At 43.0% G+C, this 72,089-nt stretch overlaps 2 protein-coding genes across 2 annotated transcripts in view; both read right to left on the reverse strand.

Moving 5' to 3' along the window:
• Positions 1-361: 361 nt before the first annotated feature.
• Positions 362-35,957, reverse strand: ESM1 (endothelial cell specific molecule 1). The gene is made up of 3 exons (XM_082243809.1): positions 35,355-35,957; positions 6,990-7,139; positions 362-778 (listed from the first exon to the last, which is right to left on the reverse strand). The coding sequence occupies exons 1-3, from the start codon at positions 35,653-35,655 to the stop codon at positions 678-680; spliced, it is 552 nt and encodes a 183-aa protein (XP_082099935.1). The 5' UTR covers positions 35,656-35,957; the 3' UTR covers positions 362-677.
• Positions 35,958-62,486: 26,529 nt separating this feature from the next.
• Positions 62,487-72,089, reverse strand: part of LOC309553139 (granzyme A-like) — a 16,148-nt gene continuing 6,545 nt past the window's right edge. The window contains exons 3-5 of the mRNA XM_082254044.1: positions 67,160-67,298; positions 64,702-64,974; positions 62,487-63,242 (exon numbers count right to left, since the gene is read on the reverse strand). Coding sequence (XP_082110170.1) covers positions 63,084-63,242; positions 64,702-64,974; positions 67,160-67,298 — 571 coding nt within the window. The 3' untranslated portion in view covers positions 62,487-63,083. The remainder of the gene's footprint in view (positions 63,243-64,701; positions 64,975-67,159; positions 67,299-72,089) is intronic.

Here is a 72,089-nt window from a genome sequence, read left to right on the forward strand (position 1 = left end):
TACACAGCTCAGCCCTGCAGCAGTAGGAGACAGAGGCACAGCCGCACAGCAGGAGGTAAGCGGCGACCGCAGCCTGTGTTAACCCTTTCCAGGCCGCGGTCACCGCTTACCTCCCGCTGTGAGGCCTGATCATCTGTGAGCTGTGATGCCAGCACGGCGCCCCTGTTGCCCATGGCGCCCTGTGCGGCCGCACAGCTCACACACCCCAAAGGCCGACTCTGATTCCAAAATGCATACAGCTGTTTCAAGCATTTTGGTCATCATCAGTGCAGTGTATGGAAATCATGGCTTCTGCTTTTTATAAAAAATGTGCTGCATAAGGTAGCAGAGACTAATATACAAAGCATTTATTTAAATACACATTAAAGTAATTAGATATATCCAACATTTAAAAATCCTTTGAAAACAGACCAAAATAAAGTTTATATAACTACACATTTACAAGAAGGATTTTGAATGAACAGGTATTTGCATCACAGAACAAAGATATATATCTGACTTGTAATGACCTTCGCCGTCTGTAAAACATTTTTATTCCTATAAATTAACAGTGTCAGTTGACCACCAAATAAGTGATACATCCAGCCCCTTCTGGTGGTATTCCATTGCATTGTCTTGCACATTTTTTTTAGCCTCAAATCCAAAAGATAGTTCTTATAAACAATTACAAATTAAAATCAGCGTGGGTTTAGCCATTTTATTCCAGGTGAGCGAGATGCTTTATCCTTGGCAAGTTCTGGCTTGACACTGTTTCCATCTCCAGAAGCCATTTCAGCATCTAAAATTAAATAAAGAAATAATTTGTTAGTGTTTCATTCTCAGACATTTGGTAATTCATTGTTTGATTACTCGTAGCTGACTTTTCTGAGACTCGTGCTGACACGTATTCACAGCTTGGTGTACACAGAACTGTGTGGTTTTCTAGTTGATGAGAAAATGATGAGAAAATCGGACTAAAAATACTACTTTCAGAGTGATTGTCAGATAATCTGATCATTAGTAGAAAGGTCACGACAATTCATGTGAAAATATGCAAAGGGACAAGCATGAAAAATGTCCTCCTGATATAACAGAACAAACGATTTTTGTGTAATTAGTATGCTATTTGTTTGAAAAAAATAGTGTGACCAAGACCACACATGCTCAGAAACAAAATAATACATTATAATACAACATAATACATTACATTACTTCCAAAATTGTATTCTGTTGTACAAGAATTTTCATAACCTATTGGTTTTTGATATAAGACCAGCATGCAAAAAAAAATGAACGATCATTCGTCCAATATTCTTATTTTTTGTACTAAGCATTACCTATTCCCAGTATGTCAATGGATCCCTTATCTTTACAGCCAGAGGCCATACAACACTAGGCATGAGTGAATCTGTCTAAGTTTGGTATGTGAACAGCTTCACAAATCTTGCCCGAAGTTTGATATTTGCTAACTTTTCAGATAACCCAACTGGAATCTATAGGGGATTTATGTTCAATTCAGGCTGTTTGTAGGGCTAATAGGGGGGTGAACTTCCGGCTCAGATCGTCACGGTCAAAACCAGGTACCCACTCCCCAACCAAAAAGTGCCAAATGTGACGGTGGAGGGGGGTTGAGGATTCAAACAAGCAGATGTTCCCTGTTTGGGTGAAGTTCTGCTTTAAGAAAGAACATGTAAAAATGTTTTCATTGGGCTTTTAAAGTTTGCTACATGATGACATTAAAAATAAATCACAGTAGCTAGATATGAATGCATTGGTAGCTGCGGATATTGCTTAGTCACCAGTGTATTGGTAAACCTTTGCAATTTCACCTATTCACAGGAAGGTCTCATGCACATGTTTTGCAAACTCTCCTAGACTCCTTTCTTCCTGGCAACAGAGTTTTGGCAGAAAAAACACTTGAGACTTGTAAACTCGTGTAACGTGTTTAGGTGCGGCAAGTGCTTGGGCATTAATTATTTTCATTGGGCAGAATAATAATTTAGCATCAAGCATTTTTTCTGCCAAAGCTCTGCTCCTCCTGGATGCACTGGCTGAGTTTTTTTTTTTATCTGTCTCCGCTGGCAACAAAAGTGAGTACACCCCTAAGTGACAATGTCCAAATTGGGCCCATTTTCGCTCCCCGGTGTCATGTGAATGGGGAGCAGGTGTGTTAAATTTGGTGTTATCAATCTCACTCTCTCATACTGGTCACTGGAAGTTCAACTTGGCACCTCATGGCAAAAAACTCTCTGATGATCTGAAAAAAATAAATGTTGCTCTACATAAAGATGGCCTAGGCTATAAGAAGATTGCCAAGACCCTGAAACTGAGCTGCAGCACGGTGGCCAAGACCATACAGCGGTTTAACAGGACAGGTTCAACTCAGAACAGGCCTCGCCATGGTCAACAAAACTAGTTGAGTGCACATGCTCAGCGTCATATCCAGAGGTTGTCTTTAGGAAATAGAGATATGAGTGCTGCCAGCATTGCTGCCGAGGTTGAAGGGTTGGGAGGTCAGCCTGTCAGTGCTCAGACCATACGCCGCACACTGCATCAAATTGGTCTGCATGGCTGTCGTCTCAGAAAGAAGCCTCTTCTAAGGTTGATGATGCACAAGAAAGCCTGCAAACAGTTTGCTGAAGACAAGCAGACTAAGGACATGGATTACTGGAACCATGTCCTGTGGTCTGATGAGACCAAGTTAAACTTATTTGGTTCAGATGGTATCAAGTGTGTGTGGCGGCAACCAGGTGAGGAGTACAAAGACAAGTGTGTCTCGTCTACAATCAAGCATGGTGGTGGGAGTGTCATGGCCTGGGGCTGTATGAGTGCTGCCTACACTGGGGAGTTACAATTCATTGAGGGAACCATGAATACCAACATGTACTGTGACATACTGAAGCAGAGCATGATCCCCTCCCTTCGGAGACTGGGCTGCAGGGCAGTATTCCAACATGATAACGACCCCAAACACACCTCCAAGACGACCACTGCCTAGCTAAAGAAGCTGAGGATAAAGATGATGGACTGGCAAAGCATATCTCCAGACCTAAATCCTATTAAGCATCTGTGGGGCATCCTCAAACAGAAGGTGGAGGAGCTCAAGGTCTCTAACATCCACCAGCTCCGTTATGTCATCATGGAGGAGTGGAAGAGGTCTCCTGTGAAGCTCTGGTGAACTCTATGCTCAGGAGGGTTAAGGTAGTGCTGGAAAATAATGGTGGCCACACAAAATATTGACACTTTGGGCCCAGTTTGGACATTTTGACTTAGGAGTGTACTCACTTGTGTTGCCAGCGGTTTAGACATTAATGGCTGTGTGTTGAGTTATTTTGAGGGGACAGCAAATGTAAACTGTTATACAATCTGTGCACTCACTACTTTACATTGTAGCAAAGTGTCATTTTGTCAGTGTTGTCACATGAAAAGATATAATAATAAAATATGTACAAAAATGTGAGGGGTGTACTCACTTTCGTTAGATACTGTATGCCTCTCAGTATTTACAGTCTTTCTCAGATTGAGTCATATGCTTTTTAAGATTGTTTTCTGTTTAAATTTAAACTCCTTGATACACAATGACTTCCACCATAGTCTCTCCTAGCCTACTAAAGTGCCCCTATGATTTTGTGCCTTATCTTAATAAAGGAGGGCCTATAGGGTCCTTATCTATACATATAATGCTGCGTACAGTATATATGATAAGGGTCCTTGTACTCTATATTCATGGACTGCCTTATTGGCTAACTTGCAGTTTATGCTCATGATATTTCCATTCTTCCTTCTTTTTACTAGCTCCCATGATGTTCAATTCTGCTGTACATGTATTCTGTGTAATTTTGTTTAATCATTGATCTTTGAGCAATTGCATGCACATTTATTATTTGTACACTGTTAAAATCCCAATAAAAATGTATTTAAACATAAATTGCAACTCCTGTCCAACAGCTACAAATATAGTTAATTTAGGAGAGGAACTCATCTTACCACATTCAGACTGTTCACTGTACTATCGCCAGAACCAAGAGGTCCTCATTCTGTTTTCCTTCTCTCCTATAGGCTACCTAAATGTTTCCCAATACAGATTACAGCCCCCAGTACTGGAAATATGTTAAAATAGGGTTCCTATTCTCATTTTCATTTCTTTTGAAAATCAAAGTATGGGATTTGTATATAAGGTAACAGTAGTTAAAAAAAATCATTTTTGGATCAATATGTAACTAAAGTAAAGTTTTTTTTTATATTTGCCTAAAGTTTAGATCTCCTCTTGCAGTAAAATGATATGATATCTTATGCACTTTGCGCCCACTCCTCTATCTTGATTTTCAAATGTACAAATGTAGCACCCTCCTGGCTCTCAAAGCAGATGGGGTACAATCCCCATGTTCAGCATACTAGGTCTCAAACCTAGGCATCTGTCAAGGCACATTTGGATTTATTTACTAAATGCAAACCCACTGTACAGTCGCTGTAGACCTAAGGAGAAGATCTGAAATGAGGGGAAGCTCTGCTGATTTCTCGGATCTACAGCGACTGCACTTCCAACTTGTAGTGCAGAGTGGACTTGCCTTTAGTAAATAAACCCCAGTGTCACCTTCCTTAAAGGAGTTGTAAAGTCAGCAAAGTTTTTTTTATCTTAATGCATTATTTGCATTAAGATAAAAAGCCTTTTGTGTATAGCAGCCCCCCGGCACCCTTAATATATACCTGTGTCCCCTCTCTGTCCAGCGATGTCCACGAGTCCCTCCTGGGACTCTCTCTGCTGATTGGCTGAGGCATTGGCTCCAGCGGCTGTCAATCAAAGTCAGTGAGCCAATCAGGAGAGAGACATGGGCGGGGCCAAACGGCAGCTCCGTGTCTGAATGGACACACAGGGCTGCAGCTCGGCTCGGGTGCCCCAATTGCAAGCTGTTTGCTGTGGAGGCACTCGATAGGAGGGAGGGGCCAAGAGCAGGAACAAGGGACCAGGGACCCGAGAGGAGGAGAATCCGGGCTGCTCTTTGCAAAACCAAGAGGAGTAACATATTTGTTTTTTAAAAAAATAAATAAAATCGAGACCTTACAATCACTTTAAAGTATAACTACAGACAAAAGTTAGTTTTGGACAGAGTAGAGAGGGATTGGAAGGCTGTGCCCCCATTAAAGAGATTCAGCTTCTCTATTTGTCCTGTTTACCATTATCATTGAAAGTGGAAGTAAAATCCCAAATATTGGGTTGTCCCCAGAGAAGTTATAGAGGGGACACTAGTTCTGGTGACCTGGGGGTCCTCAAGAAATGTTCTTAATTTCCATGGATTTCCTCTCACTTCCTGTTTGGCTATGGGACAGGAAGTGAAGGGAAATCTCTCTAATGGGATACAGATGGCAAAAAAAATTTGACAGGTATTATAACCCTCCCTTACTCTATCCAAAATTAAAAAAAAAAACAGTTTGCCTATAGTTCTACTTGAATCAATTGGCCAAAGAGGTTTAGACAGCCATATACATCCCTCTTCCAGGCAGGATGCCAGGGGGAAAGACTAACTTTATAGGATCAATAAATATATATACCTTCTCCCAGCCTGCACCACTGGCAATAAAACTCCTTGTGGTTAGCCAGGGGAATAAAAATATTCATAGCTCTGATTTTTGCAGCCTCTCACACTGTTGCCAGGGACCCTCTACAGCAGCAGTCAGAATAAAAACATAACCAGAGCTCAGGAGAGACCCAAGAAAACTGAACTATCATTCCAGTTCAGGCTGAATACAGTACAGCAAATACTGAATTTGAATAGACATTTCTGTTTAATGGTGGCGAGCTTGGTGCTATGCTATTAGAAAATGCAGAGTTAGTTGGCTAAGCCAATTGAAACAATGGCATGATGACAGCTCACTCCATTCAAGGTTAGGAGAAGACTCATATGAAGACACATAGAAATGGATCCCTTTAACTTTGCGGGGCCATTGTTTAGTTATTGTATTTGAAAAGTTTAATATAAAATTAGCAGGAATTATCAGACATCACCTTCTCTCTTTTGGTTTAATTTGGGAATTAGACAAGGGTCCTATCACAGAAGGTCTTATATTTTTTTCAGAGAATACAAGATGCTTCATGAAAGAAGGGGTTGCAGAGTGAGCACCTCACTGTTCTCCTGTCCTAACTGTCAATTTCAGCAGGGGACATTCAGCGGGTCACTGTAAGGGGGTGTATCAAATTAGCAGTTTTCAGGAATGAAGCAGAGGGCACAAGTGGCACACATATCTTTACAACATGCACACATCTAGCTCGTAGTAAGACAATATGTGCATGTTAACACATTTTCTGAGTAATACTGAAAGCTTTAAGTTTGACCCCATACTAGGCCAGCTGTGGACTCAAACACATCAGATTTCAGAATACAAACCCTCATGGGCTCCCATGGGACATTGTACAGGATTTTTGATTGTCCACTCAAGGGTCAACCACTGTCCTAAATGTGAGTTCACATTTCCTTTTCCTTTAGTAGGCGCTCTGATGGTGGGGGGGGGGGGCAGCTATAGTTTGTGGCCCAGTAAACATAATTTCCTGTTGGAAAGGGTTATCTGCAGATAGTATCTTTGTATCACGGGGTCTCTTTTAGGACCATACTTTATTCTACACTGAAAAAAATTATAAACGCAGCACTTTTGTTTTTGCCCCCATTTTTCATGAGCTGAACTCAAAGATCTAAGACTTTTTCTATGTGACCTTTATTGTGGCCAGCCTAAGGCACAGCTGTGCAACAATCATGCTGTCTAATGAGCATCTTGATATGCCACACCTGTGAGGTGGATGGATTATCTCGGCAAAGGAGAAATGCTCACTAACTCAGATTTAGACAGATTTGTGACAATATTTGAGAGAAATAGGCCTTTTGTGTACATAGAAAAAGTCTTAGATCTTTGAGTTCAGCTCATGAAAAATGGGGGCAAAGATAAAAGTGTGGTGTTTATAATTTTGTTAATAATACCATACAGTATATAGTATTTAGAATATTTTAACGGGATCTTACCAGAAATAGGTCTTAGTTTACTAGGTGATTTGGCTCCTGGAAATTGGAAGAATGGAAATTTCAGACACTTTCCTGTCACGCGATCACAAATTCCAGATGGACAATTGCAGGTTCCTCTGCATTCCATTCCGTAGGTACCATATGGACATTCTGTAACACAAAGTGAAACAAAAATACATTTTTGCAGTCTTATTTTCTTCAACTGTAATGCACAGAACAGGATACCAGTCATTTCATACCTTACCCAGGTTAGGAACAATCATATTTTTGCTTACAGGAAATATGTACTGTTAGAAAGCCATAACTGCTAATCAACAGCAATTGTGAAATGGCTTAAACTATCAATGTGCACTACATCCCATAAATATTAAATAGTACAAGAAATGCAAAAAATGTGCATACTCCAAGTACACGCTCCAAGCTCGCAGCCCTGGCTTCTGATCGGCATTAAAGCTTAATTAAAGGGCCAGCAGTAGGTGGTGCTAAGGGGTTAAAGAGACACTGTCACCTTTCCTTTTCAGGGCAAAGCCCCCTTCACTTTGCCTGAACTCCCTCGCTGCTCCTTTTTTGTTTACAGCCATTGAAACTACATAACACTTCTAGGTATAGGGAAGTCTGACCTGTTCCCCCATGACACTACTCGTGTTTAGCAAATAATCTATAGACTTGAGCACTGTCACATGACTGAGGTCAAGACAACACTGCTTCCTTAAGTTGCTGAAACAGTTAATTTCCATGCCTGCCACGACAAAGTAAAGAGCAGTAGGGGGTACAGGTAAGATCAGAAGCAGGGTGTATGGGGTCACTTTGCATAGCTTGGGCAAGGTGACAGTGTCAATTCAAGAACACACCTGCTGATTGCGATTGGACTATAAAGGAGAAACAGCACACTGATGAGTCACCATTATGCTCTCTTCTTTAACCAGCATGTTCAATGTTGGGATATGTATTGATCCTCGTTCAACATCACAAGTTGGGGGTTTTGTAGCTTATTGGTAGTGCAAAACAGTGAGTTTACTCCATGTCAAAAGTAAGTTTTAGAGCTTTTTCTGCCCACTTTCATTAAAATAAAAGCAAAAAGTTCACAAATGAAAGTCTTCCCAATGCAGAGGTTGTCACCACCAATAACAGAAACAAACACTATTCAGCCTCGCAGCTCTCTTTATCAGCCCTGTGGCTCAGGCCTCACACCTAGGTTCTCCAAACCATCTACCACGCTTCCCAGTGCTCATGTACAAAATGCTGTACCTCTGTCAGCTTGGTTTTCTATCCTGCAGCTCCCAGCTGCTACATCTCTCACAGGCTCATGCCTATGTCTGTCCTGACCTGGACAGAATGGAGCACATGGGCACCTCTCACTGCTCCCTTCACACACAAACCCACTTGAGATGGTGGGGCTCTGAGCTCTAACCCTGGCTCTAAGATGAATGCAGCACACACCTGCAACAATAGTGTTCCTGCTTCTTACAAAATCTGGCCTAGACCGTCGTATTAAACAATGGCATGGGATTGCCCTGCCACACTATGAAAGGTTCTACAGCTATTATCATTATCAACAGTTCTGGTGCTTGTGCCATTTGTTTTTAAAAAATTTGATGCAATAACTGATCATTTTGAAAAAAACGCCTGGAGATCAAAATTTTAAGTTAGACACAATAGGCTGGATAATGTTAATTTGGAAACATCTTTTTCCTTGCTCATTCTGTATCACATAAATGGGATTCTTTAAGCTATAGCCTAAAGAATATTCCATAAATGGAGAAAAACTACTGTAAAACATTACATTATGGGTTTGGAGGGATTATATGCTGCCTATAGTGTTGAGTTATTCATATTTAGGGAGTAATAATACCTAAGATAAGTGGTTAACTGCAGATTCCTTATTAATAAATATGTCTCAGAATTACAAGATGTGTTCTTATTCAACAGCTGCAAGAAAGCAATTATATGACCCTCAAGGGACACCAAAGCTTAACCTAGAAAAGATTTATTATTAATATGAACAAAAAAAGTGATGCATTAAAAAAATAAGCATTTCAGGAATGAGTGGGGATAAAAAGAATATGGAAATAATTAAACAGATACATATTTGTGGAACTGATTTTCAAGTTAAGCAACAGTTGGATGCCTTCAGTCCCTAAATGTAATCAGAGATTGTCTTTCCAATTGCACAGCCAGTGCAGTTTGGCCTGCATGAATTTTAGGTTTTAATATATCCTTATAGTAACACATTTATTTATGATGTGTGCCTTAATAAAGAGGCCCTATCATTAACTCTGCATTATTACATGTGCATGAATAAATTCCTCACGTCATAGTATACAGTGAATGTGTTATTTTTAAAAACTGCATCTTTTATTAATGAGAAGCATACAGCTCCAGTAAAAGCAGGGAAACTAGGCTAAGATGAGCATTGCAAAAAATAACTCCAGGAAAAAAAAATTCCCATGCAGTGGGGCTGTGACTGCATTGCATGGGTTAGCTGCTTATTTTGTCCAGGGGCGCACAGAAAGGCTATACTTACCCAATCTTTAGATCCACTGGAAAACAGCACTCCCCCACGTCCAGCAGTGGACTGTTCCTGCCATCCTCATGTCCAGAGCCGGTCTATGAGCGTGATGTCATCAGGAACAGCCAATGCACAAGACTGCTAGTGTGCGGGGGGTGGACAAGAGCGGCAGGATTAGGTGAGTGTATCTCCCATCACCTCACCCCTAGACTAAAATGAGCAGTTACCCCCTTCAGTGCAGGCACAGTCTTCTTTAACATTCTTCTTTAAAGTAAGCAGAAGTATTTCCTTCACTTCCTCCCAACCAGAGGTTGTAACTTTCTGGCAGCCTAAAAGGTGGAGGACAGCAACACCAAAGTTGTGTGACACAACCTGTATAATACAGCCAGTTTTATAAAGTAAAACTGTGCCCAGCTATTGACATTCAAATATCGACAAATTGTTTACAAGCAGCAAATAAGCATTGAAGCCCTTCACTGACCTCTGTAGCTGCAGGCATTGTGGAACAATTCATCCCCAAATTCATGACAGAAAGCACTTTCAATTTAATTTTAGCTGCCTAATCCATCCCACTTACAATCTAGGAGTGAGTTGGTAGCCTGTCAGCCTTCTAATATCACAAGACAGTTGCACAGGAAGCGGAGAGACAACAGAATGTTGAGACATATTTTGAAAGATTTCACAGTTTCTTGTATGAAGTTTGAGAATGAATTGCTATTTACTGGTTTTTAAGGGAGTTCAAGGCATACACTTTCATTTTATAACATCAGCATTGGAATAGCAATACATACAGTAGCTTTTTTTTTGCTTTACTAACATAGATTGTATTGGCTTGTTAGGCAGTATTATAAAGAAAGGTAAAGATGTTGGGAAAGAGCTGTATGGAAGGTACCTCAAGACAAGGTAATATCAGAACATTACATAAAATGTGCATTACATTAAGCATATACAACACAACCCAAAGAACACTGCACAAAAGCTGTAAATAATTTGAAGATGCCCATGTAATAACAGTCATGCACTGTATTCCCAAACATAGTTTGAAAACACCTGTAGAGAATCCCTTACGTAGGGTCACCAGTATCTCCCACAAGCAGAAGTAATAACACGAGAATCAGAAGGTTTGAGCGGAACAAAACTAAAAAAAGAAAGCATGAAAAGAAGGAAAAAGCCTATGGGAAAGAGAGGGGAGAAAAAGGATGGAGGGAATTAGGAAGGGGTGCGATGCCAGGCTGGGGGTTTATTGCACATGTAGAAATTACTACATTACATTACAATATGTAGAAATTACTCTGAGGTAAGGTCAGAGATAGGACTGCATTTTAGATGAGTTAGTTAACTCAATCAAACAGACCATATAGCTATAAATTTTGAGCGTTGTTTTTGGAGGCTGGCTGTGAACTCCATTCTCATAATACAGTTAAATTCTGCAACCCACTCCTTGATAGAAGGAATAGAGAACATTCTCCAGTGTCTGAGGATCTGCAGATAGAAAGAATCGCAGCTGGCATTGTCATGTGTGCCAGGATGACTGATTCCTATGCATGCTCAGGAGTGATATCATCCCACACGGGCCAATGAAAATGGCTGAAGACTGGCACCCAGAAGAAGATGACAGCAAGAGACGGGGACCATTGAAGAAAAGGTAAGTTTAGCTCTGCTTTAATGTGATGCCTTAATGTTCTGAAGTGCATGTGTGCTTACAGTGAACATGCTAACATGAGCAGAGGATTTACCTCATCAGTCTGCTGCTGCCCTTTACTGTCCATACTGGGTGTGCTCTTGAACATGGTCTACTGTTGCTTCGACATTGCAGTTCTAGGATCTAGCTGTGGTGTATGGCAGAGGTGCATGAATAACAAAAATCGACAGCCAAGTATGACAAAACCTTTGCAAGGAAGAGCAACCTAATCGTGGAGTTAATCTATTCAACTACTTACCATAAATTGATTTTTATGCTGTGGAAACACATTCTGTGAAGAGTGTCATTTCAATCATATCCTCTGTATAACACTTGGCTCATCAGAGTGGGATAAGTTGTCAGTGATATAAACAGCAGGAATGCGTTCATGCTATTTAAACACCTAATTCACAAAGCTTTTCACAGAGTGAACACCCAATTTTAGGTGTTAACATTGCATATACTGTAGCTAGGTATGATAAAGGGACAATGTGGGAATACTTGAAACTATTTCAACAGCACAAGATTTAAGAACTGAGTAACGTGAGATGATGAACTTTGCTATAAGCAGGAAATTAATATCGCTTCTCGGCCTTTTGGCTAAGATCAAGTGTAGTATCTGTTCTTATCAGTGTTGGAATGGAACCTGAAGGTTAGTATCGGTGGTGGCCGAAGTATACCGGGGCGCTCTGGGCGTAACTGGAGGACCGGAGTAGGCCAAACCAGAGAAAGCCGGAGGGTTCCAATGCCTTCCTGATTTGAATGGGTCCGCCCCTACCAGTTTGAAGGGAGCGAGAAAACTGGATCTGCGGCCAGTTAGTACTGCTCCTGGATGTGATTGGTAAGGAACGGCGGTGGCGGTGGGGGAGCCTTTCCTCCTGGGTTGAATCTGGCCTTGCAAAAGGCTTGTCCCCAGTTGAAGGCAGGTTCTCCCTAAGCTGTCCAAAGTTCTGATGCCTCCTGGTAGGATAGGGCTACACTTGGTCTGGCCTTTGGGCCGGGGTAGAAAAAGCCCGTAGTGTATGTGCCCCTGGGGTGGCAGCCCAGGGGTGCCTTAATTCTCACTGGTGAGGGGCAGCTCGCCTTGAGTTTTTCGGCACCATGGTCACTGCACCTACGCACACTTTTTTAAGCACCTGCCTCTTGGGCAAGGCCTTTTGGCTTCGACCAGAGGAATTTTTATTCCGGCCTGAAGGCCTGCCTTTGTTTTTCACTTAGGCACTAATTCACCTCTCCACTTCCCCTCCCCCACCTTTTTGTTTGTGTGTGCCTTTTTCTTTGTGGTTTGTCACTTTTCTATCACCTTTTTTCACTTGGCACGACTTGTAGGGTGTGGGTCCTCGGGCCCTACCTTGAGTCTTGGGAGGGGGTGGATATGGCCTTTTGGCTTGGTCCGCCCTCTCTCATGGGGTCTCCCTTCGGGGGAGCCCCACTTAGTACTCGGTGGGGGCTGTTTCGGCAGTCCCCCTGAAGAACGGGGTCAGTCTGGTTCCGGCCAGACAGACCATGAGTACCTCAAATCCCTGTCAGGAGTCTTGCGCCCCGGGGGATCGAGGTTCGGGTCCTACCTCTTCGGAGGGAAGACCATTTGTTCGCACACCCTGTGCACTTTTTGTGTTCCTCACGTTTGTGTGTGTGCACTTTTTTATGCACCGGGTGAAGTCTTTTGAGTGTGTTTCACACGCTACGGGCTAAAAAAAAAAAAAAAATAAGCAGGAAATTAAGGGCATCAAATATGATTTGATTCAATCAGATCTGAATCTTTATAAGTGAATATTGTATATTGCCTTGCGCTCAATTTAGCCAGATTTCAACTATAAAAGGATCAGGGCCAAACCTTATTTTTGTATGCTAGTGCGGGGATTTTTTTGAGATTTTCAAAGCTTTATTTAAATAATATTTAAAGGGTATGTAAACCTCAGAAATGATCTTCTCTTATGTTCACCTTTGTTTGGTGATTAACCACTTCAATACAGGGCACTTTCAAAAGAAAATAGACTGAACATTTTGAAAAAAATGTTTTATTCCTAGTTTCTGTCAGTAAATTTTGTAAATAAGTAATTTTTCTCCTTCACTGATGTGCACTGATAAGGCGGCACTTATGGGCACTGATGAGGTGGCACTGATGAGGTGGCACTAATATGCTGCACTGATGGGCAACACAGATGAGCAGGCACTGTCGGGCACTGATTGGGGTCACTGATTGGGGTCACTGATTGCCACTGATTGGGGTCACTGATGTGCCATGTTTGATGTCGTTGATGTGCATTATTTTTACTGTATTGTAATCAGGGCACTGATCATCAGTGCCCTGATTACTTGTCTTGTACTCCCCTTCGAGGAGGAGCCGCTGATCGGCTCTCCTCGCCACACACTCTGACAGTGTGAGGCCAGGAGAGCCGAAAAACAGCACTTCCTCATTTACATGTGATCGGCTGTGATTGGACACAGCCGATCACATTGGTAAGAGCCACGTCATTGGCTCTTTACCAAGATCAGGGTCGGGCCGTGTCCTAGTAACACGGCGTGGCAGCGATCCCCACGCTGCACGCCCCCGTGGGCGTGCGAAAGCAGCCATTCTCGGGGCGCCGACATATGATGGTTTGGCAGCGGCAAGTGGTTAAATATGCCATTGAAAGTTTTTGCTATATATGTTCGATAAATTAAAAAAAAAAAAATTCTGTTGATCATGTCAGAAATTCAGAGCTGTCTTTGCCCAGTGCTCACTTCCTGTGTCTTCTCAAGGAGAGTAATTAGCCCTTCCAGTTCTTATCTAGTAACCAGGACCGGTGCTAGACTATTTTGTCCCCTAGGCACAACCAGCTACTTCCCCCTCCCCCCCCCCCCAAAATAAAAAATAAAGGCTCCAAATGCAGCCTGTACAGGAATGCTTTCTTGCTTTCTCCTCTCTTCGTCAGAATTAGCTCTGTGTGCAGACTGACTGTGGAGCTGGGAGGAAGTTATGTTGTGCGCAGCACGGCTTGCGCAGCACCTCATTGTGTGGATACCTCTTCTTCATGGATTGGCTGAAGTTTGCAGGAGACGGCTTCATCTCCAGCTAACATCATCCAATCCTGCAGTGGACCATCGGCACAGTGTGTGGGGAACAGAGCAACCTTCAGAAATTGTGGGGCCTCTTACACAGCTTTAGGCCTGGGCCCTCCCAGGCCTGACCCCCTTTCTTTAGGGACCCCAAAGTCCCCTGCGCCTTACATCAGGGTCTGAAGAGTCCCTTCTCCTTAAATCAGGGTCTTCAGAGTTTTCCCCCCTCCTTACATCAGAGTCCCCAGGGTTCACCCTTACAACAGAGAACCCACTTTCATTAGGATCCCCAAAGTCTTCCCTTACATTAGAATACCAAAGTCCCCCTTACAGCAGGGTCCCCAGAGTCTGCCTGGCCATGGCTGCGCCATAGGCAGCAGTGCACCCTAGGCGCCTGCCTAGTGCACCTAGTGGTAGCAACGGGCTTGCTGGGGACTACAAAATGATTAGTCTTTATGTTGTGGAATTATAAAACTGGGTAGGTCTGAGTAGTTTAGCAAGAGAAAAAACCTTCAGTATTTACAACCACTTTTAAGGCTATATGCTCACTGAGTGGTTAGCCTGGTGGAATCCTGGAGATTTGATGCAGTTAGGGGACACAGGCAGACCGTCCAGCTCTGCTGCTAGTAGCCTGTAAAACTCTGACAGCTGTTGCAAATGGTACTAATGTTTAGAGCTGTATATGGCCAGAGATGAATGCCCAGACCACAAGGGGTCTGCATTCCAGGCATTTGTCCCTGGGCGCACACTGACCTATCTGTTAGTACCACTCAATGAACCATCTAGCTCTGTCCTGCCACAGCAGCTTTCAGACTCTTGTAGAGTTTTCCAGGCTGTGGCAGTGGTGACAGACAGCGTGCCCGTGCTTTAAGCCCACAGCAAAAAGCTGAGATTTTATGCATGAGTCCTAACATGTATAATACTACAGTAGTGTGAGCAACAACATGCTTCAAGGTTTCCTATAACTTCCATGTTCTGACAGTCAAAAAAGGAGGAAGCTATAAAACCAGATCTGTCTGTAGGACCCCATTATTCTCTAAAGCAGTCAGGGACCCCAGAGGGGACTTGCAGGGCTAGCATTTCACCTTGGGGTGAACTGTTTATGGGGTGGAAGAAATTGGCTACTAATCAATTTAGAAATGAGGACCAATTCAAACTCAGGGAGAAAGGAATTAGAGCATGAGATACCTAAAAAGACCAAAATGCGGACTCCTTATCACCATTCACTGTCAATACAGAAAATGGATCTTTAGGGCTCGCTTACACCAGATGCACTGGCATGCCTTGATCAACACATGTCATTAGCCCAATGCACATGCATTTAAATGCACTAAATGCACACATTGTGCTGGGAATAGACCCTTACCCCATACCAGCATTTTGTACTGTTCAGAAAGTACTAAAAAGAAGTCACCAGAATTTCCTGCAATGTCCACCAGCAACATCATCTTCCTAGCTACTCCAGACACTCTTCAGCAGAAGAAGATTCACCCCTGGTGCTCCAATCCAGGTAATTACTTTCTTGAAACAACTTCCTCTAATGCCTCGTACACACGTGCAGATTGTCGTCTGAAAAGATTCGGCCGACGACCGATCGGCCGATTTTCGGCTTGTTAGTATGATGCTTCCGACAGCCGACAGCACACTTTCGGCCGAACAGAATCTGTCGTGCAAGCATTAAAATTTTTGTATGCCGAACAACCAGAACGGCCGATTGTTCGCCAGTCAGTACAGAATTCGGCCGATAGACAGCAGATTTGCAAGACTGGGCATGCTCAGAAAAGAAAAAAGACAAGGAAAGTTAACCATCACATGACATCACTTCTGCAGTCGGCTGTTGTTGGCCGACAATATTCGTGTGCAGTCTTTTGCAGTTTTCAACAGACACGACAGACCTTGGACAAAAGATGGCCGATCGTTCGGCCGACAATCTGCACGTGTGTACGAGGCATAACATACACTTTAGCAGAACAGCAAGAAGCTTCAGGCCCGGGGGCTTTAGCCTCTGTAGCACAGCACACTCTCCCAAGACAGCAAGCCTGAGAGGATAGAAACAATGCAGCACACACCTCCACAGCAGACCTGGTGAGGAAAATAAACTTTTAAAGGTCACCCCAAATATTTATACCCGTCACCAGCTTACTCCCGTGGTAAAAAATATTTTAGTCATTTGTCAGGTAGACATAAAGATTCATAACCTCATTTTGTGATGAAAACTGTCTAAAAGATGATTTCCCTCACAACCTTCCTGTTGTGAATACAGAACAGAACAAAACAAAAAGAGAAATCTCTCTGTAGCCCCCCCTAGCATAAGATGCTAGTTAAATTAATTTTTCTGCTCCTTCTGTTGTCAAGGGAGCAGTGATTGTTTGCTTTAGTCTGTTCAGGATTTCACAGACTGACAGTTTGCTTCTCTCTGCCTCTAGTTTCCAGAATATGGGGCTGGAAAAGTCGGAAAGTCAAATGACCAGTCTGAATATTTATCATGCCCTTGCCAATTCCTGGAGGGAAGTGTCCAGAAGGTGGCTAGGGAGGTAATAAATAGCCTGCAGCCCTGGTGAGATTGTTCTTACCTCAACAGGAAGGATTTTGGGGCTGCTGTCCCCTGGTGCAGCATGTGGACTGTGTAGCTGTTCTTTGAAGTTTTAGCTGTGGCAGTGAGCCTGAAGTGATCTGAGTAACTGGCTGTGGAACTTCACTATAAGGTATCTGGTCTGAAGAAGGGTTGTGTCTCTCACTGGAATGTGTCTGAAGGAAGCTGGAAGGTGTGCAACTGTCCTGAGGACCCTAAATTGTGATCCCTCATGGCTGTGTGCTCTTGGGATGTAAGTGCAACAAGTAGCTATGGACTGAGACAGCTATCAATGGGTCTCAGAGTACTGGCCATTCCCTCTGTCCCCAGTGGAATTTGTGTTTGTGGGCCCAGGGAAAGGGTGTTCTCCTATTACTGTACAAGCATTATCCTATGCCCTAACACCCTCTCCTGTTAACCTCCTTAGCGGTGATCCCGAGCGTGACTCGGGGTTGGTTTTTCATATCAGGAGCGGTAACCCTGAGTCACGCTCGGGGTGGATTGCAGAGAGCGCAGCGGTGTTCTCTTACCTTCTCCTGGCGATCCAGCGATGATCTCTCATTGCTGTGACCGCCAGCCGAGAGTCCCGCCGCTCCTCCGTCGGTCTCCGTCGCTCTGATCACTTCCTAGTTCCGTTCCCTGCAGCAGCAATGCTGCATGGGAGCGGAACTAGGGAGGGAGATTAAAAAAAAAAAAAAAAAAACGTTGCACAAAACACAAAACACATTTTATATTATATATATATATATATGCATATATATATATATATATATATATATATATATATATATATGCATATATATATATATATATATATATATATATATATATGCATATATATATATATATATATATATATATATATATATATATATATATATATATATATATATGCATATATATATATGTATATGTATATATATATATATATGTATATATATATATATATATATATATATATATATATATATATATATATGCATGCATATATATATATATATATATATATATATATATGCGCATATATATATATATATATATGTATGCATATATATATATATATATATATATATGTACACACACATATATCTATATATAATATATAATGCATGAATTATAATCTAATCAATAATATAATTTTATTATATATATTATATATTAAATAATAAAATAATATTATTGATTCGATTATAATTCACGTGTTTGTGTTTCAAATTTATCACATCTGGGATGTCTACTAGACTCTTGTTTTGGTCAGGTTTAAGTCAGTAATTACTAAGAATTGTAGGCCTATAATACATAACGCCAAATTTCCATGAAAAGAATTGTACCGCTTTTGGTATGTAATTCCTGACATAATCATACCGCCAGGGAGGATAAAGTTCTTCAAGCAATAAATTCCAAAAAGTCATCCCCTACACTAAGTTATTGAAGCTGGAGTGCATGGACTGGTGCTTGTGGTGATGGAAAGCCTCTGTACTACTAGGGAAGAACCAGCTATTACTAGCAGCCCCTACAGGATAGCGCTTCATCTCCAATGGGACAAAGGCAGCCAGTTTTCTACTTAATCCAGAACTAAAAAAAAAGGTTTTAGATATACTGGTGTGTGTTTTAATATTACTATACTACAAGAATTGATATGCTGCTTTTTAATGGCCATGTAAATTATTTCAGATTCCACTGGACAATCCCGGGATTTCAACAAAATCCCAGCATCCCATTGTATGCCAGAGCCCATTGTAGGTACTCTTGCTCTGCCCCTTGACACATGTATCCTTTCATGAGAATTTGACAGCCATGCAGGAGTGGGTGCATGGCCCTGAATGCACACTGTCTGTTTTTCGGACACCTGCTTTAGCACAGCTGTCAGATTTTGATCCACCTCCACTGGATGCCTGCACGCAGCAGGAGGACAATGCATATGCCAAAACAAATGCCACTTGTATGTGGTGTGAGTGCCAGCACCAATCTGAACATATCCAAAACCATGTACCATATACTCTGTGTAAAGCACATCTCATGATGCACCCAGTGCTGCAATCCACTGGAACTTAATCTGTTATTCTTTAAGTTCCCTCCGTGTGTAAACTCTTTAGGAGACTCACCAACCAGATATTACTGACCCCCTATTGCTAAGGAAGCTCAGAGATTGCTTTGTATGTTATTATTTTTGATGTCCCCTCTAGGTATCCTCTGTCCTACAATGCTTTGAATTCCATAAATGCATAAACTTAGCCGTGAAAAAAGACAAAGGGAGATGACATAGTATTAAACCTTTCAACCACTTTATGAAATATAATTTTTTATACAGAGAAACAATATGATATCAGCTATTCGTGACAATTTTATGACCCTGTTTGATCTGTCACTTTGTCACTTACGAAAATGAGTGATCATGGATAAAATCTTCTTACTACATTGCATAGTACAAAGACCTGAGTTCATGTATTATACAGTACTGCTGGCACGCATAGTCTGACTCTAAAACTTGCTTTTCTATGATCATTACTTTGCCAGACTTTGGAGCTTATTATTCCTCTGTATTAGCATATCTGTTTTGCAGCCTTTCATAAGAAGTTTGCTCAGTTTTGGGCAATGGTGGCAGAGAGAATGAGCACTGCCCTGAAGGGAGAAGGCATCGAGCTAGGTGGCGGGAGGCACAGAAAAAGGACTGCACTGCTGCAGAACTTCGCCATACTGAACAGGTGGGACTCTCTGCTCTACATTTTGCCCCTCTGCTCTAAATCCTGCCTCAGTATTTCTTCTTCCTGACCCTGTGCTCTACAACTTGACTCTCTGCTCTATCTTCTGACCTCTGCTCTACCTTCTTACCTCTACTCTACCTTCTGAGCTTCTGCTCTACTTCCTGACCCTCTGGTCTACCTCATGCCCCGTGTTCTAGCTCTACCTATCTGCTCCTTTTCTTAACCCTCTGCTCTACCCTGATCCTCTGCTTTACCTCCCGACCTTCTGCTCTACTTTCTGACCCCTACTCCACCTCCTAACCCTCTGCTCTTATTTTTTGATCTTCTTATCCACCTCCTGACCTCCATTCTACCTCCTTATTCTCTGTTCTACATGTTGTTGCATCTCTGCTCTACCTCCTGAAACCCCATTCTACCTCCTGTTTCTTTGCTCTACATCTTGAATCTCTGCTCTACTTTCTGACCCTCTGGTCTACCTCCAGACCCTCTGTTCTACCTCCAGATCCTCTGTTCTACCTCCAGACCCTCTGTTCTACCTCCAGACCCTCTGTTCTACCTCCAGACCCTCTGTTCTACCTCCAGATCCTCTGGTCTACCTCCTGACTCTCTGGTCTACCTCCTGACCCTCTGGTCTACCTCCAGATCCTTTGTTCTACCTTCTGCCGCTCTGATCTATTTCCTCACCCTCTGGTCTAGATCCTGCCCCTCTGCCCTAACTCCTTACCAACCATGTAAGGGGTCCTATGATACTTACTCCTTACTATTGCACTCTGTACACCATACTTTACATTCCATGGTCCAAACTGTTGTTACACAGACCCCTGCACTCCATACTTTGTGTTGTGTGTTATATAGACCTGACGCCTGTATTCTGTATGCTTTGTTGTATATTAAATAGTCATGACCAAAGTGTTTTAATTTCTCAACACTTGTTTGTTGCTTTGTAGTTTGAAACTTTTTTATGAAGTTTCTTTAAGGTTGGCTCAGAAAAAAAGTTTGCTCTCTGTGTATATTTACTGTTACTATTAATATTATTTTTTATCGATCCTTTAATTTATGTAAGTGAGAATAATTGTGGAGTATTTTATGGGTACAAGCACTGCAGACTGTGTATAGTGTTTACACATACAGTAGCTCTCAACTGTCCCTGATTTTGAGGGACTGTCCCTGATTTTGAGGGACTGTCCCTGATTTGGAACAAAGTTACTTTGTCTCCCTCCTTCTCATTTGTCCCACTTTGATCTCTATAGTTGTATATTAAATGCACTAATTATCTTTTAAAAATTGTTTCCCAGTGCTAAACCTTTCATCCAATTTCTAAACTTCTGCATTTGTACATTTCAAAAGCCAATATAAAGAAACAGTAGTGATTAAAAAAAAAAATAATAATTAAATAACATGTGGGTTTAACTAAACATTTTTGGTATAATTCTCCTTTAACCTCCCTGGCGGTCTGATTATGTCAGGATTTCTGTGCTAAAAGCAGTACATTGTTTTGCATGGAAATCTGTTGTTTTATATTTTAAAACTCACCTTCCCCTGCGATCCCCCCGCCGTCCTCCCCCCGCCGTCCTCCCGTTCCACCACTTGTCTTCCGGTTCCCTTCCCTGCGAGCATTGCGACGCAGGGGGGTGGAACCGGCGGCAATTTAAAAAAATGTAAATACACTAAATGACATGATACAAAGTTGTGATCCTAACGGATTACACTGTATCATGCCATTTCACCACAGGTTTGCACCTGGTGGCTTTTCCAGTGCCCTGCCTGTGCTTTTCCAGTTCTTTGTGCCTAGAAAATAGAGAACGACCATGGCATCTAAAAAGCGTTCTTTTTGCGCAAAAGCACTTTTAGATGAACTGGAAAACAGCAACAGCGAAACGGAGTTACTTGAAGAACTGAGCGATAGCGATTCGTGGGAAAATTTGAGTGACGACAGCGACGATTCTGATGTCTCTTTCTGGCACATCGCTCCATTGGAAATTCTGAAGAATTATTTGATATACTTCCCAAATTCCACAAGCTATGTACCAGAAAGAGACATCAGAATCGTCGATGTCGTCACTTTCCGTACCTGATGACAAATTTTCCCACTAATCGCTATCGCTCAGTTCTTCAAGTAACTCAGTTTCGCTGTCGCTGTTTTCCAGTTCGTCTAAAAGCGCTTTTGCGCAAAAAAAAAAACACTTTTTGGACGCAATGGTCGTTCTCTATTTTCCATGCACAAAGCACTGGAAAAGCACAGGCAGGGCACTGGAAAAAGTCACCAGGTGCAATCCTGTGCTGCAATGGCATGATACAGTGTAATCCGTTAGGATCACAGCTTTGTATGATGTCATTTAGTGTATTTACAATTTTGAATTTGCCGCCGGTTCCACCCTCCTGCATCGCAGCACTCGCAGGGAAGGGAACCGGAAGGCAAGTGCCGGCATCTGCAATTGCACGACTGCGCAATGTCAGTTAAAATAACGCAGTGCCGTATTGCAAAAAAATGGCCAGGTCATTAGGGGGGTAAAACCTTCCCGAGCTAAAGTGGTTAAGGGGGTGTGGCAGGGTGTGTGTCCTAAATACTTTTGCTAATTGGTGTCCCTTGTTCCCATTTAAAAACATTGGGTGGTATGTCTATACAGTATGCAGGCTTAACCATGCTTCTTTAAGCCACACCCAATATTCAGTGCTACCTCTTCTATCCCAAGGTGTCCCTCTACCCAACTTCCAAAGTCAGGAGGTATGCAAATATTCTGCATGTGAGAAAGCCCTTTTAGGAACATAACTAACAATACATAAGGCCTAGTGCAGTCCATGCAATATACAGACCTTTAGATGGTCTGTGCTGCAGGAAACCACAGCTCATGGCTCATTAAAGACATCAGTGTGATTCTGCTGTGGCCACAGTGTTACACTGTTGCTCCCTATGTAAGCAAAGCTGTATTAAACCTAATAACACACTTAAATAAACCACAACATTCTGAATTGCCTGTTCACTATTCACTATTAAGCCTAGGTTCACACTGAGGGCGGGTTTGAAATTGTCAATTTCAGCTGAACTCACACAATTTTAAACCAGCATTTCAGTCCGCATTGGGGGCGATTTTACAGACATCTGTGTGGGTTCATGCACAGATGTCTATTGAAATCGCCCCCTGAAGTCACCAAAAGTAGTGCAGAAACTACTTTTGGAAATCGGTGCGGCGCCGCACAGTTTCGGACGGTGCCATTGCCGGCAATAGGCTCCAATTTGGCACATGATTTGACATGTCATATCGCATGTCAAATCAGCTCAGTGTGAACGTGGGCTTAAAGCAATCTGTGGTAAGGGAAATACAATAAAATATGCAGGCAGCCATTGTTGTTCTCCTTCTGAAAATACTAATTGCCTAGCTGCCTCTAGCTTAATTACTTTCTGAGACGAACCTGGAAAAACATACAGATGTCATATCAAATCAAAACTGCATCCCTATCCAAGGCCAGAAGGCCCTGAACCCTTTAAGCATGACAGCCGGCGAACTAGCATTTTCATAAGGACCTCAGCAATGTCAGCATACATATTTCTCTTAGTACAGCTTGCCCTAAAGACTGTGCTTTGAAACCATACTTTTTATTAAAAATGTGAAAATATTAGCTCTGTGTTATTTGATGATAAAAAAAAAGTGCAGTGTGATGTTTACTGTTATCTACCACTCACATTAATCTTTTATTTATCTGACTGCTAAATGTAAGCTGAATAACCATAGTAAAGTAAGGCGCTGTTAGATAATTATTCTTGTCTGACGAGTGTTCATATGGCAAAAGGATTCAAAAAGAAATGTGCTGTGCCAGAAAAATAATAAAGTGATTCCTATTAGTGAATCATAGAAGTAATATACAAATGTAAAAACCAAATAAATCCTAAGACCGCATTCACACTGAAGCGGCACGACTTGCACGGACTTCACAGAATGAATGTCTATGCAAGTCGCTCCAGGTCGCCCCGAAGTAGTACAGGACCCTTTTTCTATGTCGGAGCGACTTGTGTCGCTCCTATTAGAACGGTTCCCATACTACACGACGGACCGCGACTTGTCAGGCTGACAAGTCGTATTAGTGTGAATGGAGACTAAAAAGGAATAATAGTGAAAACACATAATAATAGTGAAAAAATATAAAATAAATAAATAATATGATCGTGCAATAAAAGTCCAAAAAGCCCGCAGAAAATTGTAATCACTTTGGTCTTGTACACCGCCGGGAAAAGTACAATATTCATGCTGCTCAATCCACCACCAGGTGTTAAAGCGTCTCACCTTCCCATCTGACCCAAGAGTCACCAATGGGTCAGATAAAGCAGTCCCCTTTAAGGGTAAATAGATCGATGGGCTGATATATACTGTGAGGATATTCCAAGGACCAGCACCGTATCATTCGTAGTCCACCAGGCCGTACATAGGGAAAAATATATTGCTCTCTGATAAGATACATAGACTTTTATTAAGAAAAAGAAATCCACTTACAAGCAGAGCACTTATATGGCAAAAGTGTCTATAATACTCAAACTGTGAATATCATACATACAAAAATAAAAAAACTCAAAATGCAAGGTGCTTGCTATACGAACATATAACAAACATGACAAAAGGGCCAATCGAGCTGGTGCCGGTCTGGGCACTGTGAATGTAAGCATATTTTTATCTTTGTTAGAGGATTTCAATAAAACCGCTGTTGCACAATTATTTTCTGTTTTTTTACCCTCATATTTATGGTATCGGCTACCTGAGAGGGGTTTGTGTATGGAAGTTCAAAGAATTTGCCATGGAAAGGTTCTCTGGCTGTTTGGGCACCCTCATCCTTGATAAGGTTTTGTGGTCCCTTGGACAGAGGTACTCTGGTGAGCGTTTAAGTTTGTCATATTCACGTGGCAGAACACTTTATTATTTTGAAGAGGAGCACATGATATTGGTTGTTGGTGTACTACAGAGGAAGATTGGGCCAGGGGGCAGGGGGGCAATGCCCCCCCCCCCCCCCGGGCCGCTCTAATGCCCCGTAAAAAGGCTGTACCGCTTCTGCTGCAGATATGCCTAAAGGATTCCTGATGAAGAGAAGTAATACCTCAACGGTGATCTCAACATAGAAAAAAAACGATTTAGTCACAAGGAATGCATGAGGACACGAGGCCATACAATGCGATTAGAGAAGCGTTTTAACCTCAGGCTACGCAGTGGGTTCTTTAGTCTTTACAGTAAGGGCTACACAACAGTGACATTCTCTACCACAAATGGTAGTAACTGCGGGAAGTATGGCTACTTTTAAAAGACTCTTGGATGTACATCTCAAGGATCAGAACATTCAGGGGTATGGGAAATGATTACGGCCACACACACCTACACAGGTTGAACTGGATGGACTATTGTCTTTATTCAACCTCAACTACTATGTAACTATGTGACTAAGTAAAAAGTCCCTGCTGCTGACCTACCGAGTGAAGGTTGAAGACAAGGACAAAGCGCAGGCCTCTAACCCCCCCAGCATGGATGGTGTCTGAGCAGAGGCTGGTTTAATGCCATACTGGAGATTCTCCTCCCTCAGCCAGTCCCAACAAGGCTGTCCCAGCTCCCCCCAACTGCCCCCTGCTGGCCAGGTTGGGAACCTCTATTGAGCCGGTGAGTAGAGACTACCGGGAGCAAGGCTTCAGCCTGGAAAGAGGGTCAGGACGGAGGAGGACAGGAAGAGGGACAGTGGGAGGGGGGCCAAGTTGCTGCACCATGGGACTCTGGCTTGTACTTGCCCCCTGGGCTGAAAGTTGCCAGTCTGCCCTTGGTGTACTAATTGGAGGCAATCACAGATTATTTGCACAATACGTTAACTGACTATTATTTATATGCAATCTATTATAATCACACAAAATTTTATGTTAAATTGATGTATCATTTTGACATACTTTCTGGATAACACCATTTTTTTTACTATGTTTGTACAGCAAGCACCTTGTATTTTTTTTTTTTTTTAATTTTTGTATGTATGATATTCACAGTTGGTTGAGTATTATAGACACTTTTGCCATATGAGCACTCTGCACACAAGAATAATTTTCTAACAGCGTCTTACTTTACTTTGGTTATTTAATTGAATGTGGTTCACATTTAAAGCGGAGGCAGTTAGTGGTACCTATTGGGTTGACGCCTTCAATAATCATTCCATTTAATGAAAGCTACTTTGGCTTTTTTCCCAATAGGTTGTTGCACATCATATGTCTCTGCACTTATTAAGAATTAAGAGAACATGTACCAGAGCAATATGAAGGCTACCACCACTGACTTCTTCTTTAGCCTGGGTTCACACTAGTGCTGCTGCATAATCATGTGTCTTTCAGAATGTTTTTGTAGCACGTTTTTACATGTGTTTTGATACAAGTACATGCATTTTTCATGTGTTCTCCTTGAAGTCTATAGGCCAAAAACATAGCATGCTGTGCCAAAAGAAGCACCCGCACCATGTTGCATGGTAATGAACAGGCACCATAGAGAATAATGTGATTTCCAATGCTGTGCACTGCAGTGTGATGGCAGACACAGGAGAAATTGCACTAGTGTGAACAGGGTCTTAGAGACGTTAGAAGCTCCACAAGAAGTGCTTCAACACTCAACACTAGAACTTCCAATATATTCATTGGTGCCCATTCACACCAGAGCTAAGTGTTGCTTGAAGCTTGTCACTCCAAAAAGTTCATGAGCTTTTGTGGGACATAGTCGTGCATTTTGGCCTTAATAGACTTAAATTGAAATGTCTTAAAAATGTGGGGAAAATGCATAAAATCATATGCAATGCACATTTTTTTTTGCCTAGTAACTAACTTTCCATTATCAAAAATAAAAATAAAAACTCTCAGGTCTAAGGCTAGGTTTACAGCTATACGTTTTGCAGTGGGTTTTCAGTTTTGCAGAAACGAACTACAGTTCATTTTACTTGATTTGCTATAGGTCACGTTCACTTCTATGCATTTTAAACCAGTGTGTTTTTTTTTTTTTTCTTAAAGGGCCAGGGACTTTTGTGCCTGCAGCAGGTTGCGTTTTTGGATCCATAGACTTCAATGGAAATGCAGCAAAAACGCATCAAAAATGCAGTGCTCGCATTTTTGATGTGTTTTCTGCTGAGTTTTTGTAGGTTTCTCCCGCATGACAACAGACACATCCCAAAAATGCAAAACGTAATGGTAAAAAAAACATGAAAAATATGTGTGGAAAAAAACCCCCCACAAAACATCTTGGTAAAACAAACCAACTGCAGCCTGTATAGTTGTGAACCCAAAAAAAAAAAAAGATCTAAAAAGTCACCAAAGACGCTCAGCTTAAAGTGTGAATGGGTCAAGTTCTGGGCTGTCTATGGCTTTTTAGTAGGTTCACAGGCACTGGCTTTGCCTTACCATGAAGTCAATGACCTCAGATGGCATTATGTGTTTCGGGTCAGGAAGTATTGAAGCAATTCAGCAGAACAACCAGGACACTGTATTTCAAATGGAAAGATCAGCAATGGCAGCCTTCATATTTCTCCCAGTATGAGTTTCCTTTAAAAATATCCAATACTGCATACAGTATAATAACAATACTTTGAATAATAAACGAAAATATTCAAAAAAATAATATATTTGGTATTTATACAACTCAAGTAGAGGTAGAGATAGTCAAATAGAAGAGCGCTCCGGCTGCTTTGTCCCCTCTACCCGTGGCGACTGGTGCTTAATATCTTAGGGGGGGGCACAAACCAACGCCACCTCCTCCCACGGGAGGTGGATGGAAAGGCAGCGATTCGCCCCCCCCCCCCATGTGGGACGGGAAGGCGACGATCACCCTCCCTGCACATGTAGAAAAAGAAATAGCCGCACATCCAGGGATTCCAATAAGTTTCAAATACCTTTAATTCCAAAATGTTGCAAGTGATGACACCAAAGACACCAACATGAAGTCTCGTAGACGCGTATCATCATTACGTGATGATTAAGCACAAGATGTATGTGTGAAACGCGTCTACGAGACTTCATGTTGGTGTCTTTGGTGTCATTACTTGCAACATTTTGGAATTAAAGGTATTTGAAACTTATTGGAATCCCTGGATGTGTGGCTATTTCTTTTTCTACAAGTGTTCCCACGGAGGCGGGACAGGGCCAGCACTCTATGGGATATCCTATCTCCTGGCAATTACTACACACTATACACCTGGAGCAGCGTTTTCCTTTCTTCAGTACCCTCCCTGCACAGGAGACGGACAGGATGGTGGCATTTACCCCCCCCCCCCCCCCCCCACAGAGAGAATAAACGGGACAGCTGCGATCGGAGGCCTTTTTACATTAGGAGGCAGATGACAAAGATTCAGGGTGGGGCTGCTGCTCCGTGCTCCAGGTACTCCTTGCTACGGGGCTGTTGCTTCTCCTTCTGGCCAAACAGGAAGTGGGTCCTGAGACCCCTGGCCAATTGGGTCTCAGAACCCACTTCCTGATTGGTCGGGAGGAGAATCAGGAAGACAGAATGCATGTGAGGGAGGAACCTTAGGTTGTTAGCTTCTTGAAGGCAGGGACTGGTGTGAATAATTCGTATTAAAAGTGCTGAGTAAATTATCAGCACTATAATAATACCTATAATAAAATAATATAATTCACACATCCCTTCAATTACTTGTTGTTTGTGGCACAAAGACCTTAAGCCCTAGTTTTAAATTGGTGTAACTTGTCATGCGATTTGACAAGTTAAATAGCATGACAAGTTGCACTCTATTGTCAGGGCCATCTTTAATAGTAATTGGACCCTGGGCAAAAATTCTCTTGGGCCCCCTACCCCAGCTAGACTCAAAATGAGTTTACTGCAGCAGATCAGGTAGTGATTGCGATTGGCTGTCAGAGGTTACAGCACATTATTACCGCTCACTGATTAATTGCTAGAGGTTTACATAACATCATCACTGCTCACTAATTGGTTTACAGAGGTTACTGCAAATCAATATTGCTCACTGATTGATTGCTGGAGGTTACAGCACATCATAACCTCTGCATAAAAATTGTGCGTATGGCCAAACTGCACTAGCACTGAGGGGTGCGTTATGTATAGAGTGCAGGGTTGAAGGGTGCACTACATAAAGAGTGCATAGTTGAAAGGTGTGCTACATACATGTACGGAGTGCAGGGGTCAGGGGTGCGCTATACACAGAGTGCAGTGTTCACGGGCACGTTAGGTACAGAGTGCTGGGTTCTGGGGTGTGCTACGTGCTGGGGTGCACTGTGTGTAGAGGTGCGCTGGATGTAGGGGTGCACTATATGCACAGGGCCGGGGTGTGCTATGTGGACAGTGCAGTGGTGAGGTAGGTGCAGAGTGCAGGGATGAGGTAGGTGCAGATTGCAGGGGTGAGGTAGGGGCAGAGTGCAGGGGTGAGGTAGATGCAGAGTGGAGGTAGGTTCCGAGTGCAGGGGTGAGATAGGTGCAGAGTGCAGATGTGAGGTAGGTGCAGAGTGCTGGGGTGAGGTAGGTTCAGAGTGCAGGTAGGTGTAGAGTGCAGGGGTGAGGTAGGTGTAGAGTGCAGGGGTGAGGTAGATGCAGAGTGCAGGGGTGAGGTAGGTGCAGAGTGCAGGGGTGAGGTAGGTGCAGAGTGGAGGAAGATGCAGAGTGCAGGGGTGAGGTAGGTGCAGCGTGCAGGAGTGAGATAGGTGCAGAGTGGAGGTAAGTGCAGAGTGCAGGGGTGAGGTCGGTACAGAGTGGAGGTAGGTGCAGAGTGAAGGGGTGAGGTAGGTGCAGAGTGCAAGGGTGAGGTAGGTGAAGAGTGGAGGTAGGTGCAGAATGCATTGGTGAGGTGAGGTAGGTACAGAGAGGAGGTAGGTGCAGAGTGCAAGGGTGGGGTAGATGCAGAGTGCAGGGGTGAGGTAGGGGCAGAGTGGAGATAGGTGCAGAGTGCAGGGGTGAGGTAAGTGCAGAGTGCAGGGGTGAGGTAGGTGCAAAGTGCAGGGGTGAGGTAGATGCAGAGTGCAGGGGTGAGGTAGGTGCAGAGTAGAGGTAGGTGCAGAGTGCATGGGTGAGGTAGGTACAGAGGGGAGGTAGGTGCAGCGTGCAGGAGTGAGGTAGGTGCAGAGTGGAGGTAAGTGCAGAGTGCAGGGGTGAGGTCGGTACAGAGTGGAGGTAGGTGCAGAGTGAAGGGGTGAGGTAGGTGCAGAGTGCAAGGGTGAGGTAGGTGAAGATTGGAGGTAGGTGCAGAATGCATTGGTGAGGTGAGGTAGGTACAGAGTGGAGGTAGGTGCAGAGTGCAAGGGTGGGGTAGATGCAGAGTGCAGGGGTGAGGTAGGGGCAGAGTGGAGATAGGTGCAGAGTGCAGGGGTGAGGTAAGTGCAGAGTGCAGGGGTGAGGTAGGTGCAAAGTGCAGGGGTGAGGTAGATGCAGAGTGCAGGGGTGAGGTAGGAGCAGAGTGGAGGTAGGTGCAGAGTGCAGGGGTGATGTAGATGCAGAGTGCAGGGGTGAGGTAGGTGCAGAGTGGAGGTAGGTGCAGAGTGCAGGGGTGAGGTAGGTACAGAGGGGAGGTAGGTGCAGCATGCAGGAGTGAGGGAGGTGCAGAGTGGAGGTAGGTGCAGAGTGCAGGGGTGAGGTAGGTGCAAAGTGCAGGGGTGAGGTAGATGCAGAGTGGAGGGGTGAGGTAGGAGCAAAGTGCAGGGGTGAGGTAGGTGCACAGTGAAAGGCTGAGGTAGATGCAGAGAGTGCAGGGGTGAGGTAGGTACAGAGTGGAGGTAGGTGCAGAGTGCAGGGGTGAGGTAGTAGCAAAGTGCAGGGGTGAGGTAGATGCAGGGGTGAGGTAGGTGCAGAGTGGCAAGGCTGAAGTAGATGCAGAGGGCAGGGTGAGGTAGAATCAGAGTGGAGGTAGGTGCAGAGTGCAGGAGTGAGTAAGGTGAAAAGTGCAGGGGTGAGGTAGATGCAGAGTGCAGGAGTGAGGTAGGTATAAAGTGGAGGTAGATGCAGAGTGCAGGGATGAGGTAGGTGCAGAGTGGAGGTAGGTGCAGAGTGCAGGGGAGAGGTAAGTGCAAAGTGGAGGTAGGTGCAGAGTGGAGGTAGGTGCAGAGTGCAGGGGTGAGGTGGGTGCAAATTGGAGATAGGTGCAGAGTGCAGAGTGGAAGTAGGTGCAGATTGGAGGTAGGTGCCGAGTGCAGGGATGAGGTAGGTGCAGAGTGAAGGTAGGTGCAGAGTGGAGGTAGGTGCAGAGTGCAGGAGTGAGGTAGGTGAAGACTGGAGGTATGTGCAGATTGCAGGGGTGAGGTAGGTGCAGAGTGCAGGGGTGAGGTAGGTGCAGAGTGCAGAGTGGAGGTAGGTGCAGAGCGCAGGGGTGAGGTAGGTGCAGACTGGAGGTAGGAGCAAAGTGCAGGGGTGAGGTAGGTGCAGACTGGAGGTAGGAGCAAAGTGCAGGGGTGAGGTAGGTGCAGAGTGGAGGGGTGAGGTAGGTGCAGACTAGAGGTAGGTGCAGAGTGCAGGGGTGAGGTAGGTGCAGAGTGCAGGGGTGAGGTAGGTGCAGAGTGCAGGGCTGAGGTAGGTGCAGAGTGGAGGTAGGTGTAGAGTGCATGGGTGAGGTAGGTGCAGAGTGGAGGTACAGTAGGTGCAGACTGGAGGTAGGTGCATAGTGCAGGGGTGAGGTAGGTGCAGACTGGAGGTAGGTGCAGAGTAGAGGTAGGTGCAAGTGACCAGCACTGGAGGTGACCGAAACTCTGGTGGGCTCAAGGGGCAGCTGCTTTGGGCTCCCCAACAATGACTGAGCCCTGGACAGCTGCCCCTTTTGCCCTGCCTTAAAGACGGACCTGCCTATTGTTGGCAATGGCCATGTTCAAATTGGTGCGATGCCCACTTGTTGGTGCCTCGATATGAAAACGTAGTTCCTGCACTACTTTTGGCAATTTCGGGTGTGACTTGCATAGGCATCTGTGCATGAAGCCACACAGATGTCTTCAAAGTCGCACCTGAAGCAGCACTGACATGCGACTTTGAGATTGTGCAGTTTCAGGTGAAGTCACGTGATTTGTGAACAAGGGCTTATTGCATTCGCTTATTTTACCTCTATATACAGTATATATTTTTTAGCACATCAGACTACAACTCATGGCATTTGCAATGCAGATGCCTCACCAACTAATAGAACAGTGTATCAGTATGTCATATAAAATGAATGGAATTACAGTTTTCCTGTTACCAAGCGTTGCAGTGTCACCTGGTAAACCATGTATTTTACTGCAAATAATTCTACACTATAGTGTGAAGGGTTCCTCATTTATTCTGGAAATTATTGGCACTAAAATTACATTTATAATAGTACACAGGCTAAAATGTCCCTGAATTTAAAGTGGTATTAAACCCTAAACCAAAAATGTAACATATTGCAGCTTACCAATCATCAGATAAAGTGGCTGCATTAGTTTTACTTTTTAGACTCAGTTTTCACCTGGTGATCTGGCCAGTTACAAACCTCATGTATTGGAGTGCCTGCACTCTCTATGAAGGAGCAACAGATACACCTTTGGACAACAGAATTGTCAGTCTGGGGAGAGGGGAGTGTAAAGCTGGATACACACTATACAACTTTTGTTGTTTGATTTCCTTTAGATTTACCTTCAACTATGTAGTGCAAGGGCCTGACTGATTGCATACAAATTGAAAGTGTTTAGATTTGACCTCCTATTATATTTTGGTAAATCTAAAGGAAAAAATCTAAAGACAATTGTATAGTGTGTAAGGCCCATTAGACTAGCAGATCGACTTGACTAACAAATTAAAGCCAAATCTTAGCTAACACTTTATAAGCAGTTAAAACAACTGTTTGTTTTTTTTTTCCCCATTTGGAATAAAGGATGGTATGAATAAATTATAACCATGTCATGAATAAATTGTGACAATTGTAAGCACCCCTGTCAGTGGTGCCATAGAAATGCTGCTCCATGTGAATGACCGACTCTCACACGTTGTGAACGGGAACCCAGGGTGCTGCACAGCTCATCTATGAGATTCAGAGACATGTAAAAATCTGGAATATTGCTGCACTCCTTAGTAACTTTATTGAAGTATTAAAATCACAGCATATGAGGTTTGAGTAAGCGATGACTTTAGAGCGAAACGCGTTACCTTTTATGTCCCTGTCATACCTGTGACGTGATTTTAATACTTCACTAAAGTTACCAAGGAGTGCAGCAATATTCCGGATTTTTGCATGTCTCTAAATCTCACAGATGAGCTAGCTTGAGAAAGGAGCGCGCTGGTAGGCCAGGGCTGTACGGCACATGCTCCGAAACGCGTCACAGGTCTTTGACGTCACTGGCGCATGGTTGCGGTTCACTGTGCGGTTTGGCCCTCGTTTTCGTCTCCGCTTCCTGGGAACCGGCCGGCATACTCACGGAGGAAGCAAGAAGGTAACAGACTACCAGATCTGCTGCAGACACAAGAACCTAACTGCCCAGGACGCCATAGAAGGACCGATTGCCCCCCAATTTCAGGCTCATGATCTTATGGAACATGTGAGTGCATTACTACGTGTTGTGCTTAATAAATTGTCTACGGTCTACATTTAGAGGCACCTTGTTGTCTTCTTTTTCATTACATATCTGGAAATATCGCTTCAGTCTTTTCCCCCACCTACCATCGGCTGCCTAGAGACTTGTGGACTCATCTCCTTATGGTGCCTCCAAAATTCCACAGGACACTTGTAAGTTCTGTCAAGGACTTGATAATATTCAGAACCAGCACCGATCCATTCTGTATTGTGTCTCTCACCCCTGTCAGTGGTAAATAGTTTGTCTCCTACCTCTAACTGCTACATCTGCAGGACAGTTTTCTTGGTTGAAAAACAACAGACTTACTGGCAGGATCAGCAGGTGACAATAAAGGGAAGAAAGCCTAAAAAAGAAAACGAATGCAGCCATCACATCTAAGGGTCCTTTCACACGGGCGCTCCGTATGTCCGTTTTTCATCCCATCCGATTGTGGATAAAAAACGGACACAATGCATGTCAATGGGATTGTGGATGTCAGCGGATGACCATCCGCTGACATCCGATTTGCGTCCTTTCCGATCAGTTCCGTTTTTTGGAACGGAATAGACCCCTATTTTTCTTCAGTTTAAAAAAACGGAACGGACGCAAAAACATATGTCAGCGGCGTCATCCGCTGACATCCGCAATCCCATTAACATACATTATCTCTGTTTATCATCCGCAAACGGATGGGATGATAAACGGACATACGGAACGGACGCTCCAGAGTGCCCTCCGTGTCCGTGTAAGAGAAAAAAAAAAAGTGCCTGAGCGGAGGAAAACACGGTCCGCCCCCTGTGAAAGGACCCTAAGAATTGGTAAGCTGCAATATATATAAAATATTTGCTTTTGGGTTTAATACTGCTTGACACATGCCTGGATAGAATATAGATCTGTCCTTAAACTAAATTAGCAGACAATAAAATGTCTCTATTTTTAGCAATTTGCAAAATAAAAAATACGCAATTAATCAATTATATGTAATCGCCCATAGAATCAATACTAGACTCATATTAACCACTTTACCGCTGCTCACTAGAGCTGTACTGCGGCAAAGTGGCTCTTGTAGGTCTGACGACGTAGACCTAGGTCGCCAGACACTCCCCCTTCTCGCCGGCGCGTGCGCGCCGCCGGAGGCGCGCTCCCGCTGTTTTCAGTCACAGCGGGAGTCGGGCCAGGGGAGGAGCAGCAGCGATCGCCGCTGCTCTTCCCCGATCATTGGGAATCGAGTCTGGAGATCCGCCGCTTGTGTAAACAAAGCGGGCGGATCTCCTAAGTGACAGGCAGGGTCAGATTGCAGGGTTCAGCATAGCTGAACCTGCGATCTGTCCTTGTGTCACTCAGTCACTTCCCCCCACACATGTCAGTAAGCACCAGGCATACATTAACCCCTCCCTCTCCAATAAAATTAACCTCTTCCCTGCCAGTGTAATTTTTACAGTAACAGTGCAGATTTATAGCACTGATTACTGTAGTAATGTCACTGGTACCCCCAAAAGTGTCAAAAATGTTAGTCAAGGGTCCGATCTGTCCACCACAATGTCGCAGTCCCGCAAAAAAATCTCAGATCGCCGCCATTACTCGTTAAAAAAAAACACCAAAAATGACAGAAATCTTTCCCTTAGTTAGTAAACGCAATAACTTTTGCGCAAACCAATCAAAATACGCTTATTGCGATTTTTTTTTACCAAAAATATGTAGCAGAAAACAAATTGGCCTAAAATTATGAAAAGTTTTGATTTTTACATTTTGGGGGGGGGGGGGGGGAATTTCATATAAAAAAATGTGAAAAATATTGTTATTTTTTCAAAATTGTCGCTCTTTTTTTGTTTATAGTGCAAAAAGTAAATATCGCACAGGTGATCAAATACTACCAAAAGAAAGTTCTATTTGTGGGAAAAAAAGGACGTAAATTTCGTTTGGGTACGGCGTTGCATGACCGCGCAATTGTCAGTTAAATTCGCACAGTGCCGAATCGCAAAAAGTGGCCCAGACGTAAGACAGCAAAATCCTCCGGTGGTAAAGTGGTTAAAAATGTAATTAAAATAACCCAACTGTTTTATCATTCGGATACAAAATGATCTAGATTCAATATTTTCATTCTATTCAATACAGTAGAGCCCACCTTCTACTTATTTACCAGAATTTGCTAAATGTTATTTATTTCATTATTAATTATTATTATTATACAGGATTTATATAGCGCCAACAGTTTGCGCAGCGCTTAACAAAATGAATTTCATGCCTACGATTATAATAAAGTCTTGTGAATTTGTCTATAATCATTGGTGTGTAAATGCTGATACGTTGTGAATAAAGAGATAAGACTACGCAGTATAAAAATAGCCTGATTACCTCGGCAGACGCCAAATTCATCTCCGAAATCATCTTCTTCCGTAAAAAACTGGCAAGTCAGCCCAGGACCGCATTTAACTCCATCCATGCCAGACACAGTCCTGTAACAGGTTTCTCCAGCGGCTGCGGCACAGACCCTGCAGCATCCACAGTCGTCCAGCACGGTCCTCTTACATCTTACGGTACTCTTGCATTCGTTGCTGTCGCAGCGATCTGGACAATCCACGGCGTACTGGGAACTCCTGGCAGTGCCAAAGTGCATGTTAATCAGCAGAGAGGCGACAAAGATACAGCACCTCATATCTGCACACTGAGCTGACTTTCTACTTTTGGACACTGAGCTGCGATGACAGCCTCTGGCTGAGGACAGGAATGAATCCAAAGTAGTAGCTGAGCATCAATGGACAAATTTAGCAGCTTTATACATTGTCTTCCCACAGGCTTGTCAATCGTCAGCTTCCTCAATCCGGCCGTGCTGTCCTACTGCCAGCCTCCCTTCGTTTTCCTTCACAAAATCCAGGATGGAGGTTGGATTAACAAGCTGCTGCCATCCAGGAATTGAAAAGCATGTGCTGATGTCATTTGTTATGTTTAGACTTTTTTTTTTTTTTTTTTTGCTTTTTTAGGTTTTCTTTTTTTTTTTTTGGGAGAACAATAATCTGTCTATCCATATGCAATGACTAATGACTAATGATGTCTGCGGAGAGAATAGACAGAGCGTGTTCTGTTTTGTGAGGCTGACAATTTCTAAACATGCACGATGCAGAAATTAAAGAGCGGTCACATTCATTTTATAATAAAGAGCAAACCTGGGGCCCTATCTATAAGTCTGCTGGGGTTCTGTGATTCTAAATGACTAACAGATCTTAGAAGAACGAATTTTGAAGAACAAACCAATCTGCATAATAGATTCATAGCAGATCATGTTATTCCATTGGAGCACCACTATTGAGCAGGGCTGCTGTTAAAAATCATAGGGCCCCATACAGCCTACCTGACAGGCCCCCCCATCCCAGCCAAAAGTGACTGAGGACATAAATTTATCAGTCCCTTTCTCTACAGCTTCAGATGCACAGATGAATGAATGTGAAGCACTCTGAGGCTTCTTCCTCATTCACAAACTGAGGCATAGTAAAGACAGTTTACTATGCTTCAGTGATGAATGGACAGAAGTGATTGGTACATGTGGACATCCCCCTGTGTGCCCACAGCAGCTGTCAGCAGGAAAGGAGGGAAGCTGGTAGCGCTGTGGGGGAAAGGGGCACACAGGGGGCCTGGACAGCAGGTGGAAGGGGCGCATGTGCTAGAACCAATCCCCTTGCAGATCAGCCAGAGAGAGGGAGGGAGAGGAGGATCAGGTGCCCAGGCCTCCCCTTTTGAACAGATGGGGCCCGGTTCCAGTACAGGAGGGCTGGCTAAACTGCCTTATCAGCGGCCCTGCTATTGAGATCTGGTCTGCAATGTTCTGATCTAGACCTCAGTGAAGAAGAAAAATGTAATAGGTACTCTAAAAATAATTAAAGCCTTTCCATTGCAAACTAATCCACAGGCCACAACTATGATTTCAGATGATCTGAATGACATTTGCATTTACTGCACTCATCCAGCACTCACGTAACTAAACAAAATGTAATTCGAGCATAGGCGTGTGCACAGGGTGTAGCAGGTATGCCTGGGCACACCCTTATCGTCCTGTGTAGCGCAGATTCCCCTTGTTTAAACCCCTGATATTTCACCAAACCCCCCTAACTGGGCTCCTAAAAAATTCGTAAAAAAACTAATAAAAAAAAATAAAGTTGTAAAAAATAATAAAAATAAAAACTACTGACACCATCTACTGCCCTACTGATACGAATCCTTGCCCTACTGACTCAGTCCACTGCTCTAATGACACCGTCAGTATAAATATACATGCACACATGCATACTCTATATTACTAAAAGTTCTGGGATGCCTGCCTTTTCACACACATGAACAAGGTTCGACCATTCTTCCAGAAGCCCATTTTTAAGGTCAGGCACTAATTGTAAGGAGAAGGCCTGGCTCACATTCTGCTCTCTAATTTATCCCAAAGGTGTTCTATTGGGTTGAGGTCAGGACTCTGTGCAGGCCAGTCAAGTTCCTCCACCTCAAACCCCCTCATCCATGTCTTTGTGCACTGGTCCAAATCGTTTGGTGGAGGGGGGATTATGGTGTGGGGTTGTTTTTCAGGGGTTGGGCTTGGCCCCTTAGTTCTTGTGAAGGGAACTCACCTGGCATCAGCATACCAAGACATTTTGGACAATTTCATGCTCCCAACTTTGTGGGAACAGTTTGGGGATGGCCCCCATTCTGTTTCAACATGACTGCGCACCAATGTGCAAAGCAAGGTCCATAAAGACATGGATGAGCGAGTTTGGGGTGGAGGAACTTGACTGACCTGCACAGTCCTGACCTCAAGCCGCTAGAACACCTTTGGAATGAATTAGAGCAGAGACTGTGAGCCAGGCCTTCTATCCAACATCAGTGCCTGACCTTACAAATGAGCTTCTGGAAGAATGGTCAAACATTCCCATAAACACACTCCTAAACCTTGTGGACAGCCTTCCCAGAAGAGTTGAAGCTGTTCTAGCTGCAAATGGTGGGCCAACTCAATATTAAACCCTATAGACTAGGACTGGGATGCCATTAAAGTTCATGTGTGTGTAAAGGCAGGCGTCCCAATACTTTTGGTAATATAATATATATTGTTTGAGCTTTGAGGTGCACATCCTAATGCAATAGGCTGTGCATGCCTATGCATTCGAACATTGAGCTGGATGCACCAATGACCAAATGTAGACCTCCATGATGAAGAAAAAACTATATGTATATCCTAAAAATGATTTCAACTTTCCCAGGTGGATGCGTCACCTGCAACACCTCTATTGAAATCTGGCCTCCAATGACCAGATGTAGACCTCCATGAAGATGAAAAAATGTTATGTATATCCTAAAAATAATTAAAAATATTCCCATCCAAAATCAATTCCCAGGCTGCTACAATAATGTCGCATGAGTTGGATGACATTTGCACTTACTGCACAAGCATCTAGGGCTCATGTAAGCGAACACAATGCCATTTGAATTTTTAGCGATCTCAAACTTTTGAAAATGTCACCATCGTGCTAATGTGTGCCCTCCTCAGTCAGACTTAATCTTATATTAGAGTTATGCTAACCATTTAGGCAAACTATTTTTTTTTCTGTTCATGCATTGCAATGTATGTAATAAGGTTCTTCCTTTGGACTTTAACTTTGAACTTTTTTTTTACTGTTCTACTGCATTACGAAACTATTAAGACTTTGATGGTACCACAATTCAATATACTGTAGGTAAAAATATAATATTTTTTTAATACAAATATTAAAACATAAGTGTTTAAAATTCCAGCTGTATATCATAGCCTAATATATATATATATATATATATATATACACATCTGCTATATAGAACAAACATGAAATGGTGTCATCTCCATAACTGATGTCATAAATGGAGTATTGGTTGCTTGCTACTTCTTCAATGTGTCTCTCAGGTCATCAAGAAGAAGAATAGTAACAAAAGCTATATTGCAGATGAACACTAAAGTTTTAAAAGTGTCAGTTAGTGTCAGACTGTCTGCCGTAATATTGCAGTCCCGCTATAAGTCCCTAAACGCCACCATTACTAGTATAAAAATAATTAATTACTTAAAGTTCCAGTATATATTTCATCATTTGTAGAAGCTATAACTTTTGCCCAAACCAATCTATATATGCTTATTGGGATTTTTTTTTACCAAAAATATGTAGCAAAATACATCTTGGCCTAAATATATGAAGAAGGGAGCTAAATCTTCTGGAGGTCAAATGGTTAACACTAAACTGCTTTATTCTGTTATCTGGGTGTTTGGATAATTATTTGAATTTTTTTTTTTTTACAAAATTTACAAGTTCAATCTCTGAGTTTTTTCTGAAAAATTTGATAAACCATTATATTTATAATGCAGACCAACTTTTTATTTATTTGGTTAAGGAAAAGCAAGACATGTCGCAAATCAATCACAGATTTTCCAGATGACAGCAAGAAAGAAGAGTAATGGCCAAATGGTAGAGCAGAGCACAGATAATACCAATGCGCTCTGCACCAAAATACAAAACCAAGTTGGAAAGGATGCCAAGTGACCACATGAGAGGTAAGACAATCAAAAGCAGCGACACCCAGGTAATAGTCATGCACTGATTCACAATATTTTAACAAATTATCAAGAGGCCCCCCACTTCTCTAAATGAATCTCTCATTGCTGCCTGCAAGAATCCCTCATCAGGAATAATTGCAAACTTGCCATAGGCTCATTGATCTCAGGAAGCCTTATGACTTTGTTTATCGATTCAAGTAGGGTGGAACCACCACCAGACTATGCAGTATGAGCAGGGCTGGCCCAAGACATTGTGCTGCCTGGGTCCAAGAATGAAATGCTGCTCCCCCCCTCCCAAAAAAAAAAAAATCACGCCCACCAAAAGGCCCCCACATCCATTATTTTCTTCCATGATAATTAAAACTAAAATTACATTTAACAGGAAGTCAGATTTACTGGTAAAGCATTGATAGGGCACTGTGAATGCACTGATGGGGCACTGTGATTGCACTGAGGGGGCACTGTGATGGCACTGTGATGGTGCACAGTGATGGCACTGATGGGACACTGTGATTCCACTGATGGGGCACTGTGATTGCACTGATGGGGCACTGTATTGACACTGATGGGGCACTGTGATGGCACTGATGGAGCACTGTGATAGCACTGAAGGGGCACTGTGATTGCACTGATGGTGCACTGTAGTGGCACTGTGACGGCACTGTGATAGCACTGATGGGGCACTGTGATGGCACTGATGGGGCACTGTGATTGCACTGTGATGAAACTGATGGGGCACTGTAGTGGCACTGTGATGGCACTGATGGGGCACTGTGATGGGACACTGTGATGCCACTGATGGGGCACTGTGATTGCACTGATAGGACACTGATGGCACAGTGATTGCACTGATGGGGCACTGTTATTGCACTGATGGCACAGTGATTGCACTGAGGGGGCACTGTGATTGCACTGATGGGGCACTGATGGCACTGTGGTTGCACTGATGTGGCATGGATGGCACTATAATTGCACTGATGGGGCACAGATGGCACTGTGATTGCACTGATGGGGCATGGATAGAGGGTGGCCACGGGACATAGAGATGGTAGCCGCGGCCGCTCCTGCTTAAACTTCCGCCTGGGTCCAATGGACCCATTGTGACCCATGGTAGGGCCGGCCCTGAGTGGCAGAATGAAACGAACACCAAGTGATGAAAAATATTCTGCTTCTGATTGTCTTTGGGCACTTTGGCAAATAAGGGCAAGCTCAAGGAATGTGAATGGGCTTCTTTGAAACTATAGGTGCAGTTGCTTCTTAAATACTTCTCTTACTCACTTCAAAATGCAGTACCTTTCCACTGCCGTGCATTAGAAGACATGCCTGTTCCCAAAGACAATCCTAAGCAAAGGGTTTTTTTTATGCTGACTGAGCAAAATGCTAACATTGCACAGAAGGGGTGGATGCAGTACAAGGGGAAAGGGTTTGTGCTGGACACAGGAAATAATTACTTAAAATTATTTATCACTGCATGATGTAATACTGTTTATTTATTTTAGATCTAAGTAGCTTTTATAAACTGTTTTCAATCTATCTTAATATTGCACAAATGGCAACCCAAATTTTTTTTTTTTATCTCATTTTACACTTAAGCCCCTTTCACACTTATGCGACCTAAAAGTCACGCGATTTTGCCACAATTTTACCGAGGTACATAGACATAGGCATTGGTTCAAGTCCTGTCAAAATTGTGGCAAAATCATGTAAAAAAAAAAGTGGCAAAATTGCGTGACTTTTAGGTTGCACAAGGGGGCCTTAATTCAACATATAAAACTACTAGTATTTGCACGTTCTTAATAATCTTCTTTTTGGTCTGATGGATCCCACCTGGAGGTCATGTGGTTTTTTTTTTTTTATTGTAATATGTTTGATAATTAAGGCTAAATGACCCAGTGGGCAAATGCATAGTTAATGACTAGTAAAAAAATGTCCTAATATAGTGTTACCCCCATAGGGGCTGCTGGCAATAACTGGTTCTTCCCAAATATTATAGAGGTTACCTATTCCCACAAGCACCAATCCATGCACACCTGTTTCAAAAACTAAAGTCTAGTAGACACATGATCAGATTATCCAACGATCTGTCGTCCGTTTTTTGTTGCATGCTAGTCTCATGTGGAGAGTGAAGAGGTTATTTTCATACGAAAATTCCTGTACGACAGAATTCAACTTCAAAAGTGATGTTATGTGTTGAATTGTTTTGTATGTGTTCTTTCATTTCTGAGCATGCCTAGTCTTGCTCTTACGATTTTTTTCGGACAAAAACTTTACTGATTAAATGAAAATCGGACGTTGTGTTGACATACGATAAAAAATTTATAGCCTGCACATCCAGTTTTTGTCATCCAAAAATCCGTAATTGGTTGTCGAAAGCACTATACTAACAATCCGAAAATCGGCAGATCGTACGTCGGGTGAAATTTTCCTTTCCGATTATCGTATTGCGTGTACGGGCCTTAAGTCTAGGGGATGGCTTTTTTATTTTATTGCTTGAAGAACTTTAAACAGGCTCCCATTTTGAGATTATGGTGCAGACAGAGGGGAATGGGCAGTACTCTGGGACCCTCTAAGAGGGATCTCAGTCCATAGCTACCCCTGGCACTTACACCCCAGGAGCAGTGATTTTAATGATGCTTAAAGAGAAACAATAAGAATTAAAAATTCCTTTAAGTATAGTGCCTGGAGGGTCCCCTGTCTGTAAAGTGGAACATCTGTACCATGTATAGAGCCTGCTGTAGCAAAACTGACATTTATAAAGAAAAAAATGTCATTTAAATACAATACCACTGCCGGCAATACAAAAAAAAAAAAAAAACAGCGTTGGGTCCCCCCACAAAATCCATACTAAACCCTTATCCGAGGATGCAGGTCAGGAAAGGGTGGAGGGACGAGCGAGCACCCCCCGAACCATCCAAACAGGGAAGACCGCTCTAGGTGAGGCTGGAATCAGGTGCTGGTCGGATCTGCAATCCAGGATAGCTTCAAACAAAAGTAATGACCGCACTTCCGATAAATTTCAAAGAAAGGAGTGTCTTTATTCCACACCAATTGGCAAATACAGATACACACTGTGAGTGCAGGACAATTCAGTGATGAATAAGCGACACATCCAGTCGTGAAACGCGTCCACCGATTGTCCTGCACTCACAGTATGTATCTGTATTTGCCAATTGATGTGGAATAAAGACACTCCTTTCTTTGAAATTTATCGGAAGTGCGATCATTACTTTTGTTTGAACCCCCCGAAACCATACCAGGCCACAGTCTCTTAACAGGAGGGGTGCTTTGTAGCGGAGGGGCTCTGCCCCCCCACCCCGTCGTGAGTGATGATGGATCTACAATGGGGGGACATTGTTTTTTTTTGTAATAAAGAAATTGTCAAAAACTGTGTCTGTGTGTTTATTTTCTTTTGACACATTTTTTTTTGGTGAATGGGCAGGGGTACAATGTACTGAATACTCATACACATAGGGGGGCTGGGATCTGGGGGCTCCCTTGTTAAAGGGGGTTTCCATATTCCGATAAGTCCCCTGCCCACAGACCCCCACAACCACAGCCTGAGGTTGTGGGGAAGAGGCTATTGTCCCCATCAACATGCACCCCCCATGTTGAGGACATGTTGCCTTGTATGGTTCAGGAGAGAGGGCACTCGCTCGTCCCTCCCCTTTCCTGGCCTGCCAGGCTGCATGCTCAGATAAGGGTCTTTTATGGATTTTGGGGGGGGACCCCATGCCATTTTTTTTTTCAATTTTTACCATTTTCCTATTGCCAGCAATGTTTTTTTTCTTTCAGCTGTCAGCGGGGTAGCTGATGACTCCATTCATCCATTTTTAAGGATGTCGCAGCCGGCTTCCCAACCCGATCCTAAACAAGCAGCTCTTCACTGTGCCCTGATTGGGCAAAGCTTTGCCCAATCAAGGCTCAGGATGCACTGTGCATTGTGGATCACTTGGCAGGCAAACAACTCGCTGAGCGACCCGCATTTGTGGGTGTTCACCGAAAAGGCAAACGGGTGATGCTCGGGCTGAACTTTTGCTCAGCTCAAACAGTACGCCCATCTCTATCAGAAAGGTTGATTTGGGTTCTCAGCTCTGCCACCCCTGAGATTGGCTAAGGCATGCTAAATATTCAAGCTGGTCATTTGTCTCTTCCAGCCCCATATTCTGGAAATTTCTTCCAGAAGAAGGGGGAAGCAATCAAACTCTCAACCTAAACAGATCAGAGCAAGCAATCACTGCTCCCTTGACTACAGAAGGAGTCCAGAATCCTACGCTAGATTAATTTATATGCATGCTGTTAAGTATTTAAGTGTAGTCAGGTGCTTGGTTAAGAAAGGAGAATGAGAGAAACACTGGCTGCAGCTGAACTCTCTAGCTGATGCCCTGCAGTGCTTAACTAGTTAACAGCTACATCAGCAAGTGGAGGGAGCTACTGAGCATGTAGAATTCATTAGACTATTGCTAGAAATAAGATATAGTCAAGCAGCAATGCACTGTTGGAACTGTAGTCCAGAGGAGAGAGACTCTACTGTAATCAAGAGCTTTTGAACTGCATTTCCCAGATAGAGATTGCCAGGAGGAGGGGAAAGAGATGCATTTTCTCAGGCTGTACAGGACACAGATTTATTTTTTCTATGAGGGAGACCAGAGAGTGCATATTGATATCCAGTGTGCACCATCACTGCTGCATGTTGATAACCTGAGCGGGATCTGAAGTGCTGAGTTTGGGAGTGCCAGCAGCCAGAGTCACCTGGGTGGAGAGAAGAGAGTGGACTACTTGCTGTGTGTAACTGGATAGTGCAATATCACAGGGACTGGTGAGCTGCCAGTGTGGGATTTACTATCTGCTGCTATAGAAAGAGACTGAGCCCACTAGGAACTGACCATATAGCCATATAGTAGCCTTATTGTTGCCTGCAGGCTTGACTGGGATGATTTTCATGTACAGCAACGGTACAACTGGGCCCCAACACTAGCCTGTTTAAGAGTTAGGACTAAACACTGTCCATTTACAGGGGCTACACAGAGAGCTTTGCCTAATGCTTATGCTAAGAGGTATCTCTCAGGGGATTATGCACCATATCCTAGCCATTCTCCTAGAGTACACTCTAGGTTAGTTATAGTATTATTATTCACATCGCAGGTAATGTTTCTAAAGTTGCATAGTGCCCTTGCTAGTTAATGCTTATATTAGTGATCGACCGATTATCGGCAAAGCCGATTATCGGAGGGCCGATATTTCACTTTTGCCCTCGAACTGGCCGATATTGCCGATATTCCAAATATGGCTCATGTAAGGGTAAAATGATGTCACATAGCATAATTCCATTTACAAATGTTATTAAATATGCCACTCACATGTGTACAAATTAAAGATATAAGCAATTCCACATTAGCAGTTCTGCTGGCAGATTGGTATCTCTCACCCACTTGCTGTAAGTGATACCCGGGTGATACCACTCCATCTCTCACCCGCTCCATCTCCCACCCACCTGATAACGCTCTGTCTCTCGTCCACTAGCCGTAAGTGACACCCGGGTGATACCGCTCTGTCCGGCATACGATCTCGGAAGTCACATGGTCCCGCCCCTTACGGCAAGTGGGTGAGAGATACAGATCTGCCAGCAGATCTGCTAATGTGGAATTGCTTATATATTTTGTACATATGTGAGTGGCATATTCAATAAAATTTGTAAACAGAATTATGCTATGTGACATAATTTTACCCTTACATGAGCATCACCACCTAATGGCTGGAGGAGGAGAAGTCTAGTCTCGGAACTGGACATAGGATGTACAAAATATCGGCTCATATTGGCCGATACCGATACGATGTGACCAATATATCGGTATAGGCCCTGAAAAAACCATATCGGTCTATCCCTAGTTTATATGCACTGCCTATTGCTGATTTATGAGTAGATTCCAGTATAGTGGTACAGAAATATAAACTAAGTCTCTTCGGCCAAGAGACCACATTGTTTAGCAGACTGTGTCTAAATCTTTCCTCTGAGTGCTCATTTATGTTCAAACCACCATTTATTCTAACCTATACTAATACATTGGCTTAATGTTAATTTACCACTAAACAGTCTTGTGTCTAGATCCTGATATTAATTCACAGTTAAGTTAAATTTATTCACTTTAGAAGTGCGTGCAGTAACTTTCACACAACCAGGTGTACCAGAGTGGCTGTTCTATGAGATGAGGTGCAGAACAGAGAATCCAAATTACCAAGCGGCTCCTGCAGAGATAATGGTGCATATGCATTGCAGTATATGCCATGAGAGTGCATCCCTTTTTCCTGACATTGCACATTATTCACCTAAATATGCTCTTTGGAATTATTGCTAGAAATAAGATATATTACATTCCTACTTATATGATGATTTATTAAAAAAAAAAAACTGCTCTTAGAAATTTCAAACCTATTACATCTTTTTCCAGGTTATTACGCTTACACATTGGGGTTGATTTACTAAAACTGGAGATTGCAAAATCTGGTGCAGCTGTACATGTTAGTCAATCAGCTTCTAACTTCAGCTTGTTCAATTAAGCCTTGACAAAAAAACCTGGAAGCTAATTGGTTTGTATGCAGAGCAGAACCATATTTTGCACTCTCCAATGTTAGTAAATTAACCCCATTGTCTTATAATTCAGCAGTAGTTCACTCCTCTGAACACACTCCCACTGTAGACACATATTGGAGTTGATTCACTAAAGTTAACCCCCTATTCACTTTGCAAAGAATACCCAATCACATGCAAGGGAAATTAAAAAAACAGCATTTTTACCTGCACATGATTGGATGATGGAAGTCAGCAGAACTGCACCTCATTTACAAAGCTCTGGAGCAACTGACCTTGCTGAGTGCACAGTTTTTTTTTTTTTTTTTTTGCCTTTAGTAAATCAACCCCATTGTGTCTTCAAGCTTTTATAGAATCAGTAGGGTGTAGTTTAACTCCGTGAGAAGTGGAAAATACCACTGAAAGAGATATCCTTATAAATAGTGTTGCTGCCCATGACCCCAGCCAGCGCATGTACAAGAAGAACAATTGACTGTAAAAAAGTTTTTTTTAAAAAATGTTTCAATTTAATTTTTTTTAGAGAAGAAAACCATATTTACTTTTGGCACTTTTCCACTGCAAGTACCGGCTAGTACCGGCTCGGCTCTACTCGGCCCTGCTTGGCCCTGTTTGCTTTTCCACTGCGGTACCGCATGGTATAGGGTCGGAACGGTTCGGTACGGTACAGTATAGGTTTGCTTTTCCACTAAAGTAGTACTAAAGTTAAGTGGGTGGGATAACAACGGGGTGGGTGTGATTCTCTGACCAATCAGTGGCTAGTAGTGACTGCATGCAAAGGATTGTGGGATATGGTACCAGTTTGGTACCTGTTGGAACCACAATCGAGTAGGTACTGTTTTTTCAGAGCCGTACCGTACCGTACCGTTCGGTTCCATGCAGTGGAAAAGCAAACCTATACCGTACCGTACCGAACCGTTCCGACCCTATACCATGCGGTACCGCAGTGGAAAAGCACAAAAGCGTGCCGAGCCGGTACGGTTCTATGCAGTGGAAAAGCGCCATTTGTTCAATGGCTTAAATGGAAGCTGAATTCTGGAAGCTGTGCCCACAAAATGCAGAGAGAGGGCAAAGGACCAGTCAGCAGCTTTGTCCGTGGTTTCCTTGCAGCTGATCTCTTCTCAATTACTGATTTCCAATGCCTTGTTCTTCCTGTGTCTCTGTGTGGTGGCGGCCATCTTGGTAGAGGCAAGCTTTTGTTTCCTCATGTCAGAGCTTTCAGCAAGGAGAAAAGTGATCAGCATAGCTGTGACATCACCAAATCTCACTCCAAATCTCCTGAGACTAGATGTCAGAGCCAGCTGTGCCTTAGATCTCAAACTGCTGATATACAACTATAAGGGCCAGTTCACACCCTAGAAACACAGTCCAGGTGCGTTTCGGATGCTTTTCTGTATGCACATTTTTTTATGCATTTTGATGCAGTCCAGTGCATTTTCCCCCTCTTTTTTCTTAACCATTATTAAGGACATGTGTATTCCAGTGCATTTTTGGTGTGCTTAGATGCCTTTCAGTGTGTTTTTTTATGTGTTTTATCGCGTTCCAGTACAGTCCAGTGCTGAAAAAGTGCAGCATGTTCTACTTTTTAAAAAAAAAAACTGGAACACACTGGAACTGACCACACTAGTGTGAACTATGCCATTGAAAACCATGTAACCTATTTTCCATCTAAAAAAAAATGCACCAGCCTGCATGTGGTGTGAACTGGCCCTAAGGCTATAGGCACAGGAGTGCCTAGGCACCCTCACCTACCAGGAGGTGCACTGTTACTTTCAGGATGAATTAAGGACAAAAGATACAATTTTCAGGCTAATGTGTAGGCACAATTACCATTTTTACGGTTAAGGTCATACAGGTGTTGAAGCAAAAATGCCTATAGCATTTGTTATCATTTCAGATGCATTTTAAATGCATTTTGGAAGGAGTGGTTTTGAAACTCTCCCAACACATTTTTTTTTAGATTGGGAAGGAACAAGGAAAGATCAATGACTCCACACATCTTTTGTGTTCTAGCGATTCACTTTATTATGACTACTTTAGAAGTATTTACAACACATTTGTGGCACGCTTCCATTGCCTTGTATGAAGGCATTTGGCAAGTTTTTCAGGTAGTAACGCCTGCCAAACAGTGCAGCAAGATGAACATTTACATGAAGCAAATGCACTGTAAGAGATGACCATTCTCATACTTAATATTCTCATCATTAGCTTTAGGCCAGCCATAGAAGGTTCAACCGGACGAGAATTAAACTGTGTGTGCGCTCATTGTGGTTGATTGATCGATCAACTTGGGTACAACCATCCTGCTGGATTTACTTGCGATTATCGCTAGCAATAATCACTGTCTTCTGCCAGTGGTGAGGGCTTCCCCGCCGCCCTGGTCAGAATACAGTGTCTCGCCAGGAGGGATTCCCCTGTCAGCGCTGTCTATGTTGATGAGGCAATTCTATGAATTTCTTTCCTGCAGCAAAGAAATTTACATCATTTATGGCCTACCTTACTGAAAAATCCATTGAAAGGTCGAAAGTAGAGATTCACTTTATTTGAGATTGGCTCTTGATATTCCTTGAGATTTCTGTTATCAGGGTCATGTGCTTTCTTTGTTCCCGGGTTATTCATCCAGCAGTTACAATTGTAATTACAATATTTTCTGTACTTCAGGTTATCTAGGTTTATCGGATAAGGTTTGTGCTGCACAATTTTTAAACAGTGATTCAAATTGAGAAAGTATTGAATGAGTGATTGAGGAACATTCACCTTCTCGTTCTTTAGCCAGTTTTTTTGGCTAGTGTCAACTTCTCTTGCCTTATATGTCTTTATTTTACATCATCTCTTCTTCCTTCTATTTCAACAAAACTCTCAGTCACCATAGGTCATTATCAGTGCCAGATTTGCAATTTTACCTAATGTATTTATTTAAACCTTGAACCAAAACTCTACTGACCTTGTGTAGCCATAACATTTTTGGTCAAATCGCTTCTCTGCCTTTTGGCTAAGATCAAGTGTAGTATCTGTTCTTATCAGTTGGTATGGGCCTTAGCTAGTACCAGTATGACCGAAACCCGGGGCGCTCTAAGTATTGAGGTATGGGGAGTAGGTCATCTGGGAAAGCATGTGGGGCCCGCCGCCTTCTGATTTGAATGGATTGAACTGTCCTAACCAGTTTGAAGGGAGCAGGAAAGCCGGTCTGGAGGGTTAGCCCGGTGGAACTGCTCCTGGATGTAATGGGCTGAGGAACAGGATGGCGAGGGGAGGGCTTTCTCTCCTGGGTTTTGATCTGGCTTGCTTGTGGGCCTGTCCCCAGTTGTAGGTAAGCTCTCTCTAAGCTATCCAGGTTCTGACGTCTGCTGGTGGGGATAGGCTACGCTCGGTCTGGCCGGGGGCTGAGATAGAAAAAGCCCGTAGTGTAAGTGCCCCTGGGGTGGCAGCCCAGGGGTGCCTTAATTTCTCACTGGTGAGGGGCAGCTCGCTGTGAGTTTTTTTCAGCACCTTGGTCACTGAACACCTTTTTCTCACCTGCCTCTTGGGACAGGCCTTTTGGCTTGCACCAGAGGAATTTTTTATTCCGGCTGAAAGGCCTGCCTTGGTTCCTCACATGGCACCATTGCACTTTCCCCACTTCCCCTTCCCCACTTCTTTGTTTGTTTGTCCTTTTCTTTGGAGTTTGTCACTGCACTTTCACCTTTTTTCTTTATTTACACGACTGGAGGGTGTGGGTCCTCGGGCCCAGCCTTGAGTCTTGGGAAGGGGTGGATATGGCCTTCTGGCTTAGTCCGCCCTCTCTCATGGGGTCTCTCTTCGGGGGAGCTCCACTTAGTACTTGGGGTGGGCTGTTCCGGCAGTCCCCCTGAAGAACGGGGTCAGTTTGGTTCCGGCCGACTGACCACAAGTACCTTAAATCCCTGTCAGGAGTCTTGCGCCCCGGGGGATCGAGGTTTCGGGTCCTACCTCTTCGGAGGGAAGACCATACGTTTTCGCACACCCTGTGCTTTTTTGTGTTCTCACTTTGTGTTTGTGCACTTTTTTATGCACCGGGTGGAGTCTTTTGAGTGTGTTTCACACGCTACGGGCTTTAAAAAAAAAAAAAAAAAATTTTGGTCAAATCACAGCCAGGTTATTTTCATGATTTTGGGAGTCTCAGATTGGGCTTTCACATGGTTCTTTTTGGGTAATAGGTTCTTCTGATCCCTCTTCCCATATAGAGCAGTCTTATGTAGAACTCATGAAATAGTTGACTAGTGTGTAGTCAGGTGCAGTCTACTTTCTCCACTGCAGGTGACACTTTTCCTCAGCTGGAAAGGAAGTCAAGAGGAACACCGTTCCTCTATGATTTCCTGGGTCACTGGGGAAGCACCCAATTGGATGCTGCTGCCCCATGTGACTCTGGAAGCCATCTTGATTTAGACTGAGCCTATTTAAGGTCCTGGCTCCTAGGTTTGGCATGCTTTATGCAAATCCGCAGTGAAGGGAAAGATACCTCGCCTCTTAAAGACAGTACTAGCAGTAGGGAGAGGTTCTTGATGAGGAGGGAAAGCATAGGGTCCCAAGCCCTTTGGACCTCATCCTTTTTGGGCATAAGATGGCCAGGCTGCATTCCGCTCTCTTCACTGACGCTGTGATCCTACCTTGTAGCTAGGACATTGCTAAGACACACTCAGTAGATTCAAACCCCCTTGCATGCACTCTGTCTCTCCTGTCCTAGTAACTCTGAGCTCATTGATGAAGGAATGGAGGACATAGTGAAGCACACATGTGCAGGGGGTTTGAGAGCTCACTCCTGTAATTGTGGAGGTGAGCAGTATTGTCTTGGAGTGTCTTACCAACATCCTAGGAATGAGGCTGGATGGGGTGATGCCACCTCTGGGAGTTTTTTGGCCAGGCTTTGAGAGATTCAGTATATAAAGGACTTACACATATAGCATGGACAATATTCAACTTTAAAGCTGCACAGTTTGTTTTTATCTACAGGCACCCCTTACCTGCATAGGCAGTTTTTTTTAGTAAAGGCGAACTAATCCTTTAAAACCAGTTTTTGTTACTAGTCTATGTAGATTGTTCAAAGTAATTGTTGCTGTGTGCGGTTTCACTCACGTCTTCTACAGTGCCTAGGTTAGTTGAAATAGCTTTCGAGATATTTCTCCCCACGATTTCCACTGGGACATCCAAACCTATCTTTTTACCCTATTCCTAACTTATACATGATTATCATTTCATTATATCAACATCTTTGGAATGTTCTTTAGTCTTTATTTTCACAGCTGCCTTTTAGATTTATGTATAATGTGTAAAAATGTGTAAAAAAAATGTGTAGAAATGTGTACAAATTTAATTTTAATCCGGCATTGTATAATATAACTTCATTCAAATCTGTCAGGATAGAAGTATGGTAGCTACAATTGTGGAATATTTTTAAAAAGTCCAGAGCTACGTTTCTTGCCCTTCCTTCAGAACAAGCATGGCTATCACATCTCAGGATTTACTACATAGTAAAGAAAAAAAAAAAAAGACATCTCTCAAATATTAAATTTCTTGAATAAGTCTGTAGCAATATTTCCAGACGTTGGGCCTGAGGTGGATCTGCCATTGTTACCGGAAACACTTCCAACACATTTAAGTTGAAAACCCAAGTGTGAGAACTGAGACAATGACCATTCCGACATCTTTGGTTTGTGTTGTTTATTTTATAATGGGGATGGGAGAAGGGAATGAGTGGGATACTCCTCTGGCTCAACTAGGTATAACTGGGACACTGTCGCCGGCTGTTATGCTGAACTTGTGCTAGGACTTTGATTTTAACACCCTTGGTTAACTCAGAAGATCCAGGACTGTAATGATCCTTGACTCTTGACACTCTGTCTAGCTCAAAAGTCCTGTGTATGGCTCCCTCCAGCCCTTCACTGACTGAGGTAGTTCCTTGTAACTGCTTGTCCTGCTGCAACGCTAAACACTGCACACTTGTCTCTTCAGGGCCCAAACACTGGCGCCCCCTCTACACTTCCAGGGTCCTCTCACAAGGCAAGCCCCTTAACACTTCAGGGTCCTTTCACTAGGCAACACCCTTTACACTTGCAGGCTCCAGGATCCCTGGGACCTTCATCGGAGTGGTCTCCTCTACACTAGGCAGACCCCAGGGGCAGTTCACAGTACTCACGACCTTGGAAGGCTTTCCTGAAACTGAGCCCCTCTTTCTCCATTGGTCCTCGGCACACCAGATCCTCTCTGCAGCTCAGCTCAGCTCTCCCTTCTGGATACTCAGGCAGTCACCCAAGACACCCGATCCTTCTGACAGGAGGAGAGACAGCCGTACTCTCCCTCCTGGGACTCTGCTTCCCACCAAAGATGCTGAGTTATGTGCTCCCCTCAAACTTACACCCCCTCCCAGAATCCTTTGCGGCAGAATCTGCCTTCTGGGGTAGACACAAGCCAGAATGGGCCACTGATTGGATTTCCTCACTGCCCAATGAGAATCCTCTCACAGAGCCAGTGGGGAGTCTCCCCTCTTGGTAGCCACACCTGGGAGACATGACAGTCCAGCTGAAATCATGGCCCTGCTGTTAGGCAGCCAAGGCCCATTATACTTTTACCTAGCACCTACCTGTAGGGTGCTACAAGTCAAAAGTGGCACCTTCCATATTTCTATGCTAACAACTGTACTTTAAAGAGGAATTCCAGGCTCCTTAAGAAAAATACAAATACTGTAGCTGCTGACATTTAATATTAGAACACTTACCAGCGCTTTCTTCACCCAACTTGATTTTTTTTTGTCGGCTCTCAGGTGCTGCTGCCACTATCTTGGTTAATGGAAACCGGCAACAAAGCCTTGCAGCTTCACAGATGGTTTACTACTGCGCAAAGCGCGCTGCGCTTTGTGAATTGCCCGGCGGCAGGGAAAGTAGGAGGGGCGCTGAACCTACAGAAGAGTTTGCTGCGGCGAAGTCAGCGAGAAGTGGGAGTGGATACCTGTTGAAAGTCAAATGTGGAAGCCGGGGGGGGGGGGAGGTGTTGAAAAAGGGGAGCTTCACCTTTTGGGTGGAGCTTTGCATTAAACATATTTTACTTACAGCTTGCCTATATATTAAACCTAATGTTTAGGACATGGGAGTTACATGAGATGGCAATAGTTTTTATTTTTATAATTTAGGAGGAGTAGGTTTTAAAATCTATACACATGTATAGCATGCTATTCCTGTGCCTGGCTAGAGTTCCACTTTAATTAAAGCTCCCTAACTGCGGTTTGTTTGTTTTTTATGCTAAAAAAATGACCAAGGAGGCATTTAGGGCCTGTTCACACTTGAGCTTGTATGGCTTGTCATATCATAAAGGTACATGAGCTTCTTTGGGGCAAAATTGTGCATTTTTTGACCCAAGAGAGTTAATGGGAGTGCATGAAAAATGTGTTTATGTGCATTTTTCAGGCACTCCCATTTGAAAGTCTATGGGGCAAAAATGTGTAATTCTGCTCCTGTACTACAAGTAGCATATAAAAAAATGCGAAAAAAAGTGCAAAAAAAGCTTCTAAATCACTGCTGTCTTTTGAGTAAAGATTTTTAACTACTTAGTAATTCAGGTGTACTCATTATTACTTCCTAGGGGTACTCCCTTCCACTGACCACCAATGTGGGGGAACACTGCAGTTTTCATTGTATGCATTTATTTTCTAATTTTATACTAATATTTGTGTATTTTATTGTTATTATTACTGAAAGTAATTTTTTATACTGAGCTGCCCTGAGTGTCAAATATGCTAACATTCCTTATTCCAATATTTATTCTTAGGTCATAACTTACCATTCATACTGATGTATTGTGAGCTATAGATACAGTAATTGGTATTAGGTATTCAGTGTCACACCCAAAGCTTATTTCAAGGGTTTCCCCAAGTTAAAAAGATTGAGATACATCAGCTATGAGCTACATTAGACTATCAAATGGTGGAGAAAGATCTGCTGGCAATTTACGGAAAGTCTAAAGCCGGGCATGGACAAATTGAAAATCTGGGGACTGGGCGGATTTTCATCCATTTATGGGCAGGCTGGTTGAAGTGAAGTTGACCTATTAATTGACTTCAGTATAACCAGGGTGTCGTTTAATTTCCCTACAATAACTGCCAGTGGCTATAGTTGAAAGTGCGCCTTCTGGTGTTAGCTTGGTTGTTAAGGCATAATATGTCACTGGGGTACTGTAAATCACTGCTACTCTGTTGCCCCCTAGAAGTTGTCCTGTTGGACGAAATGTATGTAGGGCAGAGCTCAGCGATGACATCAGCACGTCCATCCGGAGAGCCAGCGGCTGTGCGATATAATCTTTGATATTGGTTTTCTTGTGAGTACCCATCAATTTTATCAAAAAATCTGTTTTAAGCGCTCGTTTACACTTGCTTCAAAATGTTGTATTGGACAACCTTTTTTTAAAGCACCTGTCACTAAATAAAATGGTTAGCTTACAGTTCTGTTCACATTATGTGTTTGCCTTGCCTAAAAATGTATGCCCCATGTCGCTTCCATGATGTATCAAAGCGCCTTCAAAGCCTCCATAGAAGTCTATGACAAAGCTCACTTCAAGCACCTGCAGCTTTTTAGAGGCTTTAATTCAGCTTTAGCTTCGCTTTGTATTGGAGGTATTGCTGGTATGAGATATCAACACACACACACCCAGGGCATCTGCCAAGCTTCACTAAAGCTTCAAAAAAGCACCACTGAAGCATCAAAAACACATAAAAAAAGCATGATGTTTTAGGGGTTAATGCTTTAACCTGTGTTGAAGGCCAAGGAAGTGTAAATGAGGTCTAACTGTACTTTATTATGAGATTTCCTTGCTTCTTTTTGGCTATGTGTTAATGTCGCTGAGGCAAGTGAAGCGATCCTGTGGCTGTGTGGTGTATGCCGTTCTCACATGTGACAGGCTTGAGGCACATCCAACTGTGAGAGAGGGAGCTGGAGCCATCCATCCACCCAGGCGGGATCTATCATTCTAAAGTGCTGTTAGATCTTGAGATGTGGGTTTGGTAAATGTTTAATAAGCTGATTTATTTGTATAAGGTGGATGGTGCACATTTAGTGTGAAGAATTTGTATTCCCGGGGACTGAGTTAGAATTTTTTCACTGGACACTAATTTGATAATATTACATTTTGTGCACTCTTTATGAATGTATGATTTATGTGATAGCGTAACACTATTTTTGGAAACAATGACAATAGCGGCCAGCAGTGGTCATTGTATTCTGACAGCTGGGAAACCTTCCGTTGTCAGAATACAATAGTGCAGTGGGAGGGATTCCCCATCAACACTGACTGTGTTTATGGAGCAACTGAACAATTTTCTTTCCTTCAACACGTGGTTGAAGGAAAGAAAATCGCATAATCTATGGCCAGCATTAAGACCCGTACACGCGATCAGAAAATCATAGGGGAAAATGACACTTTCAAAGCGATCGTAAGATAGTCTGATTGTTAGTACACAGCTTTTGAGAGCCAATCACGACACTTTATTCAATATAATCCAATGGGACAAACACAACATTTTTCCCGCCTACGATACCAGATCGTACAATTTTCATTTAGGCTCCATTCACACCTGAAAGATCTGCAGCGACAGCTGCTGCAGCTTATTTTTTTTAGCTTTTTTTTGTTTTTTAGTGAAGCATTTTTGGAGAAGTGCTATTCATTTGAATGGGCCTCTCCCTCTGTTAAAAAAAAAGCTCATGTACCAAATCTTGGCTCAGGGCCAGAAGCGTTTGCAGTTGCAATTATTACCAGGATTGTAGCACAATTTGTCGCTCGACAATCGCAGCAAAATGCCCCATGTTTGGGGTGCCATTAAGAAATAATGACATTACAAACGCGTTTTGCATTGTGCTGCGATTATGTAATTGTGGGCAGAATCAGGGCTATTCTGCTTACAATCTCAGGTATGAACAGAGCCTCAATCAGTACAGTTTTTGTCTGAAAATACAATACTAATACAACACATTACATCAATTCTGAATTTTTATTCTGTTGTACGAGAATTTTTTTGAAAGTTTAGAAACCTCATCATTTTCCATATGCGTTTAGTATGCACAAAAAAAAAAAAGCCAGATGATCATTTGTCTGATTATCTCATTGTGTGTACCAGGCATTAGGCTACATTCACAAGGATGATGGAGGGGAGGGTTTGCAGATTTTCTACTCTCAGATTCAGCTAAATACCCCCTCTAGGTACTGCAACACTGTGTGCTATGACCACATACAAACTGGCTGATTAGCTGCCACCAGAAGCTCTGCAGAAACCCCATCCCTGGCTGCACATTGGCTGAGTCCAGGGTCAGGCTGAGGTTCTACTGGCATGTAACCATTTAGATGAGCGGTTACATGGAAACAGCGGCAGTGTCAGCCATTGATTTGCACAAATTACAAATCTGACACCCGCCACTGATCACACACACTGTGTGCATTCGGCATTTAGATCCACCGGGAAAGAATCTACTGATTCTCACTGGTGACTGCCCAAATTAATTCAGCCTTAAGACTTCAGTGGCAAAATCCCCCTGCCAGAATTTGTACAGAAAGGGAGTTACACTTCTCTTGCTGCAGCAGGAAGAGCCTCATCTGTCCTGCGGCTTTCTAAGCAAAGCAACAAAAAAACTAAGTACAAATACTTAAGGCCAAACCCTTCAAAATGGAAGGTGGGTGGACTGGAAATTCAAAAAGAGATCTCACTTCCACAAGTGTCAAACACCAGGCTTGCTGGCCGAATTTTTCCCTCCAGGCAATTTCATGTGGTCCTCGCACGTCTTCTGCAGCTGTGGCACCCCCCCTCGTCTTTGTCCCCACTTTGTTTTGGCAGTCAGCAGCAGTGAGGATGACAGAACTCCTTCTTCAGATCCTGCACCTTTCTGTTCACTTGCAGCACCCCCTGGTCTCATCATTCAGCAGACTATGGCAACTAATTCCAGCCCTCCTCTGGTCCTACTCCAGACCCTGCACTTTCTGCTTCCCAGCTTCTTCCCAGCAGCAGCATAAGGGGGGGGGGGGGGGTGGTGCACTCTGATGTAAGGAAGGCCAAGGGACTCTTGACTTCTGATGGTGGGGGGGGGCTCATGACATCTGCTTATAATTATTATGAGAATAATTAAATTCTATGTCAATTGAAAACGAGGGTCCCACACCACTGGTATCATCCATAAGAAAATTTTTTGGAGACTGCTCAAACAGAATACAATGGCAGAACCAGTTTCTTGTGGATGATACCAGCGGTGTGCAACCCTCCTTTTCAGACTAGCATTACCTGCTACAGGAATGTGAGTGGGCACCATGCCGGTCTGCACCTTCCTTTCACAACTTAAGTCTTCAGTTATTAACCTCCCTGGCGGTATGATTATGTCAGGAATTACATACCAAAAGCGGTACAATTCTTTTCATGGAAATTTGGCGTTATGTATTATAGGCCTACAATTCTTAGTAATTACTGACTTAAACCTGACCAAAACAAGAGTCTAGTAGACATCCCAGATGTGATAAATTTGAAACACAAACACGTGAATTATAATCGAATCAATAATATTATTTTATTATTTAATATATAATATATATAATAAAATTATATTATTGATTAGATTATAATTCATGCATTATATATTATATATAGATTTATGTGTGTGTGTGTGTGCATACATATATACATATATATATATATATATATATATATATATACAGTGGGTACGGAAAGTATTCAGACCCCCTTTCATTTTTCACTCTTTGTTATATTGCAGCCATTTGCTAAAATCATTTAAGTTCATTCTTCTTCCTCATGAATGTACACATAGCACCCCATACTGACAGAAAAACACAGAATTGTTGACATTGCTGCAGATTTATTAAAAAAGAAAAACTGAAATATCACATGGTCCTAAGTATTCAGACCCTTTGCTGTGACACTCATATATTTAACTCAGGTGCTTTCCATTTCTTCTGATCACCCTTGAGATGGTTCTACACCTTCATTTGAGTCCAGCTGTGTTTGATTATACTGATTGGACTTGATTAGGAAAGCCACACACCTGTCTATATAAGACCTTCCAGATCACAATGCATGTCAGAGCAAATGAGAATCATGAGGTCAAAGGAACTGCCTGAAGAGCTCAGAGACAGAATTGTGGCAAGGCACAGATCTGGCCAAGGTTACAAAAAGATTTCTGCTGCACTTAAGGTTCCTAAGAGCACAGTGGCCTCCATAATCCTCAAATGGAAGACGTTTGGGACGACCAGAACCCTTCCTAGAGCTGGCCGTCCGGCCAAACTGAGCTATCGGGGGAGAAGAGCCTTGGGGAGAGAGGTAAAGAAGAACCCAAAGATCACTGTGGCTGAGCTCCAGAGATGCAGTCAGGAGATGGGAGAAAGTTGTAGAAAGTCAACCATCACTGCAGCCCTCCACCAGTCGGGGCTTTATGGCAGAGTGGCCCGACGGAAGCCTCTCCTCAGTGTAAGACACATGAAAGCCCGCATGGAGTTTGCTAAAAAACACCTGAAGGACTCCAAGATGGTGAGAAATAAGATTCTCTGGTCTGAGGAGACCAAAATAGAACTTTTTGGCCTTAATTCTAAGCGGTATGTGTGGAGAAAACCAGGCACTGCTCATCACCTGTCCAATACAGTCCCAACAGTGAAGCATGGTGGTGGCAGCATCATGCTGTGGGGGTGTTTTTCAGCTGCAGGGACAGGACGACTGGTTGCAATCGAGGGAAAGATGAATGCGGCCAAGTACAGGGATATCCTGGACAAAAACCTTCTCCAGAGTGCTCTTGACCTCAGACTGGGCCGAAGGTTTACCTTCCAACAAGACAATGACCCTAAGCACACAGCTAAAATAACGAAGGAGTGGCTTCACAACAACTCCGTGACTGTTCTTGAATGGCCCAGCCAGAGCCCTGACTTAAACCCAATTGAGCATCTCTGGAGAGACCTAAAAATGGCTGTCCACCAACGTTTACCATCCAACCTGACAGAACTGGAGAGGATCTGCAAGGAGGAATGGCAGAGGATCCCCAAATCCAGGTGTGAAAGACTTGTTGCATCTTTCCCAAAAAGACTCCTGGCTGTATTAGATCAAAAGGGGGCTTCTACTAAATACTGAGCAAAGGGTCTGAATACTTAGGACCATGTGATATTTCAGTTTTTCTTTTTTAATAAATCTGCAACAATGTCAACAATTCTGTGTTTTTCTGTCAGTATGGGGTGCTATGTGTACATTCATGAGGAAGAAGAATGAACTTAAATGATTTTAGCAAATGGCTGCAATATAACAAAGAGTGAAAAATTTAAGGGGGTCTGAATACTTTCCGTACCCACTGTATATATATATATATATATATATATATATATATATACCAGTGTATATATATATATATATATATATATATATATATATATGCATATATATATATATCAGTGTATATATATATATATATATATATATGCATACATACATACATATATATATATATATATATATATATATATATATAATATAAAATGTGTTTTGTGCAACGTTTTTTTTTTTTTTTGAATCTCCCTCCCTAGTTCCGCTCCCATGCAGCATTGCTGCTGCAGGGAACGGAACTAGGAAGTGATCAGAGCGACGGAGACCGACGGAGGAGCGGCGGGACTCTCGGGTGGCGGTCACAGCAATGAGAGATCATCGCTGGATCGCCAGGGAGAAGGTAAGAGAACACCGCTGCACTCTCTGCAATCCACCCCGAGCGTGATATGAAAAACCAACCCTGAGTCACGCTCGGGATCACCGCTAAGGAGGTTAATAAAACCAGTAATAATTTAATGCCTTTAAGGGCAACCATAATGCTGATGCGGCCCACGATTAAATTGGGTTTGACGCCCCCCCCCCCCCCCCCCTGCTCTAAAAGATATAAGAAGCTGATGTGTAATTCAGCTAGCCAACATCCACCAGCTGGTGTTACATCGTTAGTCTGGTTGAAAAAACACATCCATCCATATAGTCCATCCAGTTCAACCAATAGAAGGAAATAAATACAAATTATACAATCCTATACCCACAGTTGATCCAATGGAAGGCAAAAAAAACAATAAAGCATTATCCAATTTGCGCCAGTAGGGGAAAAAGTCCTTCTTGATCCCCCAAGGGGCAATCAGGTAATATGGTGTATTACCGTATTTATCATATTAGTCTTATTTTTAAAAGGATGTATATATGTCAAAGAGTATCTAAACCCTACCTGGATAATATTTAGTTTGCTAACGCACTCTGTGTAGTAATCTTTTTTTTTTTTTATTCATAACATTTTTTTGTACCTTATTTGTCATCCTTTTTTGCACCTCAGTGCTGCTGATCTCCTACAGCCTCCTTTAGCCACTTCCTCTCTACATGCACTAGCTCCAGTGGCAGCTGGACATTATTGCTCTGAATAGGCTTTCTTGAATTGACATTAGTGAACCATGCCGCAGCGGTGTGTGTAATCATGACCACATGCAGTTGCAATAAGGGGTGCATGTAACAAGGGGACAATGCAGGAACACAATTGAAAGACAGTTGTCACCTCATAACAGAAAGTACCTGGCACATCATTTTACTAAAAGCTGCAGATATAAAATGATTCAAAACAACTTTTGAAAGTACAGAAACAATTTACAGCTTACAGAGGTTTTAATGATTGGGTACTACTTTATTAAAAATAATGTATTTAAAGTACATGTAAAATGTATTACAACACTCAGAGCATAAGCTTTAGCAGGAATTGTCAGTAATTAATGAAGTCCAGGCGCCCTCTGCAGGTTTCTCTAACACATTACAGATTTCTTAATAGATTTTTATTCACTATGACAATATTGACTTATCCTGGAAAAAAAAAATATCTAAACTATATTATATTATATTATATTATATTATATTATAATATATTAGATTGGATTAGATGATATCACACAAGTAATTTGTAAATCTATACCATAATAGCATAATATATTAATGGAGTAACTTCTGTAACAGAGACACTAGCATAGTTTTATAGAGAAAAAAAAAAAAAGTTATGATAAAGATGTTGTCCTCATTCACGCTTTGGGTGGTCCTGTTCGCATTTTTTTTTTGCATGTGATTTTAGCACATTTCTACGCGTCGAACATAGGACAGCCTATTCACTTGAATGAGCTGCCCTATGTGTGATAAATGCGCAAAAGAAGTTTCCGCACTTTTTCAGCCGTGGAGCGTGGCGTTTTTTTTTAGCACTATGTTTGGTGCATTTGTAGTGCGTTTGTAGCATAACAAAATGTGTGTCTACTAACCGTATATGGGGGTGCCATTAATTCTTAATGACACTCAAACGCACATTTCACATTTTGCCGTGACTTACTGCGATCTGGAATTGTGGGCAGAATTTCAGATACAAAAAGTGTGAACAGGGCCATAAGGTAACAAAGTGTCAGCTTTGCAGTGAATTAACAAAATGTTTTATTGTCAAAACTGTTGAAAGCAGCTTTCTGTATCTGCACACCTACGGTATACAATACTAACCAAAGTTCTTATATAGTACATGCAAAATATAACAAATATTATTAGCTTATCACAAAAAAAGCAGTGGTAGCAAATGCAAAGACAATTATTGCAATATCCCCTACTTTGCACATATATACAATGCTTACAATGCTTAGACTGGTCTAATGTACAGCTTTCATTTTATCCCTATGAAGCATTTGGCAAAAATTCTAATCATCATCAGCAGTTAAAAAAAACGACATTTTGCATTATGTTAATTTTTTTTTTTTTTATGTTAAAATTTTTTAATGTATGCTTGTATAAATTTAGATGTAACATACTGTATTTTTTCTAGTTAGATACTTACATTTAAAACAAACTCAGCTATATTATACCTAAAATCCAATCTCCAGGAACATTTGAACCCCTTAATGTTCTCTCCCTCCTAACTATTTACAATTCTTTTCTTTAGAAGACTGGAAGGAGGTGAAGCAGCACAAAGAAGCAACTCATTTTACTGCGCGGCAAGGGGCATATTGATAGGCAGAGTCAAAAAGAGGTGAGATCATCAGCTTTCCGCTTCTTCTTTCACTGTGCAGTCACAGGGAGGGGGTGAGGAGGAGACCTGTAAGTGTACAGGCTCAGTCAGATGTTCGGCCCCCAGACCACCCACCTGACCAAGGACATATAGCTGATCAAGGCTCTACATGCTGCGGCTGTGGCAAAAACGTAACCCCCTGTTGCATGCAGCAGACAGTACCGCTGCCAAACGTGACACATTCAACTTAATGGGGACCCCAAAGCAACTGTCCTGCAATGGCTTGTAATGTACACGGTGGTGAGGAAGTGACCTCCTGACCGCCTGTCAACCGCCCTCTGGAAAGCGATCCACTGTGGAACCACAGCAGAGAAACTAGAGCCCCAACTACCACCACCCTCATCGTGCCAGGCAGGACTGTGCTGTGAGGCAAAGCAGTAAAAATCCCAGGACTGAATGGACAAATACATTTTTTGGGGCTGGGAAAGCAGCTCGTATATATGTACATATTGTAAAAATATTCAAAAAAATGTAGCATATGGCGTTAAGGGGCTGTACAGGAACTAGAGCTTCCATAAAAATATTCCTAGGACCCCCATCTGCAAAAAGAAGGTGGATTGTATGCAGTTATGCACACTCTATCTACACTATGAGCACACATTTGTGCATGTGCGGATGCTTTAGGCAATACCTGGCAGATAAGGGCGCACAGCCGCATCTTCTAATAGATGTCTATGGGAAGCTGTAAGCAGCAGCTGTGGGTCCAAGGATAGTTTTAATGGAGGGTCTGGAAGCTGTATGTCCACCTTACAACCATGATGTGCATGAGCCCAAACACACCCCTACACAGTGCATGGCATACAGTTTCATTTTTTTAAATTATTGTTTATCAAAGTTCATGAGAAGATCATTGCTGTATACTTTTTGAGTTAGAATGAAGCTCCTCCAGTGACTGTTCTGATCCAGTCGAGATATTTGTTTGTCAGGAAGGTGTAGACACCAGGAAACTTGGGATCCCCACATTTATGCCCAAAGGAGACAACGCCTGTGAATTGTTTGTTACAGATCAATGGTCCACCAGAGTCACCCTAAAAAGGATTAGACATGTCAGTAGATTCTCTTTCATAGAAAAAAAAAACAGTAATAATAAGATGTCAACCAACTGCAACAAAATGCATCAAGACTTGTACATAATCTAGTGTCATAATCAATATTTTCTTTCACTTCCATACCTTTCAAAACAGTATGCACTTACCACAATCCACCTCATCTCTGTATCTATAATTTGTTATTATTATACTTATTATCAGTGGTGGCCCATCCATTAGGGGTGCAGGGGCGCCGCCCCCCCTATCCATGCATCCGGCCCCCTAATCTACATGAAGGGCGCCGGATGCATTGATTCTAATAGAGGATTTTTTTTTTTTTTTGAAGCACGTGATTAGAGCCAGAGGCTCTAATCACAGGCTTCAAAAAAGGATGGGCTCGGGACGCAGAGCTCTGCGCCTTGAGCCCACCCAGTTGTGTGACAATAGCGAATGAATATTCACTATTGTCACACGGATTCTCCTCCTGGCCAATCAAGAAGTGGGTCCTGAGACCCGTTTCCTGATTGGCCGAAAGGAGAAGCCATACTATTGGCGAAGGAGGAGGAAGGAGGAGACACAGGAGAAGCCCAACCAATGAAGGGGGACACAGAGGGGACTGAGGGGAAAGTCGCCGCCCCCGTCTCCACGTGTCAATCCAGGGGCAGCACAGAGTGAGCCGGCGATCGTGGGGGGTATGGTGTGTGGTGCGGGTTGGAGCTGGTGTGGTCCGTAGTCAGGTCCATCTGCCCCCCCCCCTCTCCTCTGACCCATGGAGCACCAACCGCCACTGGTTATTATTGATCAGAGACTCGCCCATTTAGCTCCTTTCATAATCCAAAAATCTTCAAAATCTGATCCATAAACTGTTTCCAGCACACTACCATCTACCCAAATGTCAAACCAAGGTAGAGTAAACACTGTAACTAATATGCAAATTCTGATTTAAAGTTTAATCAAATTCCCTGTTCTATGGCTGTGACAGATACAACACACAGCATAGAAAACCGGAGAGCTGGAGCTGCGTGCTCGGATCTCTCTGCCTGTCCCTGACCCCAACTTGGCTCAAAATGGAAGCAGGAGGCAGAAGGTTGTTAACTCTGCAGTGTCTGCTCATGTAGTTTAATAACTGCACAGGTAGAAAAGAGGTATGTGAGTTGTCTGCTGAAGCTCACATCCCATGCAACAAAGTCAGAGCTGTTAATCTGTAGCAGGTTTCTATACAGAAAACTGCCACATTCCTTCTGTTGATTAGGTGCAGATCTGCACTAGTTTCTCTTTAATTCTTAGCCACACATTTTTGCACAAAATCCACTTCCTGATAGTGGCAATGGTGGACTGCACAGTGTGTGTTGACACGGCCCCTTGTAGTCATCATCAAGGTGATAATACAGGAGCACAACTGGAAAACAGTGGTTACTCCATAACAGGGAATACCTACATAAAGATTATGGATTCTTACCTGGCAAGTATCATCTTTGCGCTTTTTAAGTGGTCCCGCACATATCATACTGCTGGTTATTACTTGTTTTTTCTTACTGTATGCTTTGCTGCATTTTTTATTATCTACAATGGTCAGATTGACCTCACGTAGGACATCTGATAATTTTGGCCTCCTTGTATCAGTGACCCCCCATCCAGCAGTGCTACATTGTGTTCCAGGTTTCACATTCTCCTCTTGTTTTGGTAAAGGCAGGGTTGACACAAACTTGTTTAACTTGGCCGGTTTCTCCAGCTGTAAATAATAATAAAAAATAACATTTACTAAAAGCATACTTATTCCACTGCTCCTGTTTTTGTATTCATAATAAAAACTTTTGTAAAACACCAAGCAATCCTGGAAGATGGCCCTGTCCACCCTCCTGTACACAGTAGATAATGGACGGCCTCAGCTGTACAAGTTTCCCTTTGAGACTGTGTAGAGAGGGGGGTGTCCTTTCCCTCCACTCAGGTCTCAGATTATACTCAGCTCCCTGCTTCCCTGCTCTATGCTGTGCAGTGTTTGAAATCAGATCCCTGCTCACTTCCTTTGCAAGCTGAGAAAGGCTTTAGCCTGCTGTCAACTAAAAACAGGTCAAAGGAGTGCAGAACAATCCATGGGAGAAGTAGGGCCAAAATAGCCAGCAGGACCAGCTGTCAAAATACATTAGCCACAGCGGGAGATTAGTGTATGTCCAGCTTTGGACTAGTTGTGAGGTTAGACCGCCCCCCCCCCCCCACCGCCCCCATTATCCCTCCATGGCTGCCAACAATGCAAGCTATTAAGAAAATAGCTGGGTTGATAGACAACACTTTTCTTCTCCAAGTGCGACTCTAAGCACCTGCTTGAGGGAGTGCAGGGGCATTGTCAACCTTAAAGTATGAGGCACCTGTCAAAGTAGCCATCTCCTTGCTAGCTGTGTTGTTGGGCGCCATGAAGGAAGGTAAGTGAAGTCGTGTTTGACCCCATAGCTTGCTGTAGGCAGTACATATTAAAGTGGAGTTCCACCCATTTTTGGAACTTTAGATCTATGTAATCCCCTTTAAAATGGCTTTTACCAATGGAAACTTTTTTTTTTTGCTAGTAAATACCTTAATTTCGGCTTTATTCCTCCTCTCCTCACTTCCTGGTCCGATCGGCGATGACGTCATTCGGCGATCCGCAGTGTCTGCTGGGATGTATTCTATTCCAGAAATCTCGCAGTAGCTGTATCTGTACTGAGCCGTGCCTGCCCCACCTCCGCCCCGCCTCCGCCCCGCCTCCTCTAATTGAGTTGCATTGTATGAATGTATTAAGGCTGTTCTCTGCCCCGCCTCTGCCCCGCCTCCTCTCATTGATTTGTAAGAGGAGGCGGGGCGGAGGCGGGGCAGAGAACGGCCTTAATACATTCATACAATGCAACTCAATGAGAGGAGGCGGGGCGGAGGCGGGGCGGAGGCGGGGCAGGCACGGCTCAGTACAGATACAGCTACTCCGAGATTTCTGGAATTGAATACATCCCAGCAGACACTGCGGATCGCCGAATGACGTCATCGCCGATCGGACCAGGAAGTGAGGAGAGGAGGAATAAAGCCAAAATTAAGGTATTTACTAGCAAAAAAAAAAAAAAAAAAAGTTTCCATTGGTAAAAGCCGTTTTAAAGGGGATTACATACAGCTATGTAATCCAACCTATTAAAAATGGGTGGAACTCCGCTTTAAGGCTGGCCAGAGAGCCCTCATTTTGTTTCTTGATTAGCCCGAGTGCTGATCGGAAAAAACAAACATAATCAAGGTGCATGGAGGAATCTTCTCTGCTATGCCATTGTATTCTGACAGCGGGACTCCTCCACTGTCAGAATACACTGACCAGTGGCTGAAGCCATTTGGCTTCAGCCAACTGACCAATAAAAATTTTCCAACAGTCCTGTTCAACAGAAATCTATTGTTAGATCGTCTTCTGTCAAGTGGAAATGGCCATAGATGGATCAAAATTGAGATCCATCTATGGGCAGCTTTAGATGGGGAACAGAACTAACTTATAAAAACTTGAGTCAGGCTTATTCTTTAAAGTGACCCTATCAGCATAGAAAAAATAGGTCATTAGCACCCTGTTCAAAAGCAGTTTAGTATTTACCTTTCTTAGCATGTAGTGTGTAAATTATTGTTGTCTTGCAGGTCTGCCGGCGCCATATTTATCCATCACTTCTGGGTGTGTCAGATTCCTGATACCCCACTGGATGCTATGATGGTCACCCACTGTTCACAGGAATTGTTATCCAAAACACCCAAAAGCAGTGGAGTACACAGATCTGCAAGACAGCAAAGATTTACCACACTGCCTACTAGAAAGGTGAGTATTAGCTGCTTTTAATGTTTATTTTCCTCTGCTAACATGGTCTTTTTCTTCTAATGACAAAAGATGCACAAGCGAGTAAAGGGATAAATGTTGTTTGTCTTACCTGTAACAGTTGAATGTCATTTATCTTTGAATCCCACTCAAAACAAGGGTGTTTAATAGCACGTTTAACCAGAATTGACTGCTGGTTTGTATTGTCCTTCAGTAAGTGAGCACCTAAGACAGCCTTTGTCGTATTTCCACTGAAATCAAAATATTAAAAGTTACTGGAAGGAAATTAAAAGTTCTTTTAAATGTTTTTTGTTTTTTTTTTAACCACTTCACATTGGTGCAATGTTTTATTTTTCACATACATGTTAAAATCAGCATTTATGCTAGAAAATGACTTAAAAAAAAAAAAGCATTATATATTTTATGAAGGCAGAGGTCTTGTAGAATGAAATGGTGACAGATGGAATTTGTTTTTTTTTTTTGATTGGCTGCTTCCTCAGCTACAGTAGCCAGGGAATAAATTAAAGCGGAGTTCCGGGCACAGAAATGATTTTTCAACAAACATACCCCCGGGACAGTCAGGGCTAGTACATTCCACAATGGCTAGCCTCTGATCTGTCCCGGTTCGCACTTACCTTTTAGAAGAAATACTTACTTATAAAATTTCTTCCACAGCGTTTCCATCTCTCTTGTGGGCAGCTGAAGCCGGAGCGGTCCTCTTCGGCGTCTTCTTCTGCGTCTTCTTCTCCCAGAATGTGCCTGCACCGGCCCCTCTCGTCACTTCCGTTGCGGCGCCGCATTCCTCCACAGCTTCTGGGCATGCCCAGAAGCTGTTTAGCAGGGGAATGCAGCGTCGCCCGGAAGTGACGAGCGGGGCCGATGCCGTCGCATTGATTCCTGGGAGCGATGACGTTCAGCTCCCAGGAATCATCGCGAGACAGGAAGTGACGGCGCGGGCCGCGGCGCTGAGGGAGGAAGTACTCTGAGGTGAGTATTTACGATCTTCAATTACAAGGTGAGTAAACAAAAAAAAAAACCTAACTATCCAATTCCTTTTCAGGTGATGTCGAACTAGCGGACGGGCACAAAAAAAAAATATCGATTTTGTGCCCGGAAATCCGCTTTAAGGCTGAAATTGGAGAAATGCTCGTCACTTCCTGCTTTTTTACTTGCAGAGGAGATCAGGGAACAGATGTTCCCCCGATCTCCTCCTGCTCTAACTGATGGGACTGTGGTCCTGGACTCAGCCGTTCTTTCAATAGACACCTTTTTCCCTATTATACGCTCCATTGGAACATATGCAATTGCCTTTTATTTTTATAAGGCCACAGCTTGTGTGGAGATGTCCAAAGGTTGGATCTAAAATTCCTTGGTGGACATGAAGCTGCAGTATGTTTGGCACGGTGTGAATTCATGCTCTTATACACATTCAATCATCAACACCAATCAGAATTTTTCTAGGGATGCTCAGCAATACAATATATATATATATATATATATATATATATATATATAGCTAAGAATGTTAGGTGGCATATAGGGGGAAGGGATAGGCCATTGACAGGTTTTGATTGTTAATTTTAAATGTCCTATGTGCGTTTTTTTTTTTTTTTTTATTAACGCAATATAATTAAAGGTATATCAAATTCACACGTATGGCCCTGACTCAGTCGCATCTAGCCTTCATATACAATACACTGTTGGCTGTTAAGCCAGGTATTTGTTTATTCACTAAATATCACTTTGGAGTATGCATTTGTATACATGTGAGCGGGGTTGAGCTTCAATCCATTTTCTTTTGTGTTTTTTGTAGCTATCCCATTGTGGAGAAGCTCCCCCTGTTTGTGACCTTGTAGGACTTTGAGAGGTTTTTTTTGCTGTCTAACTGATGGGACTGTGGTCCTGAGCTCACCAGAGCTGTGGTTTACTGTGGTCCTGGGCTCACCAGAGAAGGAGGGAGAGCCTGGGAACCACCACAGGTATCAGTGGAGGGAGGGGAGGCCTGCCAGTCTCACTACTGAAAGGGTTCTTTCACACAGGTGGTTCCGCCAGTGGACTCCGTTTTGCTCAGTGGGGATCGATCCGCTGATCCCAGCTGAGCAGGCCGACGACAGGTCCATCTCCGCTCACTGTGCTCAGACGGACCTGTCAGATCCCCGCTCTCCTCTATGGGGAAATCAGATGAAAACAGACTGTCCATTTTCATCAAATCCAACCAGATGGATGGAAAATAAGGTTACCTCCGTCTGGATTTCAAGGATGGGATCGGATCGGATAGCAGTGGGTGTCAGCAGACATGTCACCGCTGACATTCCCTGCCCCATAGGGGTGAATGGAGCATCCAATCAGGTCTGCCCAAAAAACTGACAGGAGGACCTGATCGGACAGCCTGTGGGAAAGGGGCCTAAGAGTGATCTTATCCTGGATTTTTTTTTTACTAAACAGCTAATTGTCAGTTGAAAAAAATGACAGAGAGCTCATCTGCAGCCATAAACGTATTTTAACCACCAGGATGTGGTTAATATATTAATGTGATCAGAATAAAGTAAACCTGTCACAACCACAGACAAGTAAAGGTCAACATACAATGAAACAATGCAAAAGCAAATGCCAAAATAATTACTATATACTACTGTCTGGAATTTGTAACCTCTTTTATCACTGAAAATCTTCAATAAAAAGATTAAGAAAAAAACAAATATAATGAGTATATTTTGGAAGCTGAACAATCAACCCACAGCCTGCTTGTTGATACTCAGCATTGCAGTGTGGCCATACACCACCAACACACCTTAAAGTGATTGTATATCAGAGATGGGCTCGGGCATTACTCAAAGTTCCTCTTCTTGGGTTCCCCGTCAACACTCCTGGCTCCTCCAATCCGCCATGTGCCCCTATACAAAGCCAATTTCTATGGGGGAACTCGCAAGCCTCGCTGTCTGCATCTATTAAAACAGATAGTGGGACTCTGCCCGCTCCCATGTCATTTCCGCTCATTACTCCAATACCCAGTCTAGGGATTTTTCTTTGTTTTTGTTGTTTTATTGGAGAACTTGGATAGGGAAAGGATGTAGTGGGATACTCAGAGTTACAACTAGATACAACAGAGACAGCTTCTGGAATAACATGTGACACACCATACACATTTGAGCAGGTCCTTTGTAGGAATAATGGACGGTTGCCCTTAAGAATACTAGCCCAGATCCCCTTTCTGCTGAACCCAGTAGCTGACTTTGCTAGCACAGAGAGTCAAAGAACCAGACCCCAAGATTCTTTAGAGTTTGTACTCACAGGGCCTCCGGACCGCATTACAGCCTCGTTACATTTCTCCTGCAGCACCCTCCAGTGATCCCAGACAGATCTCCAAGGAACGGCTCCCCCTCAGTCAGCTCCTCAGAACACTCTGGTCAGCATTTCAGCCTCCTGGTCCCCCACCCAATGCCGCATGGCAGCAGGTGCTGAGAAGGGCACAGCACCCCATACTTAGCTGGACTCTCTTCTCCAAGAAAATAAACACTTTCTATGTGCTCACTAAATATAAATACCATCCACAGCATGCATAGGGGCCCCTATGCCTGTAATTGACTGGGATGGCATCCATATTCATGCTGCTGATCTACATAGGTCACTCCTGTTCATCCAGGTTGCCAATACAGAAGCAGCAGCACTGTGAAACGTAAAGGATCCCCTTGCTAAACAATGTAACTTTCCTGTTTAATTATTAATTATTATTATTATTAAGTCACTTTATTAGGTTACACTATTGATATACTTGGCCTCATAGCTGAGCTGTATGTAAATTATATTATAGTTGTGTACATGTTTACATTTGCTGTGCGCACTGGATTATATTAAGTTGTATCACTGCTATACTTGATCCCAGAATTGAGTTGCACGTGTTTCATTTTTCATTATAAGTTGTGCACCTGCATACACCTGGTTGCATCATTTCACTTTGTAACCAGAGTACTTTAATTTCAATTTACTTTTTAAACATATATTTATTTATCCATTTATCATATCTAGCGCAGCTACTATTTACTTATTTTTTCTTAGGTGTTTCCCACTTCTAGCTGCAGCTGCCAATTTCTTTTTAGGTGTTTTAGCGCGGTTATTTTTAGTATTATAGGAAAGCTGCTATGCTTTACCTAACAGTCACCTGTTAAGCAGGAGACCACACTACACTAAACTAAACTATGTACATCCTAGCCATAGGTGTGCGCACAGGGTGTGCTGAATGTGCCTGGGCACACTCTAATCACCTAGTGCACATTTGCATTATCGTCCTGTGTACCGGTGGGGAAATGGGAAAGATCTCACTCTTACTGGCTAAACCATAAGAGAAGTGCTTATGCACTTCTTTTACTGTGACAGCAGGGAGATTACTGTACCGGGCCATATACATGTAGACACACACATGTGTGTTTGAGCTTTGGGGTACACCCTAATGATATAAGCTACGCACACCTATGATCCTAGCAACCTACCTAGGAGGGTGCTACATATGTGTTTTAGAAGGCTGAAGAGAGTGTGTTGCAGATAAATAGGTACAACTTACGCAGGAGGATTTGTTTCATCTTTGTGTATCACCCGAGGCTTGTCACGTATATATATGTAAGGGTTTACAACCACTTTAGGGAATCATAAACTAGCTGTGGTGTTCATACCTCTGCCCTGTGGATACCACTAGTTACAGTTGTTACATGTATAAGACTTTCTATACTCTTTATAAGTTAGTCGCAGTTCCTGTTAGGAAATACTTAAAAGCCTACACGTGAATTATATATACCACCCAGACTACAGGACGCACCACTAGCAAATTGTGCTCTGAATTGCTACTTTACAATGGTGCGATATATAGTATTTATTATAAATTGGTTGCAAAATTAAAAGTCTGAAAAAAATGTCCCCCTATTAAGATGAGATAATACATGTAATTGTCCTCCCACTCACACTGCCTATCTTCACTTCTAGAGCTGTGGTGCCCATAGAATCCATTTAATCTGACACCCCAGTGGGTGGAAATGGAGCACTTAGCACTT

This window comes from Pelophylax lessonae, assembly GCF_965119305.1.
Source record: "Pelophylax lessonae genome assembly, chromosome: 1".
NCBI lineage: Eukaryota > Metazoa > Chordata > Amphibia > Anura > Ranidae > Pelophylax > Pelophylax lessonae.

Bases quoted from the DNA above. Each gene is read 5' to 3' on its own strand.
- ESM1 (XM_082243809.1), bottom strand. From the start codon at position 35,655: ATGAGGTGCTGTATCTTTGTCGCCTCTCTGCTGATTAACATGCACTTT. The intron at 7,140-35,354 runs GTAATCAGGCTA...TTTGTGTTACAG, and splicing joins TGAATTTGGCGTCTGCCGAG to AATGTCCATATGGTACCTAC. The intron at 779-6,989 runs GTAAGATCCCGT...ATTTAATTTTAG, and splicing joins TAAACTAAGACCTATTTCTG to ATGCTGAAATGGCTTCTGGA.